General features: G+C 43.3%; 1 pseudogene; it reads left to right on the forward strand.

The window, feature by feature from the left end:
- Nucleotides 1-29,076: 29,076 nt before the first annotated feature.
- LOC126061736 (CCR4-NOT transcription complex subunit 11-like) lies at nucleotides 29,077-34,608 on the forward strand (annotated as a pseudogene).
- The last annotated feature ends 37,481 nt before the right edge of the window (nucleotides 34,609-72,089 follow it).

Here is a 72,089-nt window from a genome sequence, read left to right on the forward strand (position 1 = left end):
TAGAGAAAGAGGTAGGGGCTAGATTACTGCAGAACCTGTGAGAATCGACCTGCTTTTGTTGTTCAAAGCTGCATTCAGCTTTTAACACTTAAAAATTAGTGTGATCGGAGCTGTGTCATCAGTTCCGTTCAGAGAAGCTAATTCAGCTGTATTTTGATTTTGAAACAAAAGCCCCTTGGCTTGGTGCAGGAGGATCTGAAAGAAGAAAGCTTCAAGGCCAGCAGTTCTCACACCCATGAGAGGCTTCCAGTAAGTCCAAGCTTGGGACAAATCAGATTGATGAAGGAGAAAAACTCTGGGCTGACTTAGGGTGCTTTGTAATGATATATTTAAAAATGTCTTTCTTATTTAGCAATGTTGGGTGAAAGTAGAAGAAGACAGGGCAAAAAGAATAGTGGTGGTTTGGGGAAAGGGGAAGACCAAGAGAAAAAAGAACTCCAGATGCTATCTTACAATTTTTAGTGCTCTTTGTCCTTACTACCACTTAAAGGGCTCTTTGCTTCTGAGCAAGGATGAATGTCTTATTGCTGCTAAAGACCGCTGTTAATCCTTTATTTTTAAGTTGAGGTATAATTCACATAACATAAAATTCACTATGTTGGAGTGTCCAATTCTGTTGCTTTTAGTCTATTCACTGTGTTGTGGAACCATCACCACTATCTGATTTCAGAACATTCTGGAAGAGAGAGAGAGGAGGGGAAAAAAAAAAAAAGAGAGAAAGAAGAAAACTAATAGCAGTCAATCCACTATTAATTTTTTTACGGTAGTATTTTTTTTTGTCTTGCTTGCTTGCTTGACATTGAGATATGAAAATTAAGCTAATTGTAAAGCAGGCAGGTAGAGTAAATAGGAATCTTATTAAGTTTTGAATTACATGTGCTGTTGTGTCAATTTTCATTGCTTTTAATGAAATATCCGTGCAATCCAGGCTTTCAGGTTTCACCCCATTATAACTGCTTAAGCAGAATGGCAGATGGATAGGGATGGATATTTTGTGCTCGTTTGACTTGATGTGGGTCATAGAAAATTGAAGGCAGAAATATCATTGGATGAAAAGAAAGTAGCAACAGCAGCAGAGCACATGTTTTCTTGTTTTGTCAGAAATGCCTGCTTTCTTCCTTTCTCTTTCCCTTCCTAGTGAAGAATTATAGTTAAACTTCCTTTTAAGAAACTCTGTTTGCTCAGCTTCAAGTTTAATAATACATTCATAAGAATTTATAAGTATATTGTGAATTTATAAGTATGTTATGAAACGATTCTTAAGGATTCTTTTCTTAAAGAAATGCACGCTTAAATACCACCCCTTCCCAGATTGAGTTAGTTGTGTAGATTTAGGGGGAAAAGGCTACAGTGATGGGAAGAGGAATAAGAAATAATTGACCCACACTGATGCGTTAGAGGTGTTTGAAAAGATAGACTTGGAGAGAAATTATAGGGTCGCTATGAGTCAGAATGGTCTCCATGGCAAAGGTTTTTTGTTGTTGTTAATTTCTTCAAAAAAAGGCAGTGAGAAAAAATTGAAATGAAAACATTTAGTTTACCTTTGACTAATTAGACATGCATCTCATACTGCTGTACTTTTAAAATACTTTTGAAGCTGAAAAATCGTCACATTAACGCAACACAAATGTACTGTGTGAACTATGATTATAGGAAAAGATTCACTAACTAAACAGGTATTTATTAAGTAGCTACCATATTCCAGGCACCATCCTTTCTGTTGAGGATAAAATGGCGAGGAGACGCAGGTCCCTGCTATCAGTGAACTTAAAATCCAACGGGGAGAGAGCCTTTATGCAAAGAATCATGTGGATGAATAGACGCGGGGAACCGGCGTGCGAAAGGAAAGGGGGAGACTGCTGACACAGCGCGGGGGTTGCAACTAATGTCACAAAACAATTTGTGTATAAATTTTTGAATAGGAAATTGATTTGCACTGTAAACTTTCACCTGAAACACAATAAAATGAAAAAGAAAAAAAACAAAGCTCTCGTTATTAAAAAAAGACAGGCAAAGATAATCCTTTTATAGGGAAAAAAGTAGATTATAAAACAATGCGTATGACTAGCCCCCATTAGTGGGCTATGTATTTGCATTGGAAGCAGATTAGAGTATGAGCCTTATTTATTTACCTCAGGTGCTGGGAATTTAGTGTGGTTTTATTTTGTAAATTCTTCTGTTATGGGTAGTTTAAAACATGTCTTCAATTATGAAAAGAGCAAAAATAATCAAAAGAATACTCGTGTAGCCAGTGTTTTAAATAAAGAAAATCCATTGAGATGGCTTCCAGCTCAACAGTTTTCCAGCTGGGTTATTGGCCAGGGGAGGGGCGTCCAAGTGACCAGGTGAGGATGGTCCAGACCAAAGGACCAAAGGGAGAGGAGAGGAGGCCCCGCCCAGGAGTCGGGGGCGGGGCGGCCCAGAGGGTAACGCCCCTACAGGTCACGTGGCCGGTGACTGCCAATGGCTGCCTCAGAACCCACCTCCGGGACTGGCGAGGCGCCAGTCTGTCCTCACCAGGGCAACAGGCTTTGCTGGCGCCCTGTGACGGGGACTGTGCCTGCGCCAGCGGCTGTCAGGCCTAGGTGAGTCTGGGGCCGGCGCCCACCCCGGGGGCCCGACCCCCGGGGTCGGGTCTCGCGCAGCCGACTTCAGGGTCCGGCGGGCGGTGCTGGGGTCGCGGGGGGCAGGGCCACGGCCTGCGGAGCGGGGGGGACAGGGCTGGGCTGGGCGGGCCTGGGGAGGGGCTCCGAGGGCACCTGGAGCGCCCACCTGTCCCAGGGCGACCACGACGCTGGGTGTCTGTTTGGATGTCTGTCACAGCCGGCGCCTCACCCAGTGGGCGCCTGGATGTCCTGACGCTGACCATTTGGCCCAGCAAGCCTGAGAAGCCACCCAGGGAGGGTGTGGTTTAAGAAATAAATATATATGACTATATTTCAGTATATGCATTCATATTACACTGTGTGCCAGTCTGTATGATTCTAGCCTTGATTTTATGCAATCAGGTAGGTAACATAATACGGAATATGCATTTATTTCAAATTCATCATTTTGACAGGCTTTTTAGCGTGTAGAAACTCAAATTTGTAATTTTGGAGATTCCCCCTCTGTATTTGAAAAGGAGGGGCATTAAGGTGGAGCATTTTCCTGAGTGCACCATCCTCACTAAGGGATTTAGTTAACCCTTAGTCAAGACATTGTAAATATCTTAAGGCGTTATTACCTTTGTTTAAGAAACTTGAGGGTGAGCGGGCATACCGCCTGACTCCTATTAAACTCGTTTTAGAAACCTGACTTGTAGACTCACCTGCCTTTTTGAATAGGTGCCAGGTTGAATAGACAGGGCTCACGGAATTGCCAGTCAAAGGTAAGGTGTCTCCGGAGGCCTGCAGGTGGCGTAAAAGAAGAGCGGAGCTGGACACCCTGCTTGGGCCACCCCCCTGATATGGAATATTTAAGGATACGTGTGTGTGGGGGGCGGCGGGAGCAATAAGGGTGCGGAGTGGGGTGGATAGGTAAGAGAAATATGCCTGGTTTTAAGAAACAGCTTTTTACAATCAGAATTTTTTTTTTACAGTGAGTAAGTCAGTGGAGTCATGCTCCTTATCTGCAAGGGTGAGTGGAAGTGCTGACAATTGAGAATGTGGAGTGCTCTCAAGTGCCAACTGGCCTTTTGGAGAGAAAACTTGATGTTTGGAGCACTTACTGCCTTTTCTAAATTAAAGGTGGTGGGGGTGGCGGTAAGAGAAAGTGGATGGACTATGAACATTGATGCTGGAAAAGCAACTCCCAAGTGTGCAGTTTGTTGATAGCAGGGAAAAAAAAAAATGAGCCTGAAATGCCAGCAGTGCTTTTATTTATCTATTTTTTTATGTATGCTTCTTTTTAATTCTGAGATGTTTTTAAGAGAGAAATTAATGGGGCCACCAAGAGTTTTCAGGGAATGAATTTTACAAAAATCTAAGTGTTTTTAAATATTGCAGTTATTTACTTACATATGCTGTATATGAGAAAAGTCCTTAGAATTATAGCAAGGAGAAAGAAAGAATATCCAGGAATGAAATTTTCACAGTTCTCTAAATTCTCCCATTTCTCCTCTTGTCCATTTTTCTTTTTTTTTTTCCCTCCTTCATCCACCCCTTCCATCTTGACCCACCAAACCAAACTCCTTGCTGCCGAGTTGATTCCAACTCACAGCGACCCTTTAGGGCAGAGTAGAACTACCCCATAGGGTTTCCAAGGAGTAGTTAGTGGATCTGAACTGCCAACCTTTTGGTTAGCAGCTGAGCTCTTAACCACTGCGCCACCACGGCTCCCCTTGGCCCACAGTCCTCCTTAACTCACCATTGTATTAGAAATAGGTTTTGCTATTCTGAAAAAAGAACATTTTACTGTACTTTTGTGCTAGTGGTTGCTTTTGGTGTATCTTTAAGCGCTAAACAGGTAATTCATGGAAGTATTTTAATTGATAAAATGACGCCTAGGCTCCGAGGGAGATGGAATGGATGGTATAGGAGGACGGCATGCAGAGGCTGCCTGCATAGTCCCCAGAACTCTATTGGAGATCATAACATGCCTCAGTAATCGCCTGAATCTGAACGTACAACTTTAGGAGTTGATGTAAGTGACTTTGCGCATGAATTTTGGAACTCAACTATTTCTCAATGGAAATTTCTTCAATTAAGCCATTTGTTTATATTGCTTTTATAATAATGAAAGCTAACATTTATTGTGTACATTCTGTGTGTGAGACCTTTTTCTAAGTGTCTGGTGTGCTTATGGGTAAGATCCATTTTAGAGATGAGGAAACTGAGGCACAGAGAGGTAAAGTAACCTGCCCAGATCACTCAGATGATAAAATTGAGCTAGGATGCAAACCCAGGCAGTTTGTTTCAAAATTTGCTTATGTAATCACTGTACATGACAGGAGGGAGCCCTGGTGGCTTAGAGATTAAAGTGCTTGGCTGCTAACTGAAAGGTCAGTGGCTCAAACCTACCAGCCTGTCTGTGGGAGACAGATGTGACAGTCTGCTTCAGTGAAGATTTTCAGTCTTGGAAACCGCATGGGGCAGTTCTACTCTGTCCTGTAGGGTCACTATGAGTTGGAATCGACTCGAATGCAGTGGGTTTGGGTACGTAACAGTAATGTAGAGTTTATTATGTATGCCATGTATATGTTGCAAGACTAATTCTCCCAACATATATGCCATCTGTAGATTATCAATCCAGTTGCCATTGTGTAGATTTCCACTCATGAGGACCCCATGACTTTTCAGAGTAGGACTGCACTCCAAAGGGTTTTCAGTAGCTGTGACCTTTTGGAGGTGGATTGCCAGGCCTTTTTTCCAACACAACTCTGGGTGGATTTAAACTGCCAACCTTTCAGTTAGTTGTGTCACCCAGGGGCTTTATATATATGTGTGTGTGTGTGTGTGTGTGTGTATTGTGTATGTCTATATATATATATATACACACACACACAAATACATACATGTAAAAAAACATACAAATATGTATATATATGAGTGTATAAATGAATGAGTATCTAAATGTGTATATATAAATATATATACACAAATATATATAAATATATACACAAATATATATAAATGTATGTATAAATAGGTACCTGTATCTGTGTAAGTGCATCTTTATCAGTGTGAGCGCGTCTCCCTCCGTGCGGCGCCTCTCTCCCTCCGTGCGGCGCCTCTCTCCCTCCGTGTGAGCGCCTCCCGCTCCGTGCGAGCGCCTCTCCCTCCGTGTGAGCATATCTGTATGTGGCAGACACAATTCAATCCATCATAACCAGGCTTTTCCTATTTCTGGGAAATGAGCAACCAAACACAGGTACCAATGGCAGATAACAGGCAGGTGAGGTAAACAAGAGAGGTAACACCTGAGCTTGCAACGTGTGGATGAGATGATTCCCTTTGTCGAATAAGGGACCAGTGCATGGCACGTCCTGGAGCAAATTCCCTTCAAGCATGACTGCTTTAATATCCCAAACAGAGGTGGACAGTGTTGTGGCTGTTTTCCCAGTGAAGACCCTGAAATGTGGAGGAGTTAAGGGACTTTTCTAAAGTCAAACACTAGTGAATGGAGGATCCAGGCCTCCGTCCTTCACTCACCATTTGTCTTTCAAAGTTGTTGTGTACACTCCCCTAAATACCAGGGATAAACCAGGATTGGGGTTCACGCTGCGGAGGACACTGTATGATGTGCCCGGATGGTGTTGGCCAGTGTCCTAGTCATGTAGTGCTGCTTTAACAGAAATACCACAAGTGGATGGCTTTAAGAAACAAAAGTTTATTTCTTCACAGTAAAGTAGGTTAAAGTCCAAATTCAGGGCATCAGCTCCAGGGGAAGTCCTTCTCATCAATTTTCCCCGGACTAGGAGCTTCTCCACACAAGGACTCTGGGTCTGAGGGATGCACTCTGCTCCCAGCACTGCTTGCTTGGTGGTATGAGGTCTTTAGGTCTCTGCTTGCTTCCCTTTCATTTTATCTCTGTGAGATAAAAGGTGGTGCAGGTCACACCCCAGGGAAATTCCCTTTACATTGGATCAGGGATGTGACCTTAGTAAGTGTAAGTAATGTGACCTTACAATCCCACCCTAATCCTCTTTAACATGAAATTACAATCACAAAATGGAGGACAACCACACAATACTGGGCATCATGGCCCAGCCAAATTGATACTCACGTTTTTGGGGGGACACAATTCAATCCATGATAGCCAGAAACCTTCTGGGACACATCATTCCTGAAAACTCAGAGACACTTGGAATAAAATCAAACCTGAGAACTTGTAGAAGAAAGCACTGGGCTGGGAGGGAATATTGGTGAGTTCCCACAAGTTTCCGAGTTGGGAATCAGAGCTACTGAGAGGAAAGGGCTGGAGATGTCAGGCCACGGACACCTGAATTTGAGGAGTTACGCAGAGATGGGAGGGGAAGAACTTGACAATTTTGAGGGAAGAGCAGAGATGTCCAGTCCCCTGATTCTCATCTCTTCATCTTGATCGTTTTCCCCAACAGTCTCTCTTACTTGCCAAGGTCTCCATCCAGATCCCAACTGGAAACTTCCCAGCACCTGAAGCAGCTCACAGGCAGCAAATGCCATGTTACAGGAAGACCCACTGCTCGGAACATGGGGTCTGTGCAAGTGCCCGAGCAGCAGGATGACTGATGCCTCAGCCCTTCTCAGCCCATCCTACTGTGCTCACATCTAGCCCTGCACACCCCAGGCATCCCAGGCCTGCTATAAACCTCATCACATCTCTGCTTCTCCAGGGCTTTATTGTTGTCATGTAAGGTAGGTTTCCTCTTGTTTTTAAGGACCTGTTTTGAATACAAGACTACATCTAGATCGATTTAATCCTAGAATTTCAGTCATTGTTTGGGAAGGAGAGAAAAGAGTGCTTCTAGGATGCTCCTTGGAAGAGCCCGAAGGCACTGGAGGTCAGTTGCCTTCACCACAGGAGGATGGACCTCCCCACTCCTGCTGGATCAGATTCTTTCCTGCACAGAAATAAGGTAAAGGGACTACAATTCTCCCTGACTACTTTCATAGCTCATATACACACGATTAAAAGGACTTCTCATAAATATGTTTTCTGCACATTCCATCTCCTCCTATCATCAGGATTCAGAAATAGCAGACTACCATGGCTTATTTAATAGTGCTCCTGAGAATTAATGATGCCTTTTTCTAGAGTGAATGCAGAGAAACAGCTATGTCCCCAAGAAGCCACGTCTTAATCCTGTCAGGCCAAATCAACTACACACGAAAAGCCCTGGATGTGCTGAGGATCATTAAAGATCTGTTGTCTGGCATCTTTCTAGGAAACAGAAAAACAGCACCTTAAACAAAAGCACAGTCTCCAATCTCAGCTGTAGAAACAATAGTTAATGACCAATAAGGCTGAAAGGTTGAAATCCAAATTCCATTAGTAGATTATTAAGAGAGAGGGAGATTGATAGGATACCCACAGAAAGCTCCCCAAGCCAAGCCAGGGCTTCTGAGAAATGGATGTTGAAATTGATCACTGGCGATTTATCAGTGAGCTGTGAGAGGCCAAAGCCAGACTGTCCCCAAGAGCATTCTGAGGACATCAGTTAAGGCTGGAAGAAAGAATTGGTCAGTCATGTGTGGATCAGGAAAACAGGGGACACCTGTATCTTTTACTTTTCACAGCACCACAATCCATCCAGCAGCAGAGGAGAACAAGAAGAGAGAAGCAATGAGAATCCCTTCCAACAAAACTATCTTTAATCCCAATTAACAGAGGACTATTCTGTAAAGTAAAGTAAAGCTACCGTTCTTCATTTCCCACCCTGGAAGTACATGTGCACCCTGCCCAGTGTTTGGCCTCCCTCTCTGTCCTCCTCGTATCTGTACTACGGCCAAGAAATAGCACTGGGATAGGGGAGGGTCTTTAGCGTGATGAGGAGAAGGGGGTTGATAATCCAAATCTGTGGAGGGGTCTCCAATTTGAGGGTTTGACACATGGAAGAGGAGAGCTTGCTATTGGCTGAAATGCCACCTTACTTTTCTCGCAAGTTGAGGTGTCACACTTTCTTTTCAGAGGCATTGAGGGTTGGACCTCACTGCTGACCAAGGGTTGCCTCCCAGAGACCCCAAGGTCAGCCCCTGAGTAGGGCCTCTTGGCAGCAAGTGATGGGGCTCTAACTTGAGCTGGGATCTTAGACTTGGTAGCTGTATGTCCAGGTTGGCTAAGACTCACTGTCTCAGGAGCTAGGGGCTGGGACGCTTGCCAGGTGCCCCGAACTCCATGGTGCAGAATGCCGGAGGCAGGCAGAGGACTCTTGGAAAGACCCCAGGGCAGTAAGCTTTGTTGAGGTGCCAAGAGAAAGTCAAGGCTGGGGAGATCCTCCTCTTCCTTCTCTGTTTCTTCCCTGGACCCTTCTCCTTTCCCAGGTGATTCACTAATAGGAGAGGTTTCTAAGAACATTAAGGATTCTCTAGTTCCCAATTTCGGGGAGGTGTTACTGGAACGCTGATGAGGAGAAGTTAATTGTTCAGACTTAGGTTTCTTTGACTTTGGACTCCACATAAAGTGAGCAAGTTCTTTTGGCTTAGACAGGTTACTGTCTCTTCTACAGTCTTTCGGCAGGTCATCTGCATTCAGCCTTCTTGTGCCCGTTTTCTTGCTGATCCCCAGCTGAAGACCATGGTTATCTGTGCTCCCTGAGTCTTGACTGGTGTCATACTCTGTACAGAGTGACTCCATGGGTGGCATACCATAAATTGGGGGTGCCTCCACACCCACTTCTCCTTTCAATTCCAGTAGTCGCTTCTCTACCAGCTGAAAGGAAGGAAAATGTGTAATTACTGATTCTGTACAGGTTGTGAGAACACATGGATGAGCTGGTGGTGGAGAGCATGATATTGGGACAGGAATCAGGGAAGTCAGTGAAATGAGTGTGGTTCAATAACAGTACTGCAGCTCTACTTGTCCATCCTCCTGTGTGGTTTTCCCAGCCACAATTCCTTACCGCTCCTCCTCTCAGCCACTCCATTGTCTCCTACCTCCTGGTTCTGCACCTGCTTCCACACGTGGAGCTGACCTTCCCCAGAAGCTGTGCAGCCGAGGCACTGTTAGGTTAGGTGAAATCTTGTGGGTTTCATGGTATTATTTTCCCTTCCTCCTCTGGTTTACCTGGGTGAGAGTGAGCCCTTCTTCTTCCTCCAGCTTCTGTGTTAAGGACATGAGATCTATCTGTGATTCTGGTGATAATAACATTTCCAGGAATTGAGGGTGAATAACTGCTTCTGCCTGATAACAGAAGGAGGAGGCATGTGAACATCCTTGACAAGGAGTAACCAGTGATTCAGAGGATCTCAAAGACAATCATCCTCTCCTTGAATGTGCATCCGATGGTGTATTAAAACATCACCACCTCAACCTACACATAGGCAAACACAGGCACACGCACAGACACATACACACACACGAGAAAAAAGGCACAGGGTAAAAAAGATCACAGGGTAAGGAATGAAGCTTAATTACAATGTCCGGGGCCAAACTCCAGATGTTTGGTGGATGCAATGCCAAACTTACAGAACCCACGGATACCAAACCTCGAGTCCCAGCTCACCTTGGTAATAAATTCTTCCTGTGAACACAGCTTGTCAATGTAGCTCAGGAGTCCTGGGTCTGGGTACATCCCAGTGTCTTCCTGTTGTTGCTCATATTCCTCTTCTTCATGTTTTGCATCTGGCTCCACAGTGGCCGAATGGGCAGGTCCAAGCAGACCTTCCGTGATTTCGACATACTCTTTCACAGCTTTAGGAGGGATCTCATTGGGTTGCTTGGCCTCCCAAGGGCACTGGGGTCTATGTTGCTGCTGGTTGAGGGGCTGCACCTTGGGATCTCCCTTCCTTGGGACGAACACTAAAGGAGAGGTTAGAAAGAAGGAGGTAAATTTGGCAGAACATTCCAGGCCATTTGACCTGTTACGGATTGAGTTGTGTCCCCACAAAATGTGTGTCAACTTGGCTAGGCCGTGATTCCCAGTATTGTGTGGTTATCCACCCTGTTTTGATCGGATGTGATTTTCCTATGTGTTGTAAATCTTAGCCTCTACAATGTTAATGAGGCAGGTTTAGATGCAGTTGTGTAAATGAGGCAAGACTCAATCTGCAGGATTAGGCTATATCTTGATTCAATCTCTTTTGTAATATAAAAGAAAGAAGCCAGTAGAGAGGAGAGAAACTTTATGTGGCCCAGAAAGAAATTCCCAGAGTAGAGCCCGTCCTTTGGACTCCAGGTTCCTGTGCTAAGAAGCTCCTAGATCAGGGGAAGATTGATGACAATGCCTTCCACTGGAACCAAAAGAGAAAAAGCCTTCCCTGGGAGTTTCGTACCCAGATTTTGGAGTTTTAGCCTCTTAGACTGTGAGAGAATGAATTTAGCCACTTAGACTGTGAGAGAATGAAATACCACAAGCCATTCACTTGTGGTATATCTGTTCTACCAACACTAGATAACTAAGACACCACTCAAACATACGTTGGAAGGGCAGATTTTTTGGAGAGCCTAAAATGGTTCCTGGTGAGATGGGCACACCCGAAGCCACAAGAACCGTGAGAGGAGAAGTAACAGGTAGAATGTCCAAGAGAATCATCCTGTGAGGAAACTTGGAACTATTGCTTTTTCAAGAAGTCCTTTCATTGAGACCCACGTTTTAGGCTGATTAGATATTGGATCTCATCTTTGATAATCTGTGTGATCTTTGATAATCTGTGTGAGACAATAGTTATAAAACTTGACCGCCTCATTACTAGTGTGTAACGAAGTGTAGCTGAGAGCCCAGGCTTCCATCAGGCTCTACTGATAGAAACAGCCGTTGCCCCCCCTTGAAAGGGAAGTACCCCATGTGAAGACAATGCCTTCTCCAAACATGGCTAGTCTCTACATGCCTCCTTTGATCCCTGGACCTTAGCTCCTGTTGAAATTGGTTAGCCATACCTGGGTGCTGGCCAGCCACAGTGGATGAAGGCTTCTGAGGATCAAGATGCCTTGAAACTGGAGGAGGCAGGCACACGGACACATTCCTCTGCTGCAACTTCTGAGTCTGTAACTCCTCCTCTGCTTCAAACTCCATGAACCTGACAAGGGTGGAGGAGGCACGGGCCCTGCTGAGAAGAAGGCAAGGCACACCAGGAGCCCCAGCACCGGGCAACAGTCGATTGTAGGGCAGCAGAGAGTGCCTTCCGTGCCCCGGCAAGGTGCTGAGTAAGTCCATTTCCCAGGAGGGAGTTTCTCTCTGTGGCACACACACACAGTTTGGGGGCTCCTTACGTGTTCACATCATCCCTTCACCTGTAGCATAACTCATCATAACTTAGGAAGGGTGTGAAAGAAGTGAGCCATGCCTTCTTGGAAGCTCCTCCTGACAGAGCCATGGTGCTCACTTCCTTTCCACACCCTTAGCACCTGATGGCACACCGCAACTCCGACAGTGGCTGGTTGATTTCAATCAGAACTATGTGACACACGGCAGGACCCCACTTAGGTACATCCTGCTGCAAGACTCTCCTGCCCTTTCCTAACATACACACATTAGAGCTGACAGCTTGAGCCTGGTATGGGATGAAGTTGATTGCAGATAACACCATGGACTAGATCCTAGATTCCCCGTCCTGGTGTCAGGCTTTGAGCCCATGAGCTATAAACCAAGGAGACAAGTGATCCAAGATATATTGGGAAGAAGGTGGAATCTAAGGTTTCAGGAAAGCTTCAGATCCTATGATGATTTTTTTAAAACCAAGGAGGGAAAGGCAATAAGGGTGATAGACACGTCCACAGGTTGACTTGAGATATTGCCGTCCCCTGAACAAAGCTTTCCAGCCTGGGCCATTCTTGGATGGCTACAGAACAGTTTTGTGCCAGTTGTCATGTGGAAGGTTGGTCCCAAATTTCCTGTCAGGTATATGGACACTGAGGCAAGGAGGAACCTGTGTGGTACATCGTATCCCCTCACTGCAGAGTGTCTACGGCTTGGAATTTATCCCCATTGGTAGCCACAGTGTTTATCCCCATTCCATCTTAACGCTCTCAATATCGAGGCATCCACAAATAATATGTAGAAGGGGTGCATTTCTTGAAGGAGGTAGGACAGAATTCCAAGCAGTGAATGTGATGGTAGACATTGAGGGTACAGAGGGATCATCGGGGAACTAGGAGCCCTGTCCAAGCGCACACCTCCTCCTCACAACATCCCCTCCGACTTGTACCAACACAGCCAGGCAGCAGCCACTCTCAACCCACCCTCCTCATTCAGACCCCATCACTCGGTCCCCATAGAGCTGGGATGCCAGGAACTCACTTTCCTGCCATCTCGTAGAAGATCATCCGGTCAAAGTTGCTTTTGTGCTCCCATTCCTGCACAGACCGCCACAGTCCCTCCTCCAGGGTCATGGTGGGCTTCAGTCGGGCCAGGGATCGAAGGACTGGGCTAAAACCACATGCTTGTTTGTAACTCCTACAAGTACGTATTCTATCCCCATCTTGACCCCACCCCTACACATATCCCCTGCCCATCATCACATCTGTCTTGCTATTTCTCTGTGTCAAATCCCTCTTCCAGTGTTTGAGATTTCAAGTGTTTTTTTGCCTCCAGGATACCAGTGGCAGGGCAACTACACTAAGATACACTCCCAGGAGGAACAGCCCAAAGAAAAGAATGTGCTATGAGTCCGTAGGACTGTGGGCAGAACGACCTGGCAGAGCACCTTAAAATCTACTCTAAGATCAAGTCCAAGGGTCCCATGAGTGAACATTTTCGCCAGCTCCCAGATGACTTTTGAGTAGAGGTTCTGCTCTTTGGTGAACACAGCCCTAGAACCTCAGGGTGTGAAGAGCAGGAGTTCTGCCCAGAAACAAAGGTGAGGGCAGCCCGTGGTGACTGAGAGAGACTTCTGCTATCTGGAGTTTCGAAAATCATAAGTCATACTGCCCAGCTGCATTTGAGACTATGATCAAACGGAACACAGCTGTTTTGGAATGCAGGGAATCCCTAAGACTGCTTGAAAGTTGGCTTTGTTGGACTTTGTCTTTATTCCCGTGAGGTTGGGGGCGGGGGGTAGATGCCATCGATCTTTCAGCCATTTGGGGGCAAGTTGTGTGTGGAAAATCATCCTTTGGATTGTGATAAGAGTTTGTTATTGGTTGACCCAAAATAACTGTGGGGAGCCCAGGGTTGATAGATGTAGGGTCTGCTGTGAAAAGACAAATCTTCCCACATGACTAATCAGTCTGCCTTCCATTCACAGAAGCCCATGACCGTGGACTTCATGGCTAATTTCCAATCATACACACTGAAACTAGGACATTTTTGCTTTCGTGGGTACTTTTCTTGGACTACGTTGCCTTTCCTTCATGCCAATGACAAGAATGGACATCATGTAATGAGGCAGCGCAAGTGTCAGGCACTCTCTGAGCACTCCTTATATTAGCTCATGTCATCTTCTTAGCTGTCCTCTGAATTAATTGTAATTGTTTCCTTATTTGATGAGATACTGGAGGGTGGAGATGTATAATGACCTGGTCAGTATTACAAGTCCAGCTAGGGCAGAGCCCAAGCCCGTCAGCACTCTATGTATACTCTACCACCTCCCTGTTCTAACTGGAATTCTCCAGAGGAATGAGGGTGGGAGTATATTTCAAATGATTGTTGTAGGCCCTGCCCGTCTCCCTCCTCATCTGGATTTGAAATGGCACTGGCCTACATATGGTCAGCTCCTATGCTGGAAAGTAAAGACCAGCAGAGGAATGTGGTATTGGTAGTCTGAGACCAAAATTCACATCATGGCTCTGTACTTTATCAAAGTGTTTAGTCTCCTATAAATAATTATTAGGGTAATGATTCCAGCATACAGATTGGCTTCACGTACAGGGTGGCCAGCATCAATTGGGATAAGGCACGTGAAATTGTTGTACATGGGGAAGATTGGTTAATATTATTGGGAATGTGTGTTATAACGTATCCCATCACCCTCGTGATTTTCTTTCAAATGTTCCTAAAGAGCCTAAGTCCCATCGTGTCTCTCCCAGCTCTCTTTATTTGAATCAAACCAAAGCAAACCCGTTGCCGTCAAGTCGATTCCGACTCATAGTGACCCTGTAGGGCAGGGTAGAACTGCCTCATAGAGTTTCCAAGGAGCGCCTGGTGGATTCGAACTGCCAGCCCTTGGGTTAGCAGTTGTAGCACTTAACCACTACGCCACCATGGCTTCCCTTTATTTGAAAGCTGCAGGATAATCTCAGGGGTCCCCCCTGACTAGGGCACTCACATGAGAAAGCAGGAAAGAGCTTCTGTATCAGGACTTTGGGGATGGTGCCTCCGGGCCAGGGACTTGAAGCATTGCCAACATCGGTAGTTCTGGTAAACACTCTTAGGGTTACAGGAGGAGTCATGCAGCGAAGGCCTGGATTGGGTGGTGGCCAGGCTCTCCTCCCCAGAAGAACCATGTTGATCTGACCAAGCCTTCACTTGGGGGAAAAAGGAGGCCAGCTGGGCAGCTGGTGGTGGAGCTTGAAGAGAAGGAGCTGAGGACCAACCTCCCCTGTAAGCCAGAGTACCCACAACAGAAGTGACAGGAGTCATCTGCTCCACAGCAGATGCTTCCCCAGTTGGAGGTGGAGCATGCTCAACTGCCCCACCGGGAGCCCCCGGGGTACTCCAATTGAGTGGGGTCTGAGCCATGACAAAGGTCTGAGTTCCAGGGAGCTTTTCTGATCTCCCTTCTATCCTGAGTTGGAGAATGACCTTGCCAGGCTGGGCCCCACTGGGGCCAGAGTCCCCAACACCTGGCACCAGCAGTGTCCCAGGGAAAGCAGAGAGCCCCAGAGGGGTTGCAGGAGGGCATGATGAAGTCGTGCAGGGTAGTGGGTGTGGTTCCCAGGGTGTTCGGTGTGGGGGTCCGAGACTGGGTTGGGGAAAGGGCAGTGCAGTGGAAGGAGACATGGAGGCACCAGGATTCGTGGTCATATTCGGTTCCAGCACTGGAGTTGCTGTTGAGACAAAGGAAAAGGGCGAATGGAGAAGGATGAAAGGCAATCAGATGTTGGGTCATGTGAATTCCCTGCCTGGTCACTGGGAATCAGTGCCATGAATCTCAAGTGATGAGTGGCAGTATGGAATGGGGAAATGGTGAATATTGCAAAAGCCTCTGGAGTGAATTTTCTCCAGTTGAGAAGTTTCCCAGTAGAGAACTTGGGAGCAGTTCAACCAGGCTCCTGGGCCTCTGTGTACCAAGAAGTAAGAGGGCCAAGCTGTCGCTGACTCTCAGAGCCTGTTTCAGGAATCCCTGGCAGACACCCTGCCATCCTCATATGGTGTTTTCAACACACGGAACGGGGTTGATATCCACTCTGTCTGAAATGCCCCCAGCAGGCCTCAATAGCAGGGAAGGGGCCTTCTAAGTGAAAGACATCCTCCAGAGTTTCTTGAAGGAGTGAGTCTTCAAAAGAGTGGTTTCCCCGTTTCCTACCTAGCGTTTCTTTTCGTGATACACATTAGAAAACCCCTTTCCTTTTTTCCCCATCCTCCTGTCTCATTTTTCCAATCTGCCTCTTGATCCTCCCCAGGTGGGATGTCCTTGGCAGTGTCAGGGGTCCAGTCCTTACTCCTGTTCAGAGAGCTTGTCCCCAAGGGAAGCGTCAAATTTGAATTTCCAAAGGTTGAAGGGGTGGCAGGGACCTGATAACACACCCCCTCCGCACCATCTTACCTCCTGCTGAAGTCCTCTCCACAGGCCTGGACACTGACCACAACTGTGTGGCAGCCTTCAGCCCTCAGTCCCGTCCTGGACTCAGAGCGTGACCTGGCTCCAACAGATGCTCAGAGATCCAAGGAAAGGAGGGAGAAGTTTGAATCTAAACAGGAGTAGAATGTAGGACTCAAGACATTCTACAGTGGGGGAGGGGCGGAGGGCAGGTTGGGACGAGGAGACATACCATGAAGGGGACCTGACAGGCAAAAAGCTGCATGTTTCCTTCAAATTACAATTGGCAACACAAATCATGTAACTCTCTTGGGGCCATGTGTAGGTTCTTTCTCATATCCACAGCACAAAGGCTCTTCTCTAGACTTCAATTTTCTTACCAACATATCTAGTTTTGTGCCCCTAAACTCAGCCCAATCCTTAGCTCAAGGTGGTAGGTTCTTGAATTATTACAAGGGCACCAGTACTTCATGAACAAAATTCGGCAAACTTTGTTTAATGAAGGCTGGGGTATACATATGGTGACGATGAAACTCAGTGTTTGTAATGAGGATTGTTTCAGAATTTCCACCGTGTTTTGAGTGTGTGTGCGCACTCTGTGTGTATTGATGTAGGAAATACTATTGGAGTCGTTATTCCCTGTCTTTGAGCATAGAAAATGTGACCCAGCTGTTGCTGGGCTCACAAGGGCTCCCAGGGACTTACAACGGGGCCTTGAGGCATAATCTGAAGGTCCTGAGTTCCTTCCTCAGAGAAGGCACGTAAAGACAATAGCTAAGATAAAAAAATAGTCTTGGAAAATCTCTTTTAGGGAACCTTTCACATAAGTGGGAACAGAAAAGACTTTCCACTCTTATCTTTTTCTGTTAACGTTTAATGAATAGAAATTTGTTGGACCAATGAAGACCCGCCTACCTCGTTACTGAAACCTGTAGCGATGATTGTTGAGAGGGACAATTCACGATGTAGGATCACAGTTTCTAGCCAATCTGTGAACAGGTGAAGCTTTCAGTGGTTTTGCCCATTTTGTAGTGTTAATATATACAGCTGACTTTGTAATAGTCTTTGGATTGAGGCATGGCTGTGGCAGCGCGCTTGACCATTTACCCATTCTTGCTTTATTCTGTAATATTTCCTTGTACTCGGGCAGACATGGCTCTGGCAGCGTGCTTGGCTGCTTCTCAACTTTTGCTGATTTCAATGTATGCCGAATAAAACTTTCTTTTTGCTTTTACTGAACTTTGTGATGTTTTAACCTACAACAGCATGCATCATTGTTTAGGAAGCAGTCCTGGTGTCCCTAAATTCCTGTCCACTACTGAAAACTCTGGGAGCTCCAGCATGACCAGCCTTACTCATGATCTTCTTTCCGGATAAGCCCCACTGCATCAAAGGAATGCCAGCAGCCTCTAATTCCATGAGCAAAAGTAGGTTCCTGTTGCTTCTCAGATTATTATATTTTACATTCTTGTTTAAGTTTGTATTTCTGACAACGAATGTAATTCAATAATTAAACATTAAAATTATTTCAAAAGTCAAACAGTTCCAGATAGCTTCTTCAGTGACGGCTCCTCCCCCGGCACCTTTGTCTTGGCAACCTAATTTTGTTCTCACAGTGCCCGCTGTGCAGGCAGTAAGGAAATAACCCTGGCTGACAGGTATTCCTAATCACAACACAGGAGAAAAAAGGAAACTGAATTACATATATAGATGACCTTTTCCTTAGGCGATCTCTTACACGCATTCTTAGAAGGTTTGTAGAGCCAGGGGGCAGTGAGAGTATGATGTAGTGCATGTAAAAATGCAAATACAATGTAGTAGGAAGTGCGAAGGCAGGTGATGTGAAAACCAAGCATTTCTTATTGCAAGGCAGCCTGGGAGGTTTGAATGAACAGCAGGGCTGCCTGAGGCAAAACTGACCCTTGGTGAGGGATTCCTTGCTTTCTAAGGGCAGCACAGCTGTGTGCCTTGTGTAGTAGGAAAGCTGGGAGGTTGAATTTGGAATCAGGGGCTTTATAAAGAACAATCTTGAGAGGGTTCACATTTCAACTGAGTTTATTTCTCATTTTAGGAACTGCCTCTTAAGCAGCAATCTCTGGATTTGGACTAAGTGTGCAGTTCTTAAAAGGGAATGTATTTGCTTAGGTCTTATATATCAGAAAGTATAACAAATCCTGGAGCTTTATTTGATTCCATAAATATGTTAAATTTTCTTTTTATTGTGGTCAGTATACATGTACCAACACACGTGTGATTCCCACCTTGTTCGCAGGCACAATTCAGTGACATTGTGTTCATGTTGTGCAAGCACCACCGTTGGAAAAAAAAAAAAAAAGCTTATTACTTTTTAAAAAATAATATTTTACTGTGTTTTAGGTTCCCTTTGGTTAAGTTCTTCGCAATTCTTGAACATTCTCCTTATTTACGTTCTGGTTGTTCTGTTTCCTATAATCTCATTTCCCTGACTCTGACATTCTCATCTTTGTTTAAATTGTTGACCATTTGGTCTCATGTAGGTGATTTTTAAAGGAGCACGGTGCTTTATGGGTGATGTACATTATTTTGGGAGTCAGTCTGTTATTTGTTATTTAGGTACAAGGTAACCTCAGGGGTTAGTTTCAGTTCAAAATTTGAAGTGTATTTCACGGCAGTTTCAGGGAGTCCTTGAGTCTGAACCAGTCCAGTAACCTTGTTTTTTTTTTTAATGCTTTTGAGATTCTGTTACACGTTTTTCTCCCTTTCTGTCACAACCCATCTGTTGTGGCCCTAATCACAATGGGTGGTAGTGATAGCTGGGCACCAGCTAGTTTTTCTGGTCTCAGGGCAGATGAGACTGTGGTTTATACAGACTGTTTGCCTTGTAGACAAGTTTCTTCTTTGACTCTTTTGTTTCATACATTCTGTTTTGCTGCAGATGAGTAGAGACCAATAGTTGTAACTCAGAAGGCCAATATCAAGCTTTTGCAACCCCAGACACTATTTAAGCAAACTAAGCGGTAAAATATAACTTTATGAACTATATCATGCCAATGGACCAAGATATTCCACGAGGCTCTGGTCCTAAAACTTCAAATCCAGAAAAAGAATTCTGTGAGGTTTTTCGTTATATCTAAGAAATATTCATTAGTATTTCCTCTATGTGATTTATTATATATATATAAATATATGTGCATAGTCTAATAGATGTATATCCACGTATGTGTGCACCTATATATTAAAAAAAAAAAAAAAACCCAGTGCCGGGCTGGGGTGGGCACCTATATATACACTTACATATACTTATATGTACTTAAGTGTACACATATATGCCTACATGCATATATATATATACCTGCATGTATATTTTTGGTTGTTTCTGCTTGTGTTTTAAAAGTATGTATTACATGCCATCACCAAAAAGTTTTTTCCTTCTGTACATTTCACTGACATGGTTTGCGTTCATCAAGCCGTATATATTTCACTCTCACTTGGTGTTAGGTTTTCCATCACCAGAAATAACAAGTGTTTACTATCTAGAGAGTGAATTTCCATTTCCCCCTCCCCAACTCTGGTAAGCACTAATGAACATTATTTTCTGTATATTTTTATTTGTTCATGTCATTTCAAACAAGTGATAACATACAATATTTGGTTTTTTGTGACTGAGTTACTTTGCTTGAGGTAATGTCTTCCAGGTCCTTTCATATTCCAAGGTGTTTCAGGAACTCATGGATTACTGAGTAGTATTTAGAAAAAAAAAAAAAAAAAATTCCTGTTTTTTTTTTTTTTTATTCCTGTGTACGTTCCGTCATTTTGCTATTGTGAATAGTGCCGCGATGAAAAAGGTTTCCTTATGTCTGTTTCTGTCACTTCTACCAGATCCCTAGGGCATATACCTGCAGTGGAATTGCTGGGTCATTTAGCCGCTCCACCTCCTGTTTTTTAAGGAACCAGCAGACTGTTTTTCAAAATGGCTGTGTCATTTTGCATTTTCACCAGCAATGAATGAGGGGTTCAGATTTCTCCACGTCACCTCCAACACTTGTTATTTTCCCTTTTTTTTTTTTTTTTTTTTATCTTAGCCATCCTATTGGGAGTGAAATGGTATCCCAATGTGGTTTCGATTTGCGTTTCCCTGATGGCTAATGACTTTGAGCATCTTCTCATTTGTCTGCCATTTGAATATTCCCTTTGGTGAAATGTCTTTCCATGTTCTTTGGCCAGTTTTTAATACGAATATTTGTCTTTTTGTTATTAAGTTGTAGAAGTTTGCTATATATTTTAGATATTAGACTCCAGTCACTTATATCATTCCCAAATAATTTTTCCTAGTCTGTAGGCTGTCTCTTCCCCATTTTTATTAAGTCGTTTGATGAGCATATTTAGCTTTCTATGAGGTCCCAGTTACATATTTTCTGATGCTTGTGCATTCATTGTTGTGTTTGATAATGTATCATTGAAAATAAATTTGGTCCAGAAGGTTTGCTCCTATATTTTCTTCCAAGAACTGTATGGTTTTAGACTTAAATTGGGGTCCTTGATCCGTATGAATTTAGTTTTTGTATATGGTACTAGGTATGGTTCTTGTTTTGTTTTTCTGCTTGGGGAAATCCAGTTTAGCCACCACTATTTGTTGAAGAGACTATTCTTTCACCTTTAAATGGATTTGGCTCACTTGCTGAAAATCAGTTGACCATAAAGGTTTGGATTATATCTCCAGATTTTCAATTCTGTTCCCTTGGTCTGTGTGTCTGTCATTAAACCAGTACCAAGCTGCTTTGATTTACTGTTGCTTTCTAATATGTTTGGAAGTCAGGAAATGTGAGGCCTGCTACTTCGTTTTTTTTCCAAAATTGCTCTTGCCGTCCGGGGTCTCTTGTCTTCCAATAGAAAAATGAGGATTTGTTTTTTTCCATTTCTGTAAAGAATGCTGTAGGAATTTTGATTAGAGTTTTGTTGTATCTGTAGATCACTTTGTGTAGTACTGACATCTTGATTATATTAAGCCTTCCAATTCATAAGCATGGAATGTCTTTCCATCTCTTTAGGTCTTCTTTGGTATCTTTCAGCTGTATTTTATAATTTTCACTGTATAAGCCTTTCACATCTCTGGGTACATTTGTTCCTATATATTTTATTCTCTTAGATGCTATTGTAAATGGAGTTGTTTTCATTCCATAAATATTTATTTTGGAATAAATATTCCATAAATTTTTATCTGATTTCCTTAAAATAAGGAGCAGCTTAAGCCATTCAGCTTGTGAGGAGCAGGGACCTGGGCGGGGCCAGGGGCTGCTTTCTGGGACCTGCCTCTCAACTGTCTGGTAAAGGTAACAGATACGTTTCAGAAAAGACATTGGTACATCATTTATTGTGAAATGTCTATGTATTAAATAAATGCACCATGAAAAATACTGTATGACAGTAAATATAGTAGAAAAAACTTGAGACTAGTGTCAGGAGAAAGCATATCTTACGGTGTTTCCCAGGTCTAAAATTGTTTGGCCATGCAGTTCTGTGATAGAACTTTAAAAGTGAATAGGAAAAAGAAACAGTTCTTGTTTTTTTTTTTTTTTTTTAATTGTGTTTTAAGTGAAAGTTTACAAATCAAGTGAGTCTCTCACACAAAAACTTATATACACCTTGTTACATACTCCCAATTGCTCTCCCTCTAATGAGACAGCCCACTCCCTCCCTCCACTCTCTCTTGTCCTGTCCATTTTGCCAGCTTCTAACCCCCTCTGCCCTCTCATCTCCCCTCCAGGCAGGAGATGCCAACAAAGTCTCAATTGTCCACCTGATCCAAGAAGCTCACTCCTCCCCAGCATCCCTTTCCAACCCATTGTCCAATCCAATCCCTGTCTGAAGAGTTGGCTTCGGGAATGATTCCTGTCCTGGGCCAACAGAAGGTGTAGGGGCCATGACCACCAGGGTCCTTCTAGTGTCAGCCAGATCATTAGATCTGGTCTTTTTATGAGAATTTGGGATTTGCATCACACTGCTGTCCTACTCCTTCAGGGGTTCTCTGTTGTGTTCCCTGTCAAGGCAGTTACTGGTTGTAGCCGGGCACCATCTAGCCCTTCTGGTCTCAGGCTGATGTAGTCTCTGGTTTATGTGGCCCTTTCTGTCTCTTGGGCCTGTAATTACCCTGTGTCCTTGGTGTTCTTCATTCTCCTTTGATCCAGGTGGGTTGAGACCAATTGATGTGTCTTAGGTGGCTGCTTGCTAGCGTTTAAGACCCCAGATTCCTCTCTCCAAGGTGGGATGCAGGATGTTTTCTTAATAGATTTTATTATGCCAACTGACTTTGATGTCCCCTTAAACCATGGTCTCCAAACCCCGCCCCTGCTATGCTGACCTTCCAAGCAGTTTGTTCTGGAAACTTCTTTCCTTTTGGTTTAGTCCAGTTGTGCTGACCTTTCCTGTATTGTGTGTTGTCTTTCCCATTACCTAAAGTAGTGCTTATCTACTATGGAATTAGTGAACACCCCTAACCCACTCTCCTTTCCTCCTCCCTCTTATAACCATCAAAGAATATTTTCTTCTCAGTTTAAACTATTTCTTGAGTTCTTATAATAGTAGTCTTATACAATATTTGTCATTTTGCAACCAACTAATTTCACTCAGCAGAATGCCTTCCAGATTCCTCTGTGTTATGAAATGTTTCACAGATTCATCACTGTTCTTTCTCGATGTGTAGTATTCCATTGTGTGACTATACCATAATTTATCCATTCATCTGTTGATGGGCACCGTGGCTGCTTCCATCTTTTTGCTATTGCAAACAGTGCTGCAGTGAACATGGGCGTGCATATATCTGTTCGTGTAAAGGCTCTTATTTCTCTAGGATATATTCTAAGGAGTTGGATTGCTGGATCGTATGGTAGTTCTATTTCCAGCTATTAAAAAGGAAGTACCAAATCAATTTCCAAAGTGGTTGTACCATTTTGACGTTCCCACCGGTAGTGCATAATTTTTCCAGGCTCTCCACAGCCTTTCCAACATTTATTGTTTTCTTTTCTGGATTAATGCCAGTCCTGTTGGAGTGAGATGGAATCTCATTGTAGTTTTCATTTGCATTTCTCTAACGGCTAATGATCGTGAGCATTTCCTCGTATCTGTTAGCTACCTGAATGTGTTTTTCAGTGAAGTGTCTGTTCATGTTTTTTGTCACTTTTTTAAAGTGGTTTATTTGTTTTTTTGCAGTTGAATTTTTGCAGTGTTGTGTAGATTTTAGAGATCAGGTGCTGCTTGGAAATATCATAGCTACAATATTTTTTCCAGTCTGTAGGTAATCTTTTTACCCTTTTGGTGAAGTCTTTGGATGAGCATAGGTGTTTGATTTTTAGGAGCTCCCAGTTATTTAGTTTTTCTTCTGCATTGTTAGTAATGTTTTGTATACTGTTTATGCCATGTATTAGGGCTCCTAACGTTGTCCCTATTTTTTCTTCCATGATCTTTATTGTTTTAGATTTTATATTTAGGTCTTCGATCCATTTTGAGCTTGTTTTTGTGTCTGGAGTGAGGTATGATTTATGCCAGCACCATTTGTTAAAAAGACTGTCTTTTCCCCATTGAAGTGTTTTGGGGCCTTTGTCAAATATCAACTACTCATATGTGGATGGATTGATGTTTGGATTCTCAATTCTGTTCACTGGTCTATGCATCTCTTGCTGTACCAGTACCAGGCCATTTTGACTACTGTGGCAGTATAATAGGTTCTAAAATCAGGTAGAGCAAGGCCTCTCACTTTGTTCTTCTTTTTCAGTAGTGCTTCCGGGGCCTCTTTCCCTTCTGTATGAAGTTGGTGATTTGTTTCTTCATCTCATTAAAGAACGTCATTAGAATTTAGATTGAAAGTGCATTAAATGTATAGATCGTTTTTGATAGAATAGACATTTTCAAAATGTTAAGTCTTCCTATCCATGAGCAAGGTATGTTTTTCCACTCATGTAGGTCTCTTTTGGTTTCTTGCAGAAGTGTACTGTAGTTTTCTTTGCATAAGTCTTTTACATCTCTGGTAAGATTTATTCCTAAGTATTTTATCTTCTTGGGGGCTACTGTAAATGCTATTGATTTGGTGATTTCTTCTTCGATGTTCCTTTTTTTGTTGCAGAGGAATTCAACTGATTTTCTTATGTTGATCTTGTGTCCCAATACTCTGCTGAACTCGTCTATTACTTTCAGTAGTTTTCTGGAGGATTCCTTGGGGTTTTCTGTGTATAAGATCATGTCGTCTGCAAATAGAGATAATTTTCCTTCTTCCTTGCCAATCTGGATGCCCTTTATTTCTTTATCTAGCCTAATTGCTCTGGCTTGGACTTCCAGCACAATGTTAAATAAGAGTGGTGACAAAGGGCATCCTTGTCTGGTTCCCGATCTCAAAGGGAATGCTTTCAGGCTCTCTCCATTTAGGATGATGTCGGCTGTTGGCTTTGTATAAATGCCCTTTATTATGTTGAGGAATTTTCCTTCTCTTCCTATTTTGCTGAGAGTTTTTGTCACGAATGAGTGTTGAACTTTGTCAAATGCGTTTTCTGCATCAATTGTTAAAATCATGTGACTCTTGTCTTTTGTTCTATTTATGTGATGGATTACATTAATTATTTTTTCTAATGTTGAAAACCATCCCTGCATACCTGGTATGAATCCCACTTGGTCATGGTGAATTATTTTTTTGATATGTTGTTGAATTCTATTGGCGAGGATTTTTGCATCTAAGTTCATGAGGGACATAGGTCTGCAATTTTCTTTTTTATGGTGTCTTTACCTGGTTTTGGCATCAGGGATATGGTGGCTTCATAGAATGAGTTTGGTAGTATTTCATCGTTTTCTATGCTCTGAAATACCTTTAGTAGTAGTGGTGTTAACTCTTCTCTGAAAGTTTGGTACAACTCTGTAGTGAAGCCTTCCGGGACAGGGTTTTTTTGTTGTTGTTGTTGTTGGGAGTTTTTTGATTACCTTTTCAATCTCTTCTTTTGTTATAGGTCTATTTAGTTGTTCTACCTCTGTTTGTGTTAGTTTAGGTAGGTAGTGTGTTTCTAGGAGGTCATCCATTTCTTCTTGGTTTTCGAATTTGTTAGAGTACAATTTTTCATAGTAATCTGATATGATTCTTTTAATTTCAGTTGGGTCTGTTGTAATATCATCCATCTCATTTTGTATTTGGGTTATTTGTTTCCTCTCCTGTGTTTCTTTTGTCATTTTGGCCAATGGTTTATCAATTTTGTTGATTTTTTCAAAACACCAGCTTTTGGTCTTGTTAATGCTTTCAATTGTTTTTCTGTTTTCTACTTCATTTAGTTCTGCTCTAATTTTTATTATTTGTATTCTTCTAGTGCCTGTGGGTTTCTTTCGTTGCTCTCTTTGTATTTGTTCAAGCTGTAGGGATAATTCTTCGATTCTGGCCTTTTCTTCTTTTTTGTATGTGTGCATTTATTGATATGAATTGTCATCTTTGCACCGCTTTTCCTGTGTCCCAAAAGTTCTGATAGGAAGTGTTTTCATTCTCATTGGATTCTCTGAATTTCTCTATTCCATCCCTAATGTCTTCTATAATCCAGTCTTTTTTGAGCAGGGTATTGTTCAGTTTCCAAGTGTTTGATTTTTTTCTTATGCTTTGCTCTTATTCATTTCCAGTTTTATGGCGTTACGGTCAGAGAAGATGCTTTGTAATATTTCAGTGTTTTGGATTCTGCTAAGGCTTACTTTATGACCTGATACCTGGTCTATTCTAGAGAATGTTCCATGTGCGCTAGAAAAGAAAGTATACTTGGTTGCTGTTGGGTGGAGTGTTCTGTATATGTCTATGAGGTCAAGTTGGTTGATTGTAGCATTTAGATCTTCTGTATCTTTATTGAGCTTCTTTCTGGATGTCCTGCCCTTCACCAAAAATCATGTGTTGAAGTCTCCTACTATTATTGTGGAGCTGTCTATCCCACTTTTCAAAGCTGATAGAGTTTGTTTTATGTACTTTCCAGCCCTGTCATTGGGTGAGTAAATATTTAATATGGTTATATCTTCTTGGCGTATTGTCCCTTTAATGTTATGTAGTGTCCTTCCTTATCCTTTATGATAAATTTAACTTTAAAGTCTATTTTGTCAGAAATTAACATTGCCACTGCTGCTCTTTTTTGATTGTTGTTTGCTTGATATATTTTTTTCCATCCTTTGAGTTTTAGTTTGTTTGTGTCTCTAAGTCTAAGGTGTGTCTCTTGTATGCAGCATATAGACAGATCTTGTTTTTTAATTCACTTTGCCACTCTCTGTCTCTTTATTGGTGCATTTATTCCATTTACATTCAGGGTAATTATGGATAAGTACGAATTTAGTGCTATCATTTTGATGTCCTTTTTTGTGTGTTCTTGACACTTTCTTTTTCCCACTTAATTTTATGTGCTGAGTAGATTTTCTTTATAAATTGTCCTTTCCTCATATTTGTTGTTGTTGCTTTTGTTTCTGCTGAGTCTCTATTTTTTTCTTGTATTTTATTTTGATAAGTAGGATAGTTTGTCTCCTTTATGGTTCCCTTATTCTTTACCCCTACTTTTCTAAATTTAAATCTATCTTTTATTTCTTTGCATCGCCGTATCTTCCTCTCCATATGGAAGGTTTATGATTACATGTCTTAGTCCCTCTTTATCATTTTAATGTTGTATTCTTTTATATAATAACATTGCTGTTACCTTGTTTTGAGTTTTTTTTTTATATATATATATAATCTTGCTTTGCTTTTTTTTGGATTTCCATTTCTGGGTTGACTTCTACTTGCTCTGTCCAGCGTTCTAGCCTTGAGTTGATACCTGATATTATCGATTTTCTAACTAAAGAACTTCCATTAGTATTTCTTGTAGTTTTGGTTTTTACGAATTCCCTAAACTTGTGTTTATCTGGAAGTGTCTTAATTTCATCTTCATATTTAAGAGACAGTTTTACTGGATATATGATTCTTGGCAGGGAATTTTTTTTCCTTAATTTTTTAAAATATGTCATCCCATTGCCTTCTTGCCCGCATGGCTTCTGCCGAGTAGTCAGAGCTTATTTTTTTTTTGGCTCTCCTTTGTAGGTGACTTTTCGTTTATCCCTAGCTGCTCTTATAATTCTCTCTTTATCTTTGGTTTTGGCAAGCTTGATTATAATATGTCTTGGTGACTTTCTTTTAATATCTGTCTTATGTGGAGTTCGATGAGCATCTTGGATAGATATCGTCTCATGTTTCATGATATCAGGGAAGTTTTCTGCCAACAAATCTTCAACAATTCTCTGTGTATTTTCTGTTATCCCTCCCTGTTCTGGTACTCCAATCACTCGTAGGTTATTTCTCTTGATAGAGTCCCACATGATCCTTAAGGTTTCTTCATTTTTTTTTAATTCTTTTATCTGGTTTTTCTTCAGATATATTAGTACCAAGTGATTTATCTTTGAGTTCAGAAATTCTAGCTTCTAGTTGCACAATTCTGGTCCTCTGACATTCTATTGAGTTGTCCACTTCTGCTATTTTATTGTTAATCTTCTGAATTTCTGATTGCTGTCTGCCTATGGATTTTTCCAGCTTATTAAACTTTCCATTATGTTCCCGAATAATCTTTCTAATTTCTTCAGTTGCTTTATCTGTGTGTTTCTTGGCTTGTTCTGCATATTGCCTCATTTCCTTCCCGATGCCTTTTGTGTTCTGGCTTTCGTAATTCCAGGAATGCACTTTCATCTAGAAGATCCCTGGATTCTTTGTTTTGAGAGCTGGTTGAGGTGATCACGGTCTGTTTGTTTATGTGACTTGGTATTTACTGTTGTCTCCGAGCCATCCGTGAGGTATTATGTTAGTTTATGCTTTCTTAATGTGTCGTAGCTTCTTGCTTTGATTTTGTTTTGAGATACTGAAATGGGTTGCTGGAGTGAGCTAGCTTGATTATTTTTGCCTTCGGAACTCTGATGTCGTGTCCTCAGATGGCTAGAGCTGTTATCAGGTATATCAGTGTAGGAGTCCATTCACTTCTCTTGTATGAATTCAGCTCAGGTGTCCAGGTAGCTGATCATCATGTGTGTGGTACAGGCTCTGTCCTATAGTCTTAGAGGGGCAGGGGTGATTGGTGTATGTACCCGTAACTGATTGCAGCAGGGGATCACGCTCTGAACAAGGCCAGGAGGCTGAGAACCAACCCCCGAGTGTCTCTGAGGAAAGCACGTCCCTGTTCCCTAGAGGGTGCAGGTGGGTGGGTTCTGCAGACGGACCATGGGCATCCAGTGTTTTTGGTTGTAAGGACTGGGAGGTATCAGTTATCATTGGACCCGTGTCACAGGTGGCTGGGTGACCTGGTGGAGCTACCAGTCCTTAGGCCCCTGATGTGGGTAGATGAGGACCCTGGCAAAGCAAAGCAAAGTCAAACATCAAACACCCACCTCTCCACCACACAGCTGAAACAGTTGGAGTCTGCCAACAAGGGCCTATTCTCCTGAAATAGGCCCACAGAGGTCCATGCAGAAGGGAAAGATGCTGAAAGTCCATGGGCCATTTATGCCTGGATGGGACCTGCTTCTGTCCTGAGCTCCCCCGCTTAGTGGAGCTGGCAAATTATCTTTTCCCCCAATTGCAAATTTTTTCCTTCTCCAAGGTTGGGAGGATGGCTCTAGGTGCAACAGGGCCTATCTCAGGCCCAGGGAATTCAGCCGCTGAAGCTGGTTTTGGGGTGGGGCGGGGCACGGCAAAATATACGCAAGTACTTAGCTTTTCCGAGAGCGCCATTCTTCTCAGGTTCCGGAGGTGTGAGTGGACTTTGTGGCTGGCTGCTTCTCCCTTAGGAAACTGGTGGAACGCTAGTACCAACCTACCGCTGCCGGACCAGGAATGGTGCCTGAGTGCGTCCGGCGATTCAGGTGTGGTAACTCCTCTCTGCTTCTGAACGGTCTCTTCCACTCCCCCTCAGTTCATTTTCTAAGCTTGCCTTCGAAGCTCAGGGCTCCTAGCTTATCATAATATTCTTTTCAATTTTTTTTTTTCAGGTCTTGGTTGTAAAGAGGGCTCTCCGGAAGCGTCTGTGTATTCCACCATCTTGGCTCTGCCTCTGTAGAAGTTTTTATAAATTTTGTATATTAGTCCTTTATCAGATATAAAACCAAACCAAACCCAGTGCCGTCCAGTTGATTCCAACTCATAGCAACCCAAAAGGATGACGTAGAACTCCCCCATAGAGTTTCCATGGAGTGTGTGGTGGATTTGAACTGCCAACCCTTTTTTTAGCAGCTGTAGCACTTAACCACTGCGGCCATCAGGGTTTCCTTATCAGATATAGGGTTCCTAAATTTTTTCTCCCACTATGTAGGCTGTCTTTTCACTTTTTTGATATTTTTTTTTAATGAACAGAAATATTTAATATTTATGAGGCCCCATTTGTCTTTTTTTTCATTTGTTGCTCATGCCTTTTATTATTATATCTGATACCTACCAAAAAATACTTAGTCCTTATATTCTCTTCTGTGAATTTCATTTTCAAATTAAGGTCCTTGACCCATTTTCAATTGGTTTTTGTACATCATGTAATGGCTGGTTTCTAGTTTATTCTTCTGCATGTGGATATCCAATTTTTCCAGCACTACTGATTGAAGGGACTTTTCCTTCCCCAATTGGATGAATTTAGAATTTGTGTTGAAAATCAGTTGACCACATATCTATGGATATATTCCTGTAGTTTCAATTTTATCCCACTGGTTTCTATGTCTATTATTATACAAGTACCAGGATGTTTAAATTAGTGTAGCTTTGTAGTAGGTTTTGAAGTATGAGAGTTTGAGCCCTTCTGCTTTATTCTTCTTCAAGGTTCCTTTCAGTATTTGGGATCCCTTGCCCTTCCATATAAGTTGGAGAATTGCCTTTTTCTTTTCTGTCAAGATGCTGTTGGAATTTTGATGGAGATGGCGTGGAATTAATAGATTGCTTTGGGTAGTATCGACATCTTAATTGTATAAAGTCTTCCAACATGGAATGTTCTTCAGTTATTCAGGTCTTCTTTGATTTCTTTTAACAATGTTTTATACTTTTTTGTAAATAGGGATTTTACCTACATTTATTCATAGGTATTTTATTTTTTAAATGCCATTGTAAATAGTAATATTTTAGTATTTCTTCTTTTTGCAGATTGCTGATGTACAGAAACCGTGCTTATTTTTATGTATTGATCTTGCACACTGTTGCTTTGCTGAATTCATTTATAAGTACTAATAGCTTTTTTGTAGATTCTTTGGTGTTTTCTATGTATATACTTGTCATCTGCAAAAAGAGATAGTTTTACTTCTTCCTTCATTACCTGGGTACCTTTGATTTCTTCTGTCTCACCTAATTACTCTGGTAGGATGTCCAGAATGATGTTAAATATGAGTGGTGAAAGTAGGCATCTCGTTCTTGTTCCTGAACTTAATGGGAATGTTCTCAGTCTTTGTCCACTGAGTATCATGTTAGCTGTGGAGATTTTTGTAGATGCCCTTTTTTGAATTGAGAAATTTCCCTTTTATTCCTACCACTTATTTATTTACCCGAAGAACTACAAAGTATTGTAGTTCTGCTAGGGGAGGGGCAAGCATTGCCTGGTCCACAGTTTTAGTATAGTTTTTAAACAGATATTGTCTTGACTCAGTTTAGAGCCCCTGGCTGGAAGCCAGTCAGTTCACCTTCTTTAGTAGCTGTTTAAGTCCACTCTCCAACCACAACCCTCATCGGGTTCTCACACTCCTGTGTACTATGCACCTGAATTAATTATCCTGGGTCTAGTACCAAACACCTAGGAACAGCCCCTATGTCCCTGGAACCCATAGAATTATGCAAGTTGGCCGGTCCCCAGGAAGCCTGCATAACCTAGCTAAACCCACCTGTTTTCCATACTTAAGTCACCTCCTATAATCCCAGCCTGTTTTTACCATATCTCTGGGTACAGCCCCTTGTGCGGTCCTGTACAGCAGCCTTCTCTGGTTGGGAGCTGTAGGTAACAGCGTTTCTTATAATTTAGAACAATGGGACATAAAAGAAGGCCGCTCAGATAGGAGACCAAATGAAGCCCTAGAAATACAAACCTCTACCACTAAGTAAATTCAATATATAAACTCAATATATGATTAGGCACTGACTACATCTTACATATTGTTAAGGACAGTCACTGTTAAGAGAGAAGCACGGTCATGGTCCTTAACATCAGTGAAAGAAAACTTGATGCAATAGATGTTAAATGTTGTTGTTATTAGGTGCCTTGAGTCAGCTATGACTGAGGTGACTGAGGTGACCCCATATAGAACAGAATAAAACATTGCCCAGTGCTGCACCATCTTCACCATCATTGATGTGTTCGAGTTCATTGTCGTCCTGAATGCCTTCCAACGTAGGCGGCTCATCTTATAGCACTGTATTGGACAATATTCTTTTGTGATCCATAGTGTTTTCATGGGCTGATTTTTAGAAATAGATCACCAGGCCTTTCTTCTTAAGTCTGTCTTAGTCTGGAAGTGCCACTGGAACTTGTCTACCATGTATGGTCCTGCCGGTATTTGAAATACGATTGGCATAGCTTCCAACCTCATACATAGCAACACGCTAACTACCACAGTATGACAAACCAACAGACGGGTGGTTGAGATGTTAATTGCACTTGATAAATACCTGATTCTCCAACAATGTCCAGTTGAGGGTATGCTATGAGCTAGAACCATCAGGGCATATGCTAGTGTAAATATATTTTAATTCACTGTTTGGAATTAATACGTTTAAGTAACTTATAGATAGAAAATTTTGTTAAATTACCTTATCATGAGATGTTTAATACTATCTCTCATTTGTATAGCTTCTTAGAATTTTCAAGGCATTTCAGGAAACATCTTCTAACTACCTATAAATTAGGGAAAGCGGTTATTATAATTCCCATGTTACTCAAGAAGAAACTAAGACTTAGAGAGGTGAAGAATCATGTCCAAGATCAACAGTCTGGCCATTAAAAGATTAGAAGTCAAGGACTCCAGCATGCAGCCTGATCCAGACACCACCCTACCCCTTAGCTGTTATTGTTGTTAGCTGCTGAGGAGTGACCCCCCACCCCATGGTTACCCTGTGCATAAAAGAACACCAGATAGTTTTGATTCACAAGGCTCTCATTAACTGATTCTCAGAAGTAGATAACCAGGTCCTTTCTCCTAGTCCATCTTACTCTGGAAGCTCTGCGGACACCTGCTCAACATCATAGCAACATGCAAGCCTCCCCTGACAGATAAGTGGTGGCTGCACATAAGGTGCATGGGCTGGGAATCAAAGCAGGATCACCCCCATGGAAAGATCACTGAACCACCAGTGCCTCTTACCTTTTAACTAGGGAAGTATAATGAGCAGTATAGTGGCTGAGCAGTCTACGGGACTGGATTATGGCTCTGGTCTCTGTGGGGTCATGGGTTCGAATCCCACTGCTGCCAACTGTGTTTTTGGGGCCCTGGTGGCTCAGTGGTTAAGTGTTTGACTGCTAACCAAAATGTTGGTAGTTCAAATCCACCAGCCACTCCTTGGACGGCCTATTGGGCAGGTCTATTGTGTCCTATAGGGTTGCTGAGTTGGAATTGACTTGATGGCAGTGGGTATAGGACAGCATGTTGTTGTTAGGTGCCATCGAGCTAGTTCTGACTCATGGTGACACTATGCACGACAGGAAGAAACACTGCCCGGGCCTCGGCCATCGTTACAGTCATTATTATGCTTGAGCTCATTCCTGCAGGCACTGTCCGTTTACCTCGTTGAGGGCCTTCCTCTTTTCCGCTGCCTCTGTGCTTTGCCATGCGTGATGTCCTTCTTCAGGGCCTGATCCCTCCTGACAACATGTCTGAAGTATGTAAGACACAGTATCGCCATCCTTGCTTCTGGGGAGCATTCTGATTGTATTTCTCCCAAGACAGATTTGTTCATTCTATTGGCAGTCCATGGTGTATTCAGTATTCTTCACCAATACCACAATTCACAGGTGTCAATTCATCTTTGGTCTTCCTTATTCATCGTCTAGCTTTCATATGTATACGATGGGATTGAAAATACCATGGCTTGGGTCAGGCGCACCTTAGTCCTCAAAGTGACATATTTGGTTTTCAACACTTTAAAGAGGTCTTTTGCAGCAGACTTGCCCAGAGCAATGTGTCTTTTGATTTCTTGACTGCTCCTTCCATGGGTATTGATTGTGGATTCAAGTAAAAAGAAATCCTTGACAACTTCAGTTTGCTCGCTGCCACCCCCTTTGTTGCCAGTTTCAAACACCTGCTCAATCCTGTCCTGTGAAGCCTGCATGTGGCGGCCAGCAGCTGGACTGGCCACCACTCTCAGGATTTTTACCTCCTATAACTCCAACAGAAAAGTTTTTTTCTTTCCCAGCTGATGCTGGCACCACCAAGGGAATTCTTCTAAAAGACATCTCTCCAGATTGCTTTCATGGGTGTTGGAAACAGGGGCCGGTCTGTGGACATAAGTGGGCTTCAGGTAGCCTTAGCTGAGGGTCATTCAGATCTCCAACCCAGAGTAAAGCTAGCTTCCCTAGTATTCGCAGTGACCCAGACCTCGATTCTTCCAACTCTGGATTTGACAGCTTGATTGTCTCTCAAAACACAGAAGCTTTAGTCAGTGTTCCAAAACCATCTATTGAAAGCCATTTTTGGCCATTGTTTGTCTAACACCTCCACTCCACGTTTGTGAGGATGAGTTGACGTGGCTAAATCCAACAGAGACTGACCATGCAATTCAGTGGGATACATCAATGTGTGTTAAGAATAGCACTGGTGTAGAGATGAAGCAAATAATGGCCAAAGCCTTCAAACACCCCTTATCTTCTCAACAAGCACATTCCTTGGTGACTTAGAAAAAAATGCAAGACTTGTTTATCACATTGGCCTGATTCCAGCCAATCTTCCTGATCTCATGGAAAACAACTCTCTACTTACTATAGAAATGTTGCTGAGATTAACGCAGTCAAACCAGATAAACAAGTATGTTTCAGGCCTGGTCAATATGGACATGTCCTTACATTCAATGGAAGTTGTAAATCAGCTAACTACAGCTGTTGATCTACCTCTCGAACTTATCCACCTTTATATATCAAATTTCATCTCTACTTGTGAACGATTTAAGGGTCATTTGGTGCACCTCATCTGTGTCTTCCTCCAGTCCTTGATCTGTAACAAAATTATTAACGTACAGGACTTGTTTATAGAAGTACAGGCATTCTGTATTGAATCCCATAGGATATGAGAAGCTGCTGGCCTTTTCTGGTTGTTGAAGACGTTGCATACTGGGGAAACCCCTTCTGAGACTAATAATCATAGTAATACCGCATTGAAACTACATCATTCATTGTTCATCCATACCGTGGTATAATTTTTAAAACTGTTAAAACCCTGAGTGGATTGCTTGGTGTAGTGCATATAAACAATACTTTATCAACTTGAAGTTTTACTTTCCTGGATGACTTTTTATCTTGAGATGAATTTTTGGTAAAAACTTGAAAAAACTGTATCTTTTAGGTGTCTTGTTGATAATTATCCATACCTCTTGCCATTCTACTCTGTGTGCATTCCAGTTTGTTAATCCTCCTTTCAAAGCAAGCACTTTCAAGACTATTCATTGCAGTCCGTGTGAGGAACGGTTATCCCAGAAAACTATTACTGCAAAAGAGCAGATGAGCAGTAAAGAACAAAGCGCCTGTTTTTGTTTAAAAGTCACGTTGCAGACTCCTGATAATCCCTGAATCCAGCTTTCATGAGGTTTCAGTGCTAATGTATTTCATGAGAGTAAATTAAGATATTCTTAAAAATTTGTGATCCTGTCCTTGATGTGACATTAGGCAATTGTTTTGATTCCTCAAGGGACCAAGAGAAATTTGATTCTTCAGCCCAGTTGTACAGGTAGCTCTTAACTTCTCATTAAGTACCATCTGAGCCAAGGGCACACTTGTAAATTTATTCCTTCTTATCATGAGGATTACACGACAACAGAGTAAATGTATTCCTTGGGACGGTTAAAAAAACACAGGAAGTATTAGGAAACTTTTTCTAGGCCGAAATAGCTGCTATAGTTTTCTATTTGTTTGTTTGTTTTTTTTCCCCCTCTCAAGACACTTCTTCTGCAATTATTGTTGTTAATATAAAATAGTTATTTTGCTTATTTATTTATTTTTTTTTTTTGAGGAAAAACGCCAGTTCGTGCTTTGAGAGGAATACTATTTCAAAGAGTTTGCTGAGTGGGTGCTATTATTACCCTCATGTCTGTGGTAGGGTGAAGGACATGTTTGAGAAGCATTAGAGCAAGGTGGTATTGTGTGAACTTTTAGTCTTCATTTAACTCTTGGACAACAGTGCCTTACACTGAAGTTCTTTATTTTTAATGAAAAAAAAAAAAAAGTGTATATGTGTACATAAGGAGCACTTGTGGTACAGTGGTTAAAGTGCTTGGTTGGTAACCAAACAGTCAGCGGTTGGAATCCACCAGCCAAACCCACCATTCTCTCCACAAGAGAGAGATGTGGCAGTCTGCTTCTGTAAATATTTGCAGCCTTGGGAACCGTATAGGGCAGTTCTACTCTGTCCTGTAGGGTAGCCATGAGTCGCAACTGACTCAACAGTAATGAGTATGAGTAATGTAGCCAATCATTTCAATAAATGTAAAACTATATGTCAGGAACAGGTCCCTGGGTAGTGGAAATGGTTAAGTGCTAGACTGGTACCCAAAAGATTAGGGGTTTGAACCTGTCCAGAGTAGCTTTGGAATTAAAGCCTGCCTGGAAATCTGTTCCAAAAAGACTACAGCTTTGAAAATCCTACAGAGCAGCTCTACTCCACATGCAGGAGGTACCCATGAGTCAGAATCAACTCAATGGCAGCAAACGACACCATGTCATGATTTTTTTTTTTTTTTGCTCAGTATAAAGACCTTAGAACTTGTAAAGAATGTGTTTTAATGCTTTACTATTGCTTTGTTATTAAAATAGATTATGCATATTTAAACTACTTCTTAAATTGGAATTCTTTTATATTAATTCCATTAAACTAGGCCCTTTCACAGAAGTATACTTTCCAGAGTCTGTATTCAAAAGCAAATTAATTCAGAAAGGAAAAAATAACTGAATATAAAGCAACTAGAACAATTGTAGGTAGATTTCCTTGGAAAACTTTTATTACATCATTCATACCGAGGTTTACAAAATGTGTCACCTACAGTTTAATAAATATTGACTTTAGTTCTAGTAGGATGAATTATTCTTTGGGGACCAAAGAGCATTTAGGAGGTGATGTTCTCTTGACTGTTTGCCTGGTTGTCTTGGGTATTGAACATGTCATGGATTGTAAATAGTAGGATTCAGAGTGTGGCAGATGAGTTGTCCCTGACACATACCTTCTCTGCTAACTGTAACAACAGTAAGTGTGATGGTCAAGGTTGTGTATCAACTTGGCTGGGCCATGATTCTCAGTGGTTTGGCAGTTGTGATGCAGCTTGGCAGTCTTATGGTGATATGATCACTTCCACGATGAGATTTGATATAATGTGATCACCTCCATACTAGGATCTGCTATGAGTAAGAGGTTGGTCAGGTGGCCTGCACTGAATAGAAGTGGACATTCTGGCAAGGTTCCTGGTCTTTTGCTGGCTTTATATCCTGCAGCTGGCTCCTGTTCGTCTAACCTCCAGTTCTTTGTACTCAAGCTAGCAGCTTACCTTTGGTCCTCCCTGCTGATCTTGGGATCCATCAATCTTTACAGCCTGTGAACAAGAGCCCTGCTCTCTGTCCGGCCAAAGTTGGGTTCTCCAGCCCCTGCGGCTACATAAATCAGGAGAACCAAGCCTCTATCCTGACCCATGGACTTGGAATGTTCCAGCTTCTACAAATGTGTGAGCTGTTTCCTTGATGTAAATTTCCGTCTCTGTATATATTTGTAAGCCTTACTGGTTTTGATTCTCTAGAGAACCCAGCCTAAGACAGTAACCAAAACATCAACTGCAACCATAGGTACAACCTGGGAAGGCACCACTTGCAGTATGCTTACCTGGAGGTGGGTGATGGGCTGAGTGTTTTCATGTATTATCTCACTTAATTATTACTCCAGCCTTAGAGTTAGGCTTTACTAAACCAGATTTATAGATGAACACCCTGCAGCTAACAGCAGAGTGTAAACAGCTAAGACCACATGCTGGGAAGCAGTAGAGCTGGGATTTGGCTTCTTGACCCAGGTCAGCCTCAATGTCCAGTTTAAAGCTTAGGGACATTCTGAATTTCTCCTTTGATGCGTGGAGGGGAGGTAAATGTTTCACCTGCAATTGGCATAGCAATTGTTTGCTTTTGAAAAATGGTATTGATGCAGGTAAAGATCACTTTGTAGCTGAAAAAGAAAAGATTAAATGATTCAGAGCTGACATTTCATTTGCTAGCAATAGAGGAAATGTTACCAAATCTGAGAAATACAGTGGCATCGTAATTGACTGAATTCACCAAGGTATTTCAGTTTTCTATAGTATTTTCATTTGTGGAAATAAAGGCCACTCAAGAACAAGCAAAAGCGCTTTATTCAGAGCTGGCTATGACAGAGGAGTCAGCCACCATCACTTGTATTTTACAGAGACTCAGAGGCAGGCAGTGGAGAGAGAAAGTTTAATTGTGGAAAAAAAAAAGGAAGGCTGCTTAGGGTGTGGTCTTATTGGAGGTTGTTCGCATGGGAAGCTGGAGGAAGGTTGAGGAGAAGCAGGGCAACCTATATAAGTGGTTTGGGGAGTATGTTTCTCTGATTCCAAGTTGTGAGTGAAGGCAAAAAATTGGGGAAGCTGGCAGTTATTGACCAAGTCCTGACCATTTGAGGGCTGATTACTGCAGAATCTGGTTTGTAGAACTACCTCATAGGGTTTCCAAAGAGCAACTGGTAGATTTGAACTGCTGACCTTTTGGTTAGCAGCCAAGCTCTTAACCAGTCTGCCACCAGTTCCAAATTGTAACTATCTACAAGAGTAGACTTGACAGCAACTGGTACCTACCTTAAAGGCCCATGCAGGTAGGGGTGCTACCTTTCTGTTAGTTACATTTCAAAGAGATGGATCCTAGGTTCTTGAGAAAACCTTCCTGGGTTGTAAAACTGGCAAGTTTACTTAGGCATTTAAAAGAATATATATGCATTTTTTAAAGGAGCCCTGGTGGTGAAGTGGTGAAGAGCTTGGCAGTGAACCAAAATGTCCTTGGCAGTTCAAATCCTCCAGCCAGTCCTTGGAAAGGCTTTAGGGCAGTTCTACTCTGTCAGTATAGGGCCACTGAGAATTTACAATTGCAAGCATTCTGAAGAAATGTAAAAAAGAAAAAAGAGAGACTGGTACTCTTCTTTTTTGCACAGGGGTGAGCAGGAATATGTGTCCTTTTTTCCCCCCCCTTCTTTTTGATTTGTATTCACCCTTACAGTTATTAAGCATGATGCAGTGTTTAAAAAGCAAAATAACAATAACTAGGCAACTGTCATTCTTGATTGAATTAATTACTCATGTCTTTCTCATACCTGGTCTACTCCATGCATTTGTGTCAGTTGCAGGCCCCAGGCATCCAGGAGAGTTAGTCATTCCCCTGAAAGAGAGTCTTAGAAAGCAGTAACTCTGTTTGCTCCCTAATTTCATTACTGTTAAATAATGGAGACTCTGTATTCTGCTTTCTGTGTCATATAGCTTAATTTGTGAGCTTAAGATGTACAGAATTTAGTAAATCACCCCCAGAACACTACAGTATATTTTTACATAGAATTAAGATAATTTTAACTCTTTTCAGTAGATTTCAAAAAGAACTTAGAGATAGAGCCCTTAGGTCTTGTTTTCAGAACATAAACTGATAGGTCCCTTGGGTGGGACTACATTTATCTCTTAAAATGCAACATTACAGTTAGTGGTGTTATAACTTTTCTGCAGCATCTGGTGAATACAAGATAATAAATCAGATTAAGACTATGTTGCAGTGATTACAAAAAAAGGAAATATAAAACTTCAAGGGCAGAAACTTGGGCCTTTGACTCTGAAATCCTAAGGAACAACTGGAGCTTATCAAACATTTGACCTATTAGGAAACTGTTGTTCCATGAAATCTACTGTCAAAGAGAGAAACTGAGAGCAGATATCTTATATTGATTTTAGGATTTCCTTATGCACAAAACTAAATATTCACTATGAGGAAGTTCCTGACCAGGATTGATCCTGCCAGCTACTTTTGTTTAACCAAAGTTGCTAGTCTTTTCTTTCCTGTTCAAAGCCTGGCTTGCTGAATTTGACTTTCAAAAGATATGGTTGGGTGGAGGGCCAGAGGACAATCTTCTTACCTGATGTCAGTTGATCTCAATAAAAGAGGGAGAGAAGGGTTCAGTCACTCATGTTAATATTAGCCACTGGTTGAGCTTCTAAATTTCCTTTTTTTTTTTTTTTCATTTTTTAGCCTTACTGTACCTTTTTGTACCTAGCTTCTTCGGACCATTGCTTTTTCTGGAATCAGAATGGTATCCCTATATCAGAACAATTAGGCCAGATAAAGAAATAAAGCGTATCCAGACTGGTAGGGTAGTAGTGAAAGTTTCTGTATTTGCAGATGATATGATCTTATACACAGAAAACCCTAAAGAATCCTCAAGAAAACTACTGAAACTAATAGAAGAGTTTAGCAGGGTATCAGGGTACAAGATAAACACACAAAAATCAGTTGGAACCTGGAAGGCATTATGCTGAGCGAAATCAGTCAGAGGCAAAAGGACAAATATTGTATAAGACCACTATTATAAGATCTTGAGAAATAGTATAAACTGAGAAGAACACATACTTTTGTGGTTACGGGGAGGGAGGCAGGGAGGGAGGGAGAGGGTTTTTTACTGATTAATTAGCTGAAAAGAACTACTTTAGGTGAAGGGAAGGACAACACTGAATACATGGAAGGTCAGCTCAACTGCACTGGACTGGACCAAAAGCAAAGAAGTTTCCGGGATAAACTGAATACTTCAAAGGTCAGCGGAGCAAGGGCGGGGGTTTGGGAATCATGGTTTAAGGGGACTTCTAAGTCAATTGGCAAAATAATTCTATTATGAAAACATTCTGCATCCCACTTTGAAATGTGGCGTCTGGGGTCTTAAAAGCTAACAAGCGGCCATCTAAGATGCATCAATTGGTCTCAACCCACCTGGAGCAAAGGAGAATGAAGAACACCAAGGTCACATGACAACTAAGAGCCCAAGAGACAGAGAGGGCCACATGAACCAGAGACCTACATTATCCTGAGACCAGAAGAACTAATTGGTGCCCGGCCACAATCGATGACTGCCCTGACAGGGAGCAAAATAGAGAACCCCTGAGGGAGCAGGAGATCAGTGGGATGCAGACCCCAAATTCTCATAAAAAGACCAGACTTAATGGTCTGGATGTGACTAGAGGAATCCCGGCGGTCATGGTCCCCAAACCTTCTGTTGGCACAGGACGGGAACCATCCCCAAAGACAATTCATCAGACATGAAAGGGACTGGACAGTGGGTGGGCGAGAGATGCTGATGAAGAGTGAGCTAATTATATCAGGTGGACACTTGAGACTGTGTTGGCACCTCCTGTCTGGAGGGGGGATGGAAGGATAGAGTTGGAGGCTGCCAAAGCCCTCACGAAAGGACAGACTGGAAGGGCTGACTCATTAGGGGGAGAGCAAGCGGGAGTAAGGAGTAAGATGTATATTAACTTATATGTGACAGACTGACTTGATTCGTAAACGTTCACCTGAAGCTCAACAAAAGTTAAAAAAAAAAAAAAATCAGTTGGATTCCTCTATACCAACAGAAAAAGAACATTGAAGAGGAAATCACCAAATCAATACCATTTACTGTAGCACCCAAGAAGACAGAACCCTTAGGAATAACTCTTAACAGAGATATAAAAGACCTATATAGAGAAAACTACAAGGTACTGCTCTAAGAAACCAAGAGACCTACATAAGTGGAAAAACATACCTTGCTCATGGACAAGAGGACTCAACATTGTAGAAATGTCTGTTCTACCAAAATTGATCTATAAATACAATGCAATTCTGATCCAAATTCTAACAACATTTTTTAATGAGATGGAAAAACAAATCACCAACTTCATATGGAAAGGAGAGAGGCCCTATATAAGTAAAGCATTACTGAAAAAGAAGAACAAACTGGGAGGCCTCACACTACGTGTATTTAGGACCTCTTATACCGCCACAGTAGTCAGAAGAGCCTATTACTGGTAGAACACCAGGTTCATAGACCAATGGAACAGAATTGAGAATCCAGACATAAATCCATCCACATATGAACAGCTGATATTTGACTAAAGCCCAAAGTCAGTTAAATAGGGAAAAGACAGTCTGTTTAACAAATGGTGCTGGCATAACTGGATATCCATCTGCAAAAAAATGACACAAAACCCATACCTCACACCGTGCACAAAAATTAATTCGAAATGGATCAAAGACATAAATATAAAATCTAAGATGATAAAGATCATTGAAGAAAAAGTAGGGACAACACTAGGAGCCTTAAAAAATGGCATAAACAGTATACAAAACAGCACTAACAGTGCACAAACACCAGAAGAGAAACTAGATAACTGGGAGCTCCTAAAAATCAAACACATATTCTCGCCAAAGCCTTCACCAAAAGAGCAAAAAGATTACCTTGTTGTTGTTGTTGTTAGGTGCCGTCGAGTCAGTTCCGACTCATAGTGACCCTATGCACAACAGAACCAAACAGTGCCGGGTCCTGCGGCATCCTTACAATCATTGTTATGCTTGAGCTCATTGTTGCAGCCACTGTGTCAATCCACCTCATTGAGGGTCTTCCTCTTTTCCGCTGACCCTGTACTGTGCCAAGCATGATGTCCTTCTCCAGAGACTGATCCCTCCGGAAGCATCAAAAGAAGATGGAAGGAAGATGCAGAGTCACTATACCAAAAAGAATTGGTGGGTGTTCAACCATTTCAGGAGAGAGCATGTGATCAGGAATCGATGGTATTGCAGGAAGCTGTCCAAGCTGCACTGAAGGAATCAGTGAAAAACAAGGCTTCAGCAATTGATGGAATACCAATTGAGATGTTTCAACAAGGGATGCAGCACTGAAGTGCTCACACATCTATGCCAAGAGGACGGTTACCCGGCCAACCAACTGGAAGAGTTCCATATTTGTGCCCATTTCAAAGAATGTTGGGCCAACAGAATGCAAAAATTATCAAAAAATATCATTAATATCATACACAAGTAAAATTTTGCTGAAGATCATTTAAAAGCGATTGCAGCAGTACAGTGACAGGAAATTGCGAGAAATTAAAGCTGGATTCAGAAGAGGACATAGAATGAGGGATGTCATTGCTGACGTCAGATGGATGTTGGCTGAAAGCAGAGAATACCAGCAAGATGTTTACCTCTGTTTCATTGGCTATGCAAGAACGTTCGAGTGTGTGGATCATAACAAATTATGGACATTGTGAAGAATGGGACTTCCAGAACACTTAATTGTGCTTATGAGAACCAAGAGGCAGTCATTCAAACAGAGCGAGGGTATCCTTTGTGGTTTAAAATCAGTAAAGGGGTGCATCAGAATTGTATCCTTTCATGAATTTGTATGCTGAGCAAATACTTCTAGAAGCTGGACTGTATGAAGATCTCCACATCAGGATTGAAGGAAGATTCATGAACATCTTGTGTTATCCAGATGACACCACCTTGCCTGCTGAAATGGAAGAGGACTTAAAGCACTTACTGATGAATATCAAAGATTACAGCTTTCAGTATGGATTACAGCTCAACATAAAGAAAACAGAAGTTCTTACAACTGGACCAGTAAGCAACATCATGATAAACTAAGGACGTATTGATGCTGTCAAGGATTTTGTTTCACTTGGGTCCAAAATCAATGCCCATGGATGCACTGGTCAAGAAATCAAACGACATATTACATTGGGCAAGTCTGCTGCAAAAAATCTCTTTAAAGGGTTAAAAAGCAAAGATATCGCCTTAAAGACTAAGGTTTGCCTAATGAAAGCCATGGTATTTTCAGTCAACTCATATGCATGAGAAAGCTAGACAATGAGTAAGGAAGACCAAAGAAGAATAGCTGCCTTTGAATCATTCTGTATGCAAAGAATATTGAATATACCATGTACTGCCAGAGTATGAGCAAATCTGTCTTGGAAGTACAGCTTGAATGCGCCTTAGAAGTGAGGATGGTGAGACTTCATCTCACATACTTTGGACATGTTTTCATGAGAGACCAGTCCTTGGAGAAGGACATGATGCTTGGTAAAGCAGAGGAATAGCCAAAAGGAGGAATACCCTCAAAGAAGTAGATTGACACAGTGGCTACAAGGATGGGCTCAAACATAACAACAATTGTGAGGATGGTACAGGATCATGCAGTGTTTATTCTCTTGTACCTAGGGCTCTGTTGTACTTATTTGACAGTTCCTAATAACAACAACATGAGAGATACCAAAAAACAGCAACAACTTGGATGGCCCAAGTTTAACAACTCTTAAAACTGCCCAAGGCTGTGCTTTAGATCTCATTGGAGAAGATGTGGTTGGACCCCACTGGATGGCAGAGAAACTCTCTGGATTTCCGTGGCCAGATCTGGACTACAGTTGCCAGGCAAGCAGGAAACACCATCTGCGTCACAGGTGGCCTGATGCTAGCGTGTGAGAACACAGAAAGAGCTGTTGCATCAAAATCCCACTCACCAATGGGGAGGTGGTACCTGGAGAGGGCCACAGTGAGGTGGCCACCAGAACGGGACCAGGTCTGCAAGCTTGCCAAGGAACTACCTTGCCCTGGGCACAGCTGGGGAAGAATCCCTTGGAGAGTGGTGCAACAGGGCAAGAAGAGAACAAAATAGAAGCAATGTCTGTTCACCACAAGATCAACAGAATGCTCACGAAACAAGAAAAAAAAAAGCTTAAACAGTTCAGTCTATTATCACAGAGGAGGCTATAAAAGGGTAGATTTAGAGCTGAAAGGCAGTAAGTTGCTAGTGGCATGATGACAGTCTAATTCTGGCCAAAGCAGAACTCTTTGGAGAATGAAGTTGGTTGTTGTTATTAAATATTACAGAATAACAGGCATGAACCAAGATTGTCTCAGTAAAATTGGGGTTCTTTTTTTACAATCCCCATAATTATGGCGGACCAGTAGAGTAGTCACAATGATGTTTTGGCTTATTACAGTCTCTGAGTGTGACTTTGTTGTAAGATTGATCCACTTCCAAAAGAGAGAAAAACAGTCGCCATTGAGTTGATTTCAGCCCAACTGTGTCAGACTAGAGCTGTGTTCCGTAGGGTTTTCAATGCCTGATATTTTGAAAGTAGGTTGCCAGGCCTTTCTTCTGAGGTGCCTCTGGATGGACTCAAACCACCAACCTTTTAATGAGCAGCTGATCATGTTAACCGTTTACACCACCCAGTGACTCCATTTACAAAATGGAAGCATTTATTACATATTCCAAGTATCCCCCATTTACTTTCTTTACTTCTTTTCAGTCTGAACTTTGTTGTGAAGTGTTTCTGAAAGACTTCCACAGCAGTGTGTTGTTCACAGGTCTGTGGCGTTTTTATCACTAGTGCCAACTATTAAGGCTAGCTGAAAATCAAATTCTTTTACATTCACTTTTACGGAATCTTTGTGCTGTTCGATAGCATGCTTGCACCGCAGACTTGGAGATGCTGCCTTACGTTTATAATTCCCATATCTCCCTGTGTGAAACATTGCTCGGGCAGAGAACCTGTGATAGCACAGTGATGACCTCCTACTTGATGATCCATTTCTGGTACAATGACACATAATGACAACCTTTCTATTACCCTCAAAGGTATTTCATACTACTGACTTCCTCAATAGTATTGGATACTTTCCACTAACTCAGCAGTAGCTAGTCTTTTTACCACTTGCGATTTCAATATCAAAGGCCACAGATGAACGATTTTCTGCCATTTTACTCTAAGGCCTTTTTAGAATCTCTTGCCTATTGAACTTCATAGAGAAGATTTTAAGTTTTTTTTTCCTAATATTTCATAACTTTTTCTTGTGGCTACTGAATTTGATTTAGTTTAGTTTCTAACAGAAATAGGCAATTGATTTAATAGTTTAAGGAATCATCACTTAGAGAAAGGGAGATTAGCAGAAAGAGAATAATCATTCTATTTAAATATTTGTGGACTTAAAATCCTTTCACCAGTTACCTAATATTCTTAATTATTGAGTGCTCGAAAGTAAAGTCATTTATAAAGAAATACCATGGTTCTTTTAAATATTCCATTCATAAATTTATTTAAACAAATTGAACTGTGCTGTTAAGGAGCCCTGGTGGTAAAGTGGTTAAGAGCTTGGCTGCTAACCAAAAGGTCAGTTTGAATCCACCAATGGCTCCTTGGAAACCCTATGGGACAGTTCTGCTCTGTGCTGTAGGGTCACTATGAGTTAGAGTCAACTTGACAGCAAAGAGTTTTTTTTTTTTTTGGTTTATTACCCCGTAAAGTAAGAAAAATAATAAATGAACAAACAAAACATTTCAGAGTTCAAACAGTATGTTTAATATAGTATTAAATTTGAAACTTCAGTGTCTCAGAGAGAGAAGTATATGACGTTTCAAGGTGCTCAGCAATAGAGGTGCATACGAGGCAGGCCTTTCCTGGTTTCAGACATGCACTTATGGAGAATACAAAGCATTATAGGGATATCGCGTCTATCATTAAAAGAAAATGAAAAAAAGAGCATGCTTACCTTATATGGAAATTCCTAGGGTTAAAACCAGCTGGGATTATGCTGGAGTTGCAAAGATGCTGAATCTTCGTTTCCAGTTCTCTGAAAGTTTAACAGTGATTGACAACGTAAAGACAAAGAACACAATGTGTAAATCCAAACTTCATAAAATTATTATTCAATTTGATAAAGAAAAGGTGCTTATCAAGTAACCCCTAATCCCTGAATATAAATATCAATGATATACAATAATTACATAATTATTTTTAAGTAATTAGGAAAATTATGTAAAAAATTAAAAAATAATGCTTCCAATGTTAATATACAGTCATAAAGATTTCACAAAATCAGGCAATGTAAGGTTGCTATGAGTCAGCAACTATCAACATCAACAATACTAATAGAAATACAGCATACTTCTGTGACTTAAAAAATGGATTAAACAAAAAAGTTGAAGTTTCACAGTATAAAATTTACTTCAGGATTTTTGACATTAAACAATTCTGAATGACTAAAACATACATGATTAAAATAAAATATTTAAAAGAATGCCTTTCAGTTTAGTATTTGAGTAAGTAAATTCATTGTGATTTTAATCTTTGTTAATGTAACTCTTTTGCTCAAATACTTTCATTTATGCACAAAGGCATTGTACATTTTTTTAAGTATTCTTTCTTACGTCTTAAGGTGTATCTTCCTCATCTTTTATGTTTATGTTATGCAAAATGAACATATTTGCATACTATTCATTTTCAAGTATGCAACTCTAAGACCCTACAATTATGTTTTATATAGGAGAACAGTAAAGGATGGTTGAAAATTTCACCTTCTGAATGATAACTAGTATTTTCTGATTCAGATCAAACTATCATTCTTGATCACTGCCCTCCTGAAAGGCTCAGGGTAACAAAGAAAAGCTATGTTTTATGTTAAATTAACTTTATGGCTGCAATAGAACCTTTCAATCTTGAAAATAATCAAATGCCCATTTCCTTTTATTCATAAAGAAGTCTGTGATGTTTATTTTTTCTTTTTTTTCATCATATGCTATGTGATAACATTCTGGTGGGAGCTTTTTTTGTTGATATTATTAAGATTTTGATGTTAAAAAATAATTCCTAAGAAAACTACTGAAACTAATACAAGAGTTCAGCAGAGTACCAGGATACAAGAGAAACACAAAAATCAGTTGGATTCCTCTATACCAATAAAGAGAACGTCCAAGAGGAAATCACCAAATCCACATCATTTACAATAGCCCCTGAGAAGTTAAAACACTTAGAGATAAATCTAACAAGGTACATAAAAGACCTATGCAAAGAAAACTACAGGACACTACTGCAAGAAACCAAAAGAGACCTATGTAAGCTGAAAAACATACCTTAGTCCTGGATAGAAAGACTCAACGTTGTAAAAATGTCTGTTCTACCAAAAGTGATCTGTACCCACGTGATCTATAGATGCAATGCAATTCCAATCCAAATTCCAAGGACATTTTTTAATAAGACGGAGAAGCAAATCACCAACTTCATATGGAAGGGAAAGAGGCCCCAGATAAGTAAAGCATTACTGAAAAAGAAGAACAAAATGAGAGGCCTCATAGTACCTGATTTTAGAACATACTATATCACCACAGTAGTAAAAACAGCCTGGTACTGGTACAACAACAGATACATAGACCAATGAAGCAGAATTGAGAATCCGGGCATAAATCCATCCACATATGAGCAGCTAATATTTGACTAAATTCAGTTAAATGGGGAATAGACAGTCTGTTTAATAAATGGTGCTAGCATAACTGGATATCCATTTGCAAAAAAAATGAGACAAAACCAATACCTCGCACAAGCACAAAAATTAACTCAAGATGGATCAAAGACGTAAATATAAAATCTAAAATGACAAAGATCATGGAAGAAAAAATAGGGACAATGCTAGGAGCCCTAATACATGGCATAAATGGTATATAAAACATTACTAACAATGCACAAAACACCAGACAGAAACTAGATAACTGGGAGCTCCTAAAAATCAAACCACTATGCTCATCCAAAGACTTCACCAAAAGAGTAAAAAGATTATCTACAGGCTGGGAAGAAGTTTTTAGCTATGAGATTTGCGATCAGCATCTGATCTCTAGAATCTACATGATGCTGCAAAAACAACAATAAAAAGACAAAAAAAAAAAAAAACACTTAAAAATGGACAAAGGGTATGAACAGGCACTTCACCAAAGAAGACATTCAGGAAGCTAACAGATACATGAGGAAATGCTCAGGATCATTAGCCATTAGAGAAATGCAGGTCTAAATGACAATGAGATACCATCTCACTCCAATAAGGCTGGCATTAATCCAGAAAACACAAAATAATCAAAGTTGGAGAGGTTGTGGAGAGACTAGATCACTCATACACTGCTGGTGGGAATGTAAAATAGTACAGCCACTTTGGAAATCAATTTGGCAGTTCCTTAAAAACTAGAAATACAACTACCATATGATCCAGCAATCTCATTCCTTGGAATTTATCCTAGAGAAATAAGAGCCTTCACACAAACAGGTATATGCACACCTGTGTTCATTGCAGCACTGTTTACAATAGGAAGAACATGGAAGTAACCAAAGTGTCTACCAATGGATGAATGGATAAATAAATTGTGGTATATTCATACAATGGCATGCTATAGAACGATAAAGAACAATGATGAATCCGTGAAACATCTTATTACATGGAGAAATCTGGAAGGCATTATGCTGACAAATTAGTCAGTTGCAAAAGAGCAAATATTGTATGAGACCATTGTTATAACAACTCAAATAGTTTAAACACCGAAGAAAATACTCTTTGATTATTATGACGATGGGGAGGGAAGGAGGGAGAGACATATTCACTAATTAGATAGTAGACAAGAACTAGTTTTGGTGAAGGGAAAGACAACACAGTACAGGAGAGGTTAGCACAACTGGACTAAACCAAAAGCAGAGAAGTTTCCAGAATATGCTTTGAAGGCCAGAGTAGCAGGAGCCGGTATCTGGGGACCATGATTTCAGGGGACATCTAGGTCAATTGGCGTAACAAAATTATTAAAACGTTCTGCGTCCCACTTTAGTGAGTGGTGTCTGTGGTCTTAAACACTAGCAAGCAGCCATCTAAGATGCATCATTTGGTTTCATCCCACCTGGAACAAAGGAGAATGAAGAACACCAAAGGCACAAGTTCATTATGAGCCGAAGAGACAACGCCACATAAACCAGAAACTACAGCCTGAGGCCAGAAGAAGTAGATAGTGCCCCGTTACAATCAATGACTGCCCTGACAGGGAACACAACAGAAAATCCCTGATGGAGCAGGAGAACAGTGGGATGCAGACCTCAAATTCTCATAAAAAGACCAGACGTAATGGCGTGACTGAAGCTAGAAGGATCCCAGAGGGCATGGTCCCCAGACCTTCTGTTAGCCCAATACTGGAACCATTCCCAAAGCCAGCTCTTCAGATAGGGATTGGGCTGCACTGTAAGACAGAAAATGATACTGGTGAGGAGTGAGCTTCTTGGCTCAAGTAGACACACGAGACTATGTTGGCAGCTCCTGTCTGGAGGGGAGATGAGAAGGCAGAGGGGGACAGGAGCTGGCTGAATGGACATGGGGGATACAGAGTGGAGAGGAGGAGTGTGCTGTCTCCTTAGGGGGAGAGCAACTAGGAGTACATGGCAAGGTGTATATAAATTTTTGTATGAGAGACTGACCTGATTTTTAAACTTTCACTTAAAGCACAATAAAATTTTTTAATTTTTGTTTATGTACTTATTTATATGATGGATTATATTAATTGTTTTTCTAATGTTGAACGTTCAGTGCATACTGGGTATGAATCCCACTTGGTCATGGTGAATTATCATTATTATTTTTGATACATTGTTGAATTTCATTGGCTAGAATTTTGTTGAGGATTTTTCTTCTAAGTTCATGAAGGATGTAGGTATGTAATTTTCTTTTCTTTTTTTTTGTGGTATCTTTACCCAGGTTTGATATCAGGGTTATTCTGGCTTCATACAATGAGTTTGGCAGTATTCCATCATTTTCTATGCTCTGAAATGCCTTTAGTAGTAGTGGTGTTAACTCTTCTTTGAAAGTTTGGTAGAATTCTCCAGTGAAGCCATTCGGGCCAGGGCTTTTTTTTTTTTATTGGGAGTTTTTTAATTACGGTTTCAATCTCTACTTTTGTTATGGGTCTATTTAGTTGTTCTTCCTCTGTGTGTGTTAGTTTAGGTAGATAGTGTGTTTCTAGAAATTCATCCATTTCTTCTAGGTTTTCAAATTTGTTAGAGTACAATTTTTTGTAGTAATCTGGTATGATTCTTTTAATTTCAGTTGAGTCTGTTGTGATATCACCCATCTAACTTCTTATTTGGGTTATTTGCTTCCTCTCCTGATTTTCTTTTGTCAGTTTGGCAGTGGTTTATCAATTTTGTTATTTTTTTTTCAAAGAACCAGCTTCTGGACTTCTTAACTCTTTGAATTGTTTTTCTGTTCTCTATTTCACTTAATTCTCCTCAAATTTTTATCATTTGCTTTCTTCTGGTGCCTGAGGGTTTCTTTTGTTGCTCCCCTTCTATTTGTTCAAGTTGTAGTGATAAATCTTTGGTTTTGGCCCTTCCTTCTTTTTGTATGTGTGCATTTATTGATATAAATTGATCTCTGAGCACTGCTTTCACTGTGTCCCAAAGATTCTGATAGGAAGTGTTTTCGCCCTCGTTGGATTTTATGAATTTCTTTATTCCATCCTTAACGTCTTCTATAATCCAGTCATTTTTGAGTAAGGTGTTGTTCAGTTTCCAAGGGTTTCCTTTCTTTTTCCTGCTTTTTCTGTTATTGATTTCTGCTTTTATGGCCTTATGTTCAGAGAAGATGCTTTGTAATATTTCGATGTTTTGGATCCTGCTCAGGCTTGCTTTATGACTTAATATGTAGTCTATTCTAGAGTATGTTCCATGTGTGCTGGAAAAGAAACTTAACTTGGCTGCTGTTCGGTGGAGTGTTCTGTGTATGTCTATGAGGTCAAGTTGGTTGATTGTGGCATTTAGATCTTCTGTGTCTTTATTGAGATTCTTTCTGGATGTTCTATTCTTCACTGAAAGTGATGTGTTAAAGTCTCCTACTTTATTGTGGAGTTGTCTATCTCACTTTTAGTGCTGTTGTTAGAGTTTTTTTTAATGTATCTTGAATCTCTGTTTTTGGGTGCATCAATATTTAATATGGTTATATTATCCTGGCATAATTTCCCTTTCATTATATAGTGTTCTTCCTTATCCTTTGTTGAGGATTTAACTTTAATGTTTATTTTGTTGGAAATCAATATTGCCACTCCTTCTAATTTTTGAGTGTTGTTTACTTGTTGGATGTGGAATACATGGAGAAAGGCAGGCAAGGTGTGTGCTGATGAGATAACATGCTGGAGACCAGATTTAGGTCACCAGACCTAGGGATGACCTCTTGCAGGTATGTGGGAGTGTTTTCTGCCCAGTCCATTTGGGGGAGTTTTTTGGTACCATGCATCAGCAGAAGGACTGGTCGCTAGAGGGGTTCCTGTCTGCCCAGAAGCTATACCTGGCCAGGGTCAGACCCTGGTGTAGCTCCCACAACAACCACCACCAGGCTCTAAGATCATCCAGATGGACTACCTGATAATCTCTGCCCATGGGCAGACAAGACACCGAGAGGCATTCTCCCTTTTGCCTCTTGGCTCTCTTTCCGGCTCTCCTAGTTGTGGTGTTTTTCAGGGGTACAAGTTAGAGATATTGCAGAACCGACACATACAAAGAGAGACGGAGAGAGAATAAATGCTGAGTGGGGACACCTTGCCTACTGATGTCCTGAATTAAGTGGAAAACAGGTACCTGGCCTGCGCACCCAGTGCTTTGAATGTGTCCTCATCAGGGGCTCTCATCCTCAAAACCTTTCCATCAGTGTGCTGACTTCCTGTGGCCACAGCCAGAAGCGGCAGCTGAGACTCATAGGCCTAAATGAATAACCCTGTGGAAAAGGACAGGTGTGCCATATCTCTCCTACTGGGTCAGTACTTCTGACCAGGCCCCATCAGAGGCTATTCCCACTGCTTCCAGAGGCTGTCCCCATAGTGATGGTAAATAAGCTTTAACCCCACCCACCCAACAGTCGCCTGACCTACCTGGCCTGCTGACCCTCACCCAGACTTCTGATTTTATAAAGAGTATTGTGGCCTGGGCCCACGTGTAATCATCTGGGATGAAGCATTGGGGCCATTGACTGGGGCAGAAGACAGTCAAGATCAGCCTGAGCCTTGAAATCTAGAGACCCGTGACACTGCTGTCAGTGTTAAATGTTCGCTTCTACACTCAGGTAGTCATAGTGGGTGGAATCAGATTGATGAGAGGACAAATGTCGTTGAAGTACTATCATTCACGGAGGCCTGGGCCAAAGGCCAGCGACAATTCCACATGTTGTGGAGCCCAAGATCCACTCGTACTAGGACCTGGGCTCCGTCGTGTACATACGACACAGCTCATCCATATCCCCACATCCAAAATCCACTGGCCTCCTGGAGCCCTAGCTTCCAGGATTTCAAGCCTTGGCTTCTAAGATCTCACACATATGCAGTGTGCCACCGGAGGCTGTGGCCCATCGAATGGCAAAAATATGGAAATGGCTGTTTTCACATGACTGCTTGTTCTGTCTTTGGCTGAGTGGTATGCTGTTGTTCCTAGGTGGATGTGGTATTCATGGAGAAAGGCAGAGTTGGTGTGTGTGTGTAAGGTGTGCTGAGAAGATGACCTGGTGGAGACCTGATTAAGATCTCCATACCCAGGAGAGGCCTCTCGCACATACGTTTCTGTGTTTTCTGCCTAGTCTGCTTGGCATGGTTTTTCAATACACCGTGTTAGTTGTAGGGGTAGTTGTCAGAGGGGCTTCCGTCTGCCTGGAAGCTTCAGCTGGCAGGGTCCACCCCTGGTGTAGCTAAGACATCAATCATGAGACTCTAAGTCCATCCAGTTGGACTACCTGCTATTCCCTGCCCATGGACAGCCAATTGAGCCAGAGGTCTTACACTTTTATCTCTAGTCTCTCCGTCTGGTTCTCCTAGTTGTAATGCTTCTCAGGGGTACAACTTGGAGATGTCACAGAACCAATGCATATAGAGAGAGAGAGAATGAGAGAATAGAAGCTGAGTGGGGATACGCTGCCTACTGATGTCCTGAAGTAAGTGGAAAACAGGTAACTGGCCTGCACTTCCAGGGCCTTGATCTGACCACATTAGGGGTTCCCATCTGCGTAGCCTTTCCCTGGGTGTGCTGAATTCCTGTTGCCACAGCTGAAAGTGGGCACTGAGTCTCATAGGCCAAAATGAAGGGCCCGGTGGAATAGGCCACACGGGCCAGTTCTCTCCTATTCGCTCAGAACTTATGAATCAGCCCCATCAGAAGTCCTGCTCTCTCCTTCCAGAGGCTTATTGATGGTGATGATAAACAAGCCTTAGCCCCACCCACCCGACATTCACCTGGCCTCATTGGCCTGCCAACAGTCATCGAGATCTCCGAGTTGAAAAAGATTAATGTGGCCAGGGCACATGCATTATCATCTGGGATGAAGCAGCAAGGCCATTGTCTGGGGCAAGAGAAAGCCAGGGTCACCCTGAGCCTCGATATCTAGAGACCTATGACACTGCTGTCAGTGATATATGGTCATTTCTACACTCAGATAGCCAAGGCACGAGGAATGAGTGATGATAGGAGAAATGTAGCTGGGGTACAGTTGCTCACGTAGGCTCAGACCAAAGGCCACAGTCGGTTCCAGACGTTGTGGAGCCCAAGAGCCAGTCAGACTAAGGCCTATGGCTGCCTTCTGTACGTGGGACAAAGGTCATCCATATCCCCACATCCACAATCCATTGGCCTCCTTGGGCCCTAGCTTCCAGGATTTCCGGCCTTGGCTTCTGAGACCTCACACATATGTAGTGTGCCACCAGAGGCTGTGGACCAGCAAAAATTTGAAAATGGCTCTTTCACATGACTTTGTTGGTCCTGCCTTTGGCTGAGTGTCATGGCATTAATAGTTGCATGTTGGTTCCTGGGAAAAGGCAGATTTTTATGTGTACAGGCCAGGTATGTGCTGACAAGATGACATGGCAGAGACCAGACTGGGATCTCCAGACCAAGTAGTGGCCTCACGCAGGTATGTGTGAATGTTTTCTGCCCAGTCCACATGGTGGGATTTTTTGATACAATCTATCAGACGTAGTTGTCCCGAATGGGCTCCTGTCTGCCCACAAGGCACACGTGGCCAGGGACCGCACCTGGTATAGCTCCCCCATCAATCACCAGTCTCTAAGGACACCCAGATGGACTACTTGCTATTCTCTGCCCATGGGAAATCAGGAAAGCCAGAGGCTTTCCCCCTTTCATCTCCCATTTCTCCCTCCTGCTACCTTAGTTGTGATGGTTCTCAGGAGCACAATTAAGAGATGCCGCCCAACTGACTGATAAGACAGAGAGAGAGAGAGACACTAGATGTTGAGCGGGGACACCTTTCCTACTGATGTTTTCAAGTAAGTTGTAAACAGGTACTGACCCACTCTCCCAGTGGCTTGAACCTGTCCACATCGGGGAATCCCATCAGCAAAGCTTTTCCCTGGGTGTGCTGAATTCCTGTGGCCATAGCCAGAAGTGACCTCTGAGTATCATGGGCAAAATAAAGGGCCCTGTGGAATCAGCCAGGTGGGCCAGATCTCTCCTATTGGCTCAATACTTTGGCCCAGCCCATCAGAATCTCCACCCACTGCTCCTGGAGACTGTCACCATGGTAATGGTAAACAAGCCTTAGTGCCACCCACCAGACCTTTACCTTGCTTACCTTGCCTGCTGACCCCCACTCAGATCTCTGGGTTGATAGAGAAAAATGTCCACCAGGGCCCACATGTCATCATCTGGGATGAAGCATTGTGGCCATTGCCTGGGGCAGAAGACAGACAAGGTCAACCTGAGCCTCGATATATGCTTACCTGAGACACTCCTATAAGCGCTAAATGTTGACTTCTGCACTAAGATTGCCGCTAGAGGGGGAATCAGAGTGACGGCAGGAGAAATGTAGCTAGAGTGCACACACACAGCGATGGAGCAAGGCTAGGGACAGTGCCAGGTGTCTTGGAGTTCAAGAACAAGGCAGTCTAGGGCGCAAGGCTCCCTCCTGTACGTGGAAATATTTGATCCATATCCCCACATCCACAGACCACTGGCCTCCTCGGTCCCTGACTTCCAGGATTTGGGCCTTCGCATCTGAGACTTGACACATGCAGTGTGCCACTGGAGCCACAGACCAACAGACAGCAAACATGTGAAAACGGCTGTTAACTTGACCTTGCAGGCACTGACTTTGGCTGAGCGGCATGCTGTGGTTCCTAGTTGGATAAGGCGTTCATGGAGAAAGGCAGATTTTGTGTGTGCAGACAAAGTGTGTGCTGACAAGATGACTTGGCGGAGACCAGATTGGGATACCCAGACCCAGGAGAGGCCTCTTGCAGGTAAGTGTAAATGTTTCCTGCCCAGTCCACCGGGCTGGGATTTTCAGTACAATCTTTGGGCGCAAGTAGTATTCACCGTAGAGTCTCCTGTCTGCCCACAAGCTCCAGCTGGCCAGGGCCCACCCCTGGTGTAGCTCCCCAGTCAATCTCCATTCCTCAAGGCCATCCAGATGGACTACTTACTGTTCTCTGCCCATGGGCAACCAATGCAACTAGAGGCTTTCCCCCTTTCATCTCTAGTCTCTCCCTCCAGCTCTCATAGTACTCTCAGGAGTACAGTTAAGAGATACCACACCACTGACAGAGAGAGACAATAGACACTGAGCAGGGATACCTTGCCTACTGATGCCTTAAAGTGGTAAAGTAGGTACATGACCCATTCTACCAGTGTCTCGAACCTGTCCACATCAGGCAGTCCCATCCACAAAGGCTTTCCCTGGGTGTGCTGAATACCTGAGGCCCCAGCCACAAGTGGCCACGGAATGTCATAGGCCAAAATGTAGGGCCTTGTGGAATCTAGCAGATGGGCCAGATCTCTCCTATTGTCTCAGTAGTTATAATCTGGCCCATCAATATCTCTGCCCATTGCGTCCAGTGGATGTCTCCATGGTAACAGTAAACAGTAAACAAACTTTAGCCCTGCCCACCTGATAGTTACCTGGACTACCAGGCCTGCTAACCCTCACCCAGACCTCTGTGTTGATAGAGAATAATATCCTCCATGGCCCCCGTGTCATCACCTGGGATGAAGTACTGGGGCTGTTGTCTGGACAGAAGACAGCCAAGGTCAGCTTGAGCCTAGATATATGTAGAGAGAGACCTGTGACATTGCTAGCAGTGTAAATGGTGAAATCCACAGTCAGAGATAGCCACTGGAGGTGGAATCAGACTGATGGCAGGAGAAATGTAGCTGGAGTGCTAACACCCTCGGAGCCACAGGCCAAAGACCAGAGAAAGTGCCAGACATCGTGGAGACCAAGAGCGAGGCAGTCTTGGGAACAAGGTTCCCTCCTGTATGTGACAAATAGGTAGGTAATCCATAGACCCACTTCCACAAATGACTGGCCTCCCAGAGCCGTGCCTCACAGGATTTCAGCTTTGGCTTTTGAGACCTAACACATACGTAGTGTGCCACTGGAGGCCGTGGACCAGTAGATGGCAAAAGGTGTGTGCTGACATGATGACTTGGTAGAGAACAGATTGGGATCTCCAGACTCAGAAGAGGCCTCTCGCAGGTATGTATGAATGTGTTCTGCCCAGTCCAGTTGGCCGGGATTTTCAATACAATCTATGGGTGCGAGTAGTTTTTGCCAAAGGGCTCCTGTCTGCCCTCAACCTCCACCTGGCCAGGGTCCACTCCTGGTGTAGCTCCCCCATCAATCACCAGTCTCTAAGGCCATCCAGATGGATTACTTCCTATTCTCTTTCTATGGGCAACCAATACAGCCAGAGGATTTCCCCCACCCATCTCTAGTCTCTCCCTCTGGCTCTGGTAGTTGTGATGGTTCTCAGGAGTGCAATGAAGAAATGCCACACAACTGACACATACAGAGACAGAGAGAGACAACAGATGTTGAGTGCGGATACCTTGCCTACTGATGTCTTCAAGTAAGTGGAAAACAGGTACGTGGCACGCTCTCCCAGAGCCTTGAACCAATCTCCATCAGAGACTCTCATCAGCAAAGCCTTTCCCTGGGTGTGCTGAATTCCTGTGGCCACAGCCAGAAGTGGCCGCTGAGTGTCATAGGCCAAAATAAAGTGCCCTGTGGAATCAGCCAAGTAGGCCAAATCTCTCCTATTGGCTCAGTACTTAAGATGTGGCCCGTCAGCATCTCTGCCGACTGCTTCCAGAGGCTGTCTCCATGGTAACAATAAACATGCCTTAGCCCCACCCACTGGGCATTCACCTGGCCTGTGTGGCCTGCTGATCTTCACCCAGACCTCTGTGTTGATAGAGAATAAAGTCTGCTGGGGCCCACATGTGATCATCTGTGATGAAGCCTTGGGGCCCTTGCCTGGGGCAGAAGACAGCCAAGGTCAGCCTGAGTCTTGATATTTAGAGACCTGTGACACTGCTATCAGTGCTAAATGGTGACTTCCACACTCAGCTAGACCCTGCGGGCAGAATCGGAGAAACGGCAGGAGAAATGTAGCTAGAGTGCACACACTCGCGAAGCCACAGGCCAAAGGCCAGGGGTGGTGCCAGGCATCGTGGAGGCCAAATGTGAGCCTGTCTAGGACCCAAGTCCCCCTCCTATATGTGAGAAATAGGCAATCCGTATCCCCACATCCAGAAACCACTGGCCTCCCGGGGCCCTGACTTCCAGGATTTGGGTCTTGGCTTCTGAGACCTGACGCATATGCAATGTGCCACCAGAGGCCATGGACCAGCAGACGGCAAAAATGTGAAAAGGGCTGCTTCACTTGACTTTGTAGGCACTGCCTTTGGTTGAGTGGCATGCTGTGGTTCCTAGTTGGGTAAGGCCTTCATGGAGAAAGACTGATTTTTTTTGTGGGGGAAAGGTGTGTGCTGAGAAATGAAATGGTAGAAACCAGATTGGGCTCTCTAGACCAAGAGAGGCCTTGCAGCTATGTGTGAATGTTTTCTGCCTGGTCCACTTGGTGGGGTTTTTCAGTGCAAACTATCAGCGGAAGTAGTAGTTGGTGGAGGGGCTCCTGTATGGCCACAAGCTCTGCCTGGCCAGGGTCTACGCCTGGTGTAGCTCCCCCATCAATCATCAGTCTCTAAGTCCATCTAGATGGCCTAATTGCTATTCTCTGCCCATGGACAACCAGTTCAGCCAGAGTCTTTTCCGCTTTCATCTGTTAGCCTCTCTCTCCTCTTGCTCCAGTGGTTGTGATGGTTCTCAGGAGTACAGTTAAGAGATACTGCACAACTGACACATACAGAGAGATACAGAGAGAGATGGTAGATGTTGAGTGGGGATTCCTTGCCTACTGATGTCCTGAAGTAAGTGGAAACCAGGTATCTGACCTGCTCTTCCAGTGCCTTGAACCTGTCCACATGAGGAACTCCCAGCCTTTCACTACGCATGCTGAATTCTTGTGGCCACAGCCAGAAGTGGCTGCTTAGTGTCATAGGTCAAAATGAAGGGCCCTGTGTAATTGGCCAGGTGGGCTAGATCTCTCGTATTGTCTCAGTACCTATGACCCGGCCCTTCAGAAGCTCTGCCCACTGCTCCTGGAGGCTGTCTCCATGGTAATGGTAAACAAGCCTTAGCCCACCCGGCATTCACCTGCCCTACCTGGCCCGCTGACCCTTACCAGACCTCCACATTGATAGAGAATAATGTCCACCACAGCCGATATGTCATCATCTGGGAAGAAGCACTGGAGCTGTTGCTTAGGGCAAAAGATAGCCGAGGTCAGCCTAAGCCTCGATATATAGTGTCCTGTGACACTGCTACCAGTGCTAAATGGTGACTTCCACACACAGATAGCTTCTAGAGGCAGAATCAGAGTGATGACAGGAGAAATGTACCTAAAAAAGGCATGGGCCAAAGCCTGGGGATGGTGCCATATGTTGTGGAGTCCATGAGCAAGCCAGTCTAGGGCCCAAGGTTCCCTCCTGTACTTGAGAAATAGGAAATCCGTATCCCGCGTCCACAAACTACTGGCCTAAGGCCAGAGTTCGTGCCAGGCATTTCACATAACTGTGTCAGTCCCCCGTTTGGCTGACTGGCACTGTTTGAGTCTCACTTGGAAGTGCTCCTTAGGCATAAAATCTGAGTTTATAGGTACAGGCCAAGTGCCTGCTGAGAATATGAAATGTTGGAGACCAGATTGGTATATCCAGAACCAGGAGAGGCTTCTCACAGGTATGTGTGTATGCTTTCTGCCTAGTCCACTAGGAGAGTTTCTGGATACAAAATATGAGCTGAAAGGAGCAGTCAGTGGATGGTATCCTGTCTTCACACAAGCTAAACCTGACCAGGGTCCACCACTGTTAAAGCTCCCTCATCAGGCGAAACCCTGAAGAGCACCCTGACAGGCTGCGTGCTCTTCTCTGCGTATGGGCAACCTATATCACCAGAGGCTTACCCTGTTCCATCTCAGGCTCTTTCTACTGATGTCCTAATTATGATGTTTCTCAGGAGTACAATGAAGAGCTGTTGCAGAATTGACACAGACACACAGAGACCGAGATAGAGACTAGATGCTGAATGGGGATACCTTGCCTCCTGATGTCCTCCAGTAAGTGGAAAAGAGATGCCTGGCCTGCTCACCCAGTGCCTTGAACCTGTGCCCATCAGGGGCTCTGCTCTGCAAAGTCTTTCCCTGAATGTGCTAAATTCCTGTGGCCATAGCCCAAAGTGGCCTCTGAGTCTCATAGGCTAAAGTGAAGGCCCAGGGTTATCAGCCAGGCAGGGCAGATCTCTCCTATTTGCTCAATACATCTGACCTGGTCCCATCAGAAGCTCTACCCAGTGCTTCCAGAGGCAGGCTCTGTGGTGACTATAAACAAGGCTTAGCCCCACTCACCCAGCATTCACCTGGGTTACCTGGCCTGCTGACTCTCATCAGGTCCTAAGACTTGATAGGGAGTAAGTCTGCCAGGGCCCAAGTGTCATCATCATGGTCCCGAAGCATTGTGGCCATTGCCTCGAGTAGAAGACAGCCAAGGCCAGCCTGAGCCTCGAAATCTAGGGACCTGTGACACTGCTGTCAGTTCCACACTCACACAGCTGATGGAAGTAGAATCAGTGTGATAGGAGGAGAAATATAGCTGGAGTGCACACATTCACGGAGGCATGGGCCAATGGCCAGTGTCAGTGCCAGGTGTCGTGAAGCCCCAGGGCCAACCAGATTGGAGCCGAAGACTCTCCCGCGCTTGGAACAATGGTCACCAATATCCACACAGCCAATATCCACGGGCCTCCATGGGCCCTGGTTGCCAGGATTTCCAGTCCTGGCTTCAAGCATCTCCGTGGTGATGGTAAACAAGCCTTAGTATCGCCCACCCAACATTCACCTGGGGTCCCTGCCCTGCTGAGCCCCACCCAGACCCCTGAGTTGATAAGGAAAAAAGGCTGCCAGGGCATGCGTGTCATCATCGGGGCCTTGAAGCACTGGGACCTTTGTCTGGGGAAGAAGACAGCCAAGGCTAGCCTGAGCCTGGAAATCTAGAGACGTGTGACACTGCTGTCAGTTTCACACTCAAACAGCCGATAGAGGTGGAATCAGAGTGATGGGAGGAGAAATGTAGCTGGAGTGCACACAGTCACAGAGGCATGGGCCAACGGCCAGTGTCAGTACCAGGCAGCACAAAACCCCAGTGCCAGCCAGACTGGGGCCCAAGGCCCCTCGTGCACCTGGGACACTGGTCAAAAATATCCCCAAATCCACACTCCACAGGCCTCCAGGGGCCCTGGCTTCCAGGGTTTCCAACCCTGGCCTTCAGGATCCCACGCATACCCAGGGTGCAATGGGAGGCTGAGGTCCAGGAGACAGCAAAAATATGCAAATGGTTGTTTTGCTTGTCTATGCCGGTCCTATCTTTGCCTGAGTGGCATGCTTTGCGTCTGAGTTCAATGTGGTATTCGTGAAGAAATGCAGAGTTTACTCATGCAGGGCATGTGCCTGTTGAAAAGATGAAATGATACAGATCAGATTATCATTTCTAGACCCAGGAGAGGCCTTTCGCAGGTATGTATGAATGTTTTCTGCCCAGTCCATTGGGAGGGTTTTTGGATACAAATTATCAGCTGAAGAAGCAGTCAGCAAATGGCCTGCCATCCTCATGCAAACTCAACATGGACAGGTTCCACCCCTGTTGTAGCTCCCTTATCAAGCACCAACCCTGAAGACCACCCAGGTGGGCTACCTGTTACTTTCTGCTGTTGGCTACCAATAGCGCTAGAGGCCTATCCTCTTCCACCTCTGGGCTCGCTATTCTGATGTTTTTAGTTGTGATGTTTCTCACTAGTACAATGAAGAGATGTTGCAGAACCCACACACAAAAAGAGACCGAGAGAGAATAGATGCTGCGTGTGGATACCTTGACTGCTAATGTCCTCAAGTAAGTGGACAAGGGGTACTTGGCCTGCTCTCCTGGCGCCTGGTACCTCTGCCTATCAGGGGCACCCTCTGTGAAGCCTTTTCATGGGTGTACTGAGTACTGAGTTATTCCTGCAGCCACAGCTAGGGGATGCCACTGAGTCTCATAGACCAAAACGAAGGGCCCAGGGGAATCTGCCAGGTGGGCCAGATCCCTCCTATTGGCCAATACTTCTGACCCTTTCCCATCAGAAGCTTCACCCACTGCTTCCTGAGGCTGTCTCCATGGTGATGGTAAACAAGTCTTAGCCCTGCCCACCAGACAGTCACCTGGCCTACCTTGCCTGCTGACCCACACGCAGACCTCTGACTTGATAAGGAATAAAATCCACCAGGGCCCACATGTCATCATCAGGGTCTTGAAGCATTATGATCATTGGCTGGAACAGAAGATAGCCAAGGCCAGCCTGAGCCTCGAAATCTGGGGACCTGTGACACTGCTGTCAGTTCCACACTCAGCCAATGGAGGGGAATCAGAGCGATGGGAGGAGAAATGTAGCTAGAGTGCACACATTCACGGAGTCATGGGCCAATGACCAGGGTCAGTCCAGGCATCGTGAAACCCCAGACCCAACCAGATTGGGTCCCAAGGCTCTCTCCCACACTTGGGACACTGGTTGCCAAAATCCTCATACCCACACTCCACGGGCCTCCAGGAGCCCTTACTGTCAGAATTTTGGTCCTGGCTTCCAGGAGCTCACACACACGGATTGTGCCACTGGATGCTATGGGTCAGCAGATGGTAAAAATATGCAAATGGGTGTTTTACTTAACTATGTCCATCTTGTCTTTGGCTGAGTGGCAGGCTGTGGATCCTAGTCCAATATGACATTGAGGCATAAACTCAGAGTTTATGGGTGCAGGCCAGATGGCTGCTGAGAAGATGAAATGGTGGAGACCAGATTGGGATCTCCAGAGCCAGGAGAGGCCTGTCACAGGCATGTGTGAATGCTTTCTGCCTAGGCCATTGGGAGGCTTTCTGGGTACAATGTATCAGCAGAGAGCAGTCAGTGCATGGCCTTCCATCTGCACACAACCTCCACCTGGCCAGGGTCCATCCCTAGTGTAGCTCCCTCATCAGGCACCAGACTGAGAAGACCATCCAGGTGGACTACCTGCTGTTCTCTGCCCATGGGCAACCAATACTGCCAGAGGCTTCCCATCTTCCATTGCTAGGCTCTCTCTCCTGATCTCCTAGTTGTGATGTTTCTCAGGAGTACAGTTAAGAGATATCGCAAAACCGGCACAGCCAGAGACAGAGAGAATAGAGGCTAGGTGGGGATACCTTACCTACTGATGTCCTCAAATAAGTGGAAAAGAATTACCTGGTCTGCTCACCCAGTGGCATGAACCTCTGCCCATCAGGGCCCCCCCTCTGCAGAGCCTTTCCCTGGGTGTGATTAATTCCTGTGGGCACAGCCAGAAGTCATCTCTGAGTCTCAGGCCAAAATGAAGGGCACGGGGGAATTTTCCAGGTGGACTGGACCTCTCCTATGGACTCAGTACTCCCGACCAGGGCCCATCAGTTTCCACCCACTGAATCTAGAGGCTGTGTCCATGTTGATGGTAAACAAGCCTTAGCCCCACCAACCCCACATTCACCAGGCCTATCTGATCTGCTGACCCTCACCCAGACCACTGAGTTGAAAAGGAGTAAAGTCCTCTGGGGCCCATATTCATCATCTGGGACTTGAAGCATTGTGGCCATTGCCTAGGGTAGAATACAAGCAAGGCTAGCCTGAGCTTGAAATCTGGAAACCTGTGACACTCCTGTCAGTTCCACACACAGACAACCGACGGAGGTAGAATCAGAGTGATGGGAGGAGAAATGTAGCTGGAGAGCTTAGATTCACAGAGGCATGAGCCAATGGCCAGGATAGGTGCCAGGCGTCATGAAGCCCCAGGGCCAGTCACACATGGGCCCAAGACTCTCTCCTGCACCTGAGATACTGGTCACCGGTATCCCCACATCCACAGTCCATGGGCCTCCAGGGGTCCTGGCTGCCAGGATTTCCCATCCTGGCTTCCAGGACATCACACACATGCAGTGTGCCACTGTAGGCTGTGGACCATCCGACAGCAAAAACATGCAAATGGGTGTTTCACTTGACCGTGTTGGTCTTGTCTTTGGCCGAGTGGCATGCTGTGCCATTGAGGCATGAAGTCAGAGTTTATGGATGCAGGCCAGGTGGCTGTTGAGATAAAATGGTGGAGACCAGATTTGGATCTCCAGACCCAGGAGAAGCCTCTGGCAGGTAAGTGTGAACGCTCTCTGCTTAGTCCCCTGTTAGGGTTTTCTGAATATAAATGATCAGCTGAAGGAGCAGTGAGTGGATGGCCTCCAGTCTGCACAAAGCTCAACCTGGCCAGGGTCCGCCCCTGTTGTAGTGCCTTCATCAGGTGACAGCCCTCCTGAAGACCATCCAGATGGGCTACCTGCTATTCTCTGCCTTTGGGCAATCTATGCTGCCAGTGGCCTACACTCTTACGTCTCTGGGCTCTCTCTCCTTATGTCCTAGGCGTAATGTTACTCCAAAGTAAAATTAAGGGATGTCATAGAAGTGACAGACGGACAGAGACCCAGATAGAGAATAGAGTCTGAGTGAGGATACCTTGCCTACTGATGTCCTGAAGTAAGCGGATAAGAGGTGCCTGGTCTGTTCACCCAGTGCCTTCAGCATCTGCCCATTGGGGTCTCCCCTCTGCAAAGCCTTTCCCTGGGTGTGCTGAATTTCTGTTGCCACAGCCAAAAGTGACAACTGAGTCTCATAGGCCAAAATAAAGGGCCATGGGGCATCTACCAGGTGGGCCAGATCTCTCCTATTGGCTCAGTAATTCTGACCTGGCCCCATAAGAAGCTCCGCCTACTGCTTCAGGAGTCTATCTCCATGGTGATAGTGAACAAGCCTTAACCCCACCCACCAGTCATCTGGCCTACCTGGCCTGCTGACCCACTTGCAGACCTCTGAGTTGATAAGGAATAAAGTCGGCCAGGGCCCACATGTCATCATCGGGGTCTTGAAGCATTGGGGCCATTGCCTGGGGCAGAAGATAACCAAGGCCAGCCTGAGCCTTGAAAGCTGGAGACCTGTGACACTGCTGTCAGTTCCATACACAAATAGCCTATGGAGGTAGAATCAAAGTGATGGCAGGAGAAATGTAGCTAGATGCACACATTCACGGAGGTACGGGCCAATGGCCACCGTAGTTGCTAAGTGTTGTGAAACCGAGGGCCAACCAGATTGGGGCCCAAGAGCCTCTCCCGCACCTGGGATACTGGTCGCCAATGTCTCCACATCCACACTCTATGGGCCTCCGGGGTCCCTGGCTGTCAGGATTTCTGGTCCTGGCTTACAGGATATCACATACACGTAGTGTGCCACTGGCGGCTGTGGGCCAACAGATGACAAAAATATGCAAATGGTGTTTAACTTGACTAGGTTGTTCCTGTTTTTGGCTGAGTGGCAGGCTGTGGGTCCCAGTCGGATGTGACACTGAGACATAAAGTCAGAGTTGATGGGCGTAGACCAGGTGCCTGCTGAGAAGATGAAATGTTGGATACCAGGTTGGGTTCTTCAGAGCCAGGAGAGGCCTGTCACAGGTGTGTGTGAATGCTTTCTGCCTAGGCCATTGGGAGAGTTTTCTGGATACAAAGTATCAGCAGACAGAGCAGTCAGTGAATGGCCTCCTGTCTGCACTCAAGCTCCACCTGGCCCGGGTCTGTCCCTGGTGTGGCTCCCTCATCAGGCGCCAGACAAGGAAGACCATCCAGATGGAATACCTGCTCTCCTCTGCCCATGGGGAAACAGTAGTGGCAGAGGCCTTCCATCTTCCATGGCTAGGCTCCCTCTCCCGATCTCCTAGTTGTGATGTTTCCCAGGAGTACAATTAAGAGATGTCACACAACTGACACAGCCAGAGACAGAGACAATAGTTGCTGAGTGGGGATGCCTTGCCTACTGTTGTCCTCAAATAAGTGGAAAAGAGGTACTTGGCCTGCTTGCCCAGTGCTATGAACCTCTGCCTATCAGGGGCTGCCCTCTGCTCAGCCTTTCCCTGGGTTTGATGAATTCCTGTGGCCATAGGCAGAAGTGACCACTGTGTCTCATAGGCCAAAATGAAGGGCCCTGGGGAATCGGCCAGGTGGGCCAGACCTCTCCTGTTGGCTCAATACTTCTGACCAGGGCCCATCAGACTCCACCCACTGATTCTAGAGGCTCCCTGAATGGTGATGGTAAACAAGCCTTAGCCCTGCCCACCTGATATTCCCCAGGCCTATCTGGCCTGCTAACCCTCACCCAGACCTCTGAGTTGATAAGGAGTAAAGTCCGCCTGAGCCCACATTCATCATCGGGGACTTGAAGTGTTGTAGCCATTCCCTGGGGCAGAAGACAACGAAGGCCAGCCTCAGCCTCGAAATCAAGAGACCGTTGACACTGCCGTCAGTTCCACAGGCAGACAGCCCAAGGAGGCAGAATCAGAATGATTGGAGGAGAAATGTAGGTGGAGTGTACAGATTTATGGAGGCATGGGCCAATGGCCAGGGTCATTGACTGGCGTCCTAAAGCCCCAGGGCCAGCCAGACTGGGGCTCGAGGCTCCCTCCTGCATCTGGGACACTGGTCACCAGTATTCTCACATCCATACTCCTCAGGCCTCAGGCAGCCCTGGCTGCCAAGATTTCTGGTCCTGGCTTCCAGGACCCCAAGCAAAAGCAGTGTGCCGCAGGAGGCTGTGGACCGGCAGATGGCAAAAATAGGCATATAAGTGGGGGTTTTACTTGATTATGTCAGTCCTGTCTTCGGCTGAGTGGCATGCTTTGCGTCCTAGTTGGATGCAGCCTTCACACAGAAAGGCAGGGTGTGCCCCTGGGCAAGGTACCTGCTGAGAAGATCAAATGGTAGAGATCAGGTTGGATCTCCAGACCCAGGGGAGGTCTCTCACAGTTATGTGTGAATGTTTTCTACCTTGTCCAGTGGGAGGTTTTTCTGGATGCAAAGTCTCAGCTAGAGGAGCAGTCAGTGCATGACTTCCTGTCTGTACACAAGCTCAGCCTGGCCAGGGTCGTGTACCTACGCCAAGTGGCGGTCGTTCAAACACAAGGGGATACTGCGTGGTTTACAGTCAGGAAAGATATGCATCAAGGTTTTATCCTTTCACCATATTTATTCAATCTACATGTCGAGCAATTAATCCAAGAAGCCGGACTATATGAAGAAGAATGCTGGGTCAAGATTGGAGGAAGACTCATTAACAACCTGTGATATACCGATGACACAACCTTGCTTGCTGAAAGTGAAGAGGACATGAAGCACTTACTGATGGGTCAGACTACATCGTTCAGGATTACACCTCAACATAAAGTAAATGAAAATCTTCAGAACTGAACCAATGAGCAACATTATGATAAACTGAGAAAACACCAAAGTTGTCAAGGATTTCATTTTCCTTGGATCCACAATCAACGTCCCCGGAGGCAGCAGTCAAGAAATCAGAGGAAGCATTGCATCGGGGAAATGTGCTGCAAAAGACCTCTTTATAGTCTTAAAAAGCAAAGCTGTCATTTTGAGGACTAAGGTGCACCTGACTCAAGCTATGGTAGTTTCAGTCACCTCATATGCAGGTGAAAGCTGGGCAAGGAATAAGAAAGACCAAAGAACAATTGAGGGCTTTTAATTATGGTATTGGCAAAGGATATTGAACGTACAAGAAGAATGACCAAATCTGTCTCTGGAGAGGTACAGCCAGAATGCTCTTTAGAAGTGAGGATGGTGAGACTTTGTATAATGTACTTTGGTAATGCTATCGGGAGGGAGCAGTCCCTGGAAAAGTATATTGTCTTAGTCATCTAGTGCTGCCAAAACAGAAATACCACAAGTGGGTGGCTTTATCAAAGCAAAATGTATTTTCTCACAGTCTAGTAGGTTACAAGTCCAAATTTAGGGGGTTGGCTCTAGGGGAAGGCTTTCTCTCTCCGTTAGCTCTGAAAGAAGGTCCTTGACCTCAATCTTCCCAGGGCCGAGGAGCTTCTCAGGCACAGGGACCCCAGGTCCAAACAACACACTCTGCTCCTCGTGCTGCTTTCTTGGTGGTATGAGGTCCCCAACTCTCTGCTTGATCTCTTGAGAGATAAAAGGTGGTGTAGGCCACACCCCAGGGAAACTCCCTTTATACTGGATCTGAGAGGTGACCTGAGTAAGGGTGGTGTTACAATCCCATCCTAATCGTCTTAACATAAAGTTACAATCACAAAATGGAGGACAATGACAATACTGGAAATCATGGCCTAACCAAGTTGACACCTATTTTTGGGGGGACACAAATCAATCCATGACAGATATCATACAGAGTCAGTGAAAAAGAGGAAGATCCTCAAGAGATGGATTGTCAAAGTTTCTGCAATGATGGGGTCAAAGCTAGCAACAATTCTGAGGATGGTGCAGGACCAGGTAGGGTTTTCTTTTGTTGTTCATAGGGTCGCTATGATGAGTCATAACTGACACAATGGCACCTGACAACAACAGTCTTGGGAACCAATTCAGGCTTAAGTCCTAGGAGACGTGTGAGCCTTGACATGTGAAAAAATACATTTCCTTTACTGAAGGTGTGACGTGAGGTTATTAATACATATTTTCCTGACAGAGTAGTTAGAAGGAGCCAAAATATATCTATATATGTATATAGATGTCTGTACACACACACACACAACACATCTCTTGCCTGATACATTGTGAGCACAGAAAAAGTCTTATGTTATTATTAAAAACACAACAAAGAGTTAGTTACAGAAAGTATCATAGTTTTAAGTTTCAGTCAAAACCTTAGAATGGATAAATAAGGAAAGTGACTTGAAGAATGTTCAGGCATTATAAATCCAGAAAATTTCTTAATTTACAAAACTATGATGTGTTTTGAACATAATACTACTTGTATTTCAAAGCATGTTTTCCTTTTGTACTTTTTAAGATAATAAAACTTTATCTAATAAGAAGAAACATTGTTTTGAATGCAGAAGCCCTAACACCCAGTTGTAAGTGTAGGCGCTATTTTATTTATGAAAAAGTAGAGCTATTATTGGTCAATGAGTAGGAAAAAATGGAAGGCGTAAGTTTTACATGTTTTCCTGAGGTGTTCTGCAGGGGTTAATACTAGTTCAACCTTCAAATAAGGAAGCTACCTCTTTGCTCATGGTCACTTGAACACTTGAAGGGTTTTGCCTCCTAGAGAAATGTAAACATGTCTTGGCAGAGGAGAGAAGACTGAAAGTATATGTCCTAGTACTCGAGCAGTCAAAGGAGCTGTTGGTGTTAGGTCAACTGCCACTCTGCAGAGACTGGAAGATTCCTGCTCCAGGATTCCAAGGCTAGGTCTGGCCCAAATGACAGTTAAATGTAAAGACTCAACTGGGCAGGGTTGATGAATACCAATCTATAACAACCTGGCTCTGTGGGAAAGGAGGAAATCCTGCCGTACATTGTAAGATAGGAAGAGTTGGTAAGTAGCATTTTTGTGACAACATTTAAAAGAGCCATTTTGGTACTTGATTGTTCAAAGCATTTGAATGATAAAGTGTCATAATAAGCTTTCAACATATAGTTGAATAAGGAGGAATTATTAAAACATCTTTTTCTGTTTGTTTTATAGAGGTATTTCCATCAGTTTTGGAGGAAATACAGCCAGAACATTCCGTAGAAGCAAGGGTGAAGAGAAAGGAAAGACCAATAGCCAGAAAAGGACATCATGTTTGGTAGAGAGTCGGCAAAAATAACGGAACCTTCCATGAGATAGATTGACACAGTGGCTACAACAATGGGGTCAAACATACCAAAGATGGTGCAGACCTGGGCAATGTTTCATAAGGTCACCATGAGTCAGAGCAACTTGACGACTAACCACATAAATTTTGTAATAATTTCAAACTAACAGAAAAGGTATAAGAATAGTGCTAGGAGCTTCCCTATATCCTTTACCAGAGTCAACAATTTTAATGTTTTGCCCCATTTCAGTATTTTTCAGTCTCTCTTCTTATATGTATATTTATATGCTTTGTTTAAACAGTTTGAAAGTAATTTGCAGACAGTTATTTCCCATAAATACTTAAATACTTAAGAACAAGGACATTTCCTACATTGATACAACACTGTTAAACTAAACCACAGTCCATAATCAAATTTTGTCAATTGTTCTAATAATGTCCTTCATAACCATTTCTTTCCTAGCTTTAGAATCTAATCTAGGATCACTCATTGACTTTAGTTAACATATCCGAGAAACTGGAAACGTTCCTCAGTCTGTCTATTATGGCCTTGACACTTTTGAAGAATAAAACCCAAATCCAAAGCGATAGCAGTCAAGTCTATTCTGACCCATAGTGACCCTATAGGACAGGATAGACCTGTCCCACAGGGTATCCAAGGGTGTAATCTTTCTAGAAGCAGACTGTCACATCTTTCTCCTAGAAGGAGTTGGTGAGTTCCAACCACTGATCTTTTTGTTAGCAGCCAAGTGCATAACCACTGCACTACCAGGGCTCCTTAACAGACCGATTATTTTTAATTTGGGTTAATGTGATTTTTCCACATGATTGGGTTCACTTTAAGCAGTCTTGAGAGAAAAGCTATAAAACTGATGTTGTGGCCCCTCAGTGCATCTGGTTAGGGTCACATGATTTAGTTAGTTTGTCCCACTGTTAAGGTATTAACTTTGTTCATTTGGTTAAGGTGGTCTCTCCAATAGGTCTCTCCACTGTAAATTTACTTTTCCCATTTGTAAATAATAAGCAATTCTGTGGGAAGGTATTTCAAAACTAAGTACATATCCTGTCTTTTATCAAACTTTTATCCATTGATCATTCTTACCTGAATTATATGTTATTATGATACTTACAAAACAGGGCTCTAACTCCATCGTTCCTTCTACATTTATCAAGTGGCATTTGCTGTAAAGAAAATTTCCTTTTCTCTCACTTATTATTGATTCATTAATTTATTTATATTAGTATGTACTTATAGGTTCCTATTTTCTTTTATTGATGTCATTATTTTCATGTTCAATTGCCTCCTCTTTGGCCAGAGAGAGACACTTCAAGCTGATTCCTTGTCTTCTTCACAAGCTACAGTCTTATTTGAGCACTTACTTACTCTCTGGTATAAAATGTTCCAGGCTTATCTTGTATTTTCTGTGCCCCTAACTTGGAATTGGACATTTGCCAAGGGCCCCTGTTCCCTTTGGTGGGAATGGTATTTAGAAAACAAAATATGCATGTTAGCTGTGCTCACTGCTACTGACATGTGATTGTGTCTAGGCTCTCAGCAGAAAGAGCTAGGTACACACACAGACACAAAGGCACACACACCCATACACATGCATAAAAATTTGCACAATCACACACAGGTACACACACGCACACACATAGACACATATGCATATAAACTGCTAAAATAATAAAAAGATGTACACAAGAGGCGTTTTTCATCTCATTCCTGAGTCTGACACCATCACAAAACCTTATCTCAGAGGAAATGATATAGGGATGATACAATAGGCAGACCAAACTAGTTGCCTTCCATTCAATTCCAACTCGTAGCGACTCTGTAGTACAGAGTAGAACTGCTCCATAGAATTTCCAAGGAGAAGCTGGTGGGTTTGAACTGCTGGGTCATAGGGTATATATGGAGCACTGGTGGCACAGTTGTTAAGCACTCAGCTGTTAAACAAAAGGTCGGCAGTTTGAATACACCAGCCACTTGGAAACCCTATGGGGGCAGTTCTACTCTGTCCTATAGGGTTGCTATGAGTTGAAATCGACTTGACAGCAGTGGGTTTGGTTTTTGGTTAACATGCCTATGTGAATAAAATTTGTCTTTCCTGAATTTGTAAACTTTGTTCTCATGTAAGAATGAAATTGTAGCACTTCCTCATAAATGGCAGCACTTAAGTCATCAGGATAAGCCTGTACTAATTTCTTGGATGCTTTCATACGTTCTTCATCAGGTATATTCACATTGTTTAAGAAGAAAAAATTATTTGAAAGCACACATTTTCACCCTTCATTTCATGCAAGATTCAAGTGGGCCAATGATGGTGTAATGCTATCTGGTTACGTGAAATTGATGTCTGGCACTCAATACTTCTGGAGAACTTCTGTCATTTACTTTTTTCCTTCTAATGCTTCTGCAACAGTGAACTGCTTGATAATCAATATTTGGCAGTATTGTGTTTTCAAAATTTTCTCTTAAATTATGTAAATACCCTGTGAATGACTGGTATAGATCTGTGCATGTCTTTAAATTTACTTCTGAACCTTGGAGAGGTTGAATGAAGCCCCAGTGAAAATGATGCAATCAATATATTATCACACATAACAGACGTAAATACATATTCTAGTGTTTGCATTTTCTTGGCTGTGTTTTCAGGTTCTCTCTTGGTATCTCTTTTTTGTGTCATGTCTTCCCCAGCATTCTCTAAGGCACCTAGT

Source organism: Elephas maximus, chromosome 18 (assembly GCF_024166365.1).
Source record: "Elephas maximus indicus isolate mEleMax1 chromosome 18, mEleMax1 primary haplotype, whole genome shotgun sequence".
Classification (NCBI taxonomy): domain Eukaryota; kingdom Metazoa; phylum Chordata; class Mammalia; order Proboscidea; family Elephantidae; genus Elephas; species Elephas maximus.